The sequence below is a fragment of the Grammomys surdaster genome, unplaced genomic scaffold (assembly GCF_004785775.1).
Source record: "Grammomys surdaster isolate TR1022 unplaced genomic scaffold, NIH_TR_1.0 125372, whole genome shotgun sequence".
In the NCBI taxonomy this organism is placed as follows: domain Eukaryota; kingdom Metazoa; phylum Chordata; class Mammalia; order Rodentia; family Muridae; genus Grammomys; species Grammomys surdaster.
Window position 1 is genome coordinate 608,367 of NW_021620244.1, and position 72,089 is coordinate 680,455.

Sequence of the window (72,089 nt, forward strand, 5' to 3'; positions counted from 1 at the left end):
TTGCCACTAGGAGTCAGTATAGATGCTCAATTAAAGACCAATGGCTAAGTTAGTTTTGTTTTTGTTTTTTCTTTTGTTTTTAAGAACTTCTAATGTTGAGTTCTATATAAGTTCGGTGTTTTGGTTATGGAAATTAGGTCCAAAGATGACAGACCACAGGAACCATGCACAGCCAGTAGTGTCTAGTACTCATCATACATCCCAAAGGTGTTTGTGTAGTTATCTGTGTAGTTATCCAAGAATTTCCTTGGGATTTCAAAGAATTTCACCAATGAGGTTTTTTTTTTTTATACAGAAATTGAATCAAATACTGAAAACTTTGCCATCAACTATGAATGTAGATCACACTGGACCTGCTTTGGGAGCCACTAAGTGCAAATAAATGAAAATACCCACAATTTAGGAACAAAATAAAGTAAATCATATAAATTTGTTACAATAAAAACTTTGCTCCAGAACCTAGACAAAAGCCCAGATGTCAGGATTACTGAGCTGCAGATTCACTACACACTAGAATTAGCTGCTTCTGGGAAGCAGGGAGGAAATTGAACCTGCCAACTTTTGCCCTAGGCCTCTCAGCTCTGTCAGATTTCCCGTCTACCTAAGCTGCTAAACATCATATTGTTCACAAAGAAGAGAAACTGCAGACATCACTTTTGGTTGAATACACCTTTTCACTCTTGCTGTCATTTAAAATGATATTGCTAATAAACTGAATTTATTGGTGCTTATAAGTTCAGAATCCATTGTTAATTGAGATGGTTAATTGTAAATACCAACTTGAAAGAATCTAGAATCACATGGGAAGAGAGTTGCAATGAAGAATTTTCTATATTAGATTGTTCTTTGGGCATATGTACATGGGAATGCTTATCTTCATTGCATTAATCAAAGTGAGAAGATCCACCCACTCTTTGTAGCAACATTAACTAGGAGGAGGATTCCAAACTGTGTAAGAGGAGGGAAAATGATCAGGGTATATGCATACATATAGTATCTTGTTTCTCTCTGCTTCTTGATTGTAGGTGAAAGGTCCTGACATCTTGATTTCTTTACAATGATGGGCTGTAACCAAGAGCTGTAATTTGCTTTTATCACAGCAACAGATACAAATACACGACAACAGTGTTCTCAAGTTTGGGCTAAAGATATCTTAACCTTAAGAAATGCTTAAACCAACCTAAATTCTAGTTTTAAAAAAGTAGTAGCTCCCTTGCATATTTTTGTGAGACTAAGCCAATGTAAGATCTGTAGGAAGAGGAAGGATTGAGATATTAGTTAGTTTGTTTTTATTAGTACTACCAATTATCAGAGAGACAGAAAGAACTAGAATATCATTAGTTACCATTCTAAATGCCTAACAGCAAACCAGCAAAAACAAACAAACAAACAAACAAACAAACAAAAAACCATGCTACACAGATTTGTTGGCATGTCATTGTCTCAATACACCTAATTTCTGTAAGAACAGAAATGACATAAGCCAGAAACATAAGAACAGAGGACTTCCTCCTGCTGTAAGTCTCTCTAGTTACTCTTTCTGAATCCACAAAGGATAAGGTGGCTTGAACTTGTAACTCTTGTAGTTTTTTCTATGTGGCTCTGGTTCAACCAAGGGAAACAGTTCAATACCAGATTTACTTTTCCTTCACATTCATCTCTCATAAAGCCATTGAATCATTTGGAATATCGTTGAGGAACTAGGTGTTACAACACTCTGAGAGAATTTAAACAAGATCAGTACCCTACCAAAATTCAAAAGAGAATCCTGATAATTAAGAAGAAATCCTAATTTTTTCCCTGAAATATGTAAGAAATGAAAGTGTTCTTGAAATTGTTTGCTTCACTTCTTTCTGTGCATAATCTATGTTCATATATTGTGGAAAATCATAACGAGACGTCAGTTGTTAAGTGAATTTGATTCATGCATAACAATACACATTCCTAGATACCCAATGTACGAATTGTTTAACATGTTCTAAGTCACACAAATGAAATCATATTGGAATTCATGGCTAGAGCATCAGTATTTGAAAGCTACCAAATAACTGTACTATACAGACAGAAAATTAAATATATATGATTCAGGTTTAAAATATTTAGAAATGTATGGATTAGGTTGGCTGTTATATTTTTCTAAAATTGGACAGTTGCAAAGTTGCTACATTTCTTGAATCTCTCTACATAGGGCCAAAATTGGAGGCTACATTTAGTTAATGTAAACTATTGCATATATATTTTGTTATCTAGTTCTCCAAAATGTAAACACAATAAGAATGAAGTAGATGTACGGAGTGGTATCTGGGACATCATTCTCAGAGTGCCTGGCTAGTTGGAAGCAAATATTTCTTCTAATGATAAATATCCTATATCTAGCTGTGCACATTCTTCAGAAAAAAATATATCTTTCCATACAGATGCTAAATGTTTGATATTGACAAGCTCCAGAAATTATCATGATTTACATTTCTGCTTGTGCAAGGGACAGAGCCCTGTTCATAATACATGAGGAAATTCTTGCTTTCATTTTATGATCATCTTCTTAATTGGCTCTGGGGGAATCATACGTGTATAATTATTTTCTTTGAGGAATCATCCTATCTTTCCTCTGTGTTCACTGGTATTTTCTCTAATTTGTTTAGCCTAATGGTAGAAACTAACCTCAGGCTGCAGACTGTCCATTTGAAATGGAAGAAAATGAAAAAAAAAAAGGAGGGTGAAGTGAAACAAAACTAGAGAAAAAGAAGACAATAATGATTTAAACAGTCAAGGAGAAAGAGGAGGAGGAGGCTGAAGAGGAGGAGGAGGCTGAAGAGGAGGAGGAGGCTGAAGAGGAGGAGGAGGCTGAAGAGTAGGAGGAGCAAGAGCTCCTTCAGTATAGAAGGGGAAATCATGTGTAAGGGCTGTATATAGAGTTTCTTACCACCTTGGTGCATATTTGTTAAAGTTTCTATATTGCTGTTTCCTATGCCTAGGAGGGAAGAAAACAAGTGCTCCAAGCATAGAACACTACTGTGTAAATAACAAGCCATTTTAAAAATCACTGGCCTCTAGTGCTTTGCACAAAAATGACAAACAGATAGTCTTACTGAAGCAACAATGGACATTGATACCCACACACTCAAGTGGGCAGTGCTTCTAAAATTACTCTGAAATTGCTCTTAAGGAAGAACCCAAGATGTTGTGGTAGCCAGCCTTACTAGATACTTATGGTGTACCAAGCATTGTTCTAAATAATGTGCATTATTTAGTCACATCCAGTTTTCACAAATAGTATGGAGTATTATTTCTCCTGACTTACTAAGGAGGACACCACAATATCAGGAGCTGTCATAAGTAATGGTGCTGGTGAACAGAGAGAAAACTCCTCATTTCACTTCTCAGACTACTATACATCAATCAATTCTACTTGATGGAGCCTAGAACCATAACAGATCTGAGTTTAAGCTTTAATTCTGTCATATTAACTATGAGAACCCAGATGGCATGCCTTCCTTGACTTAGTTTACTTGTCTATAAAATGGGAAGAGAAATAATGTTGTGGCAGGACACTAATAGACGAAAGTCCTTACGAAAAATATAAATAATGTCTTTTGGCTGGGGCAGACACCTAGCTGGTCTGCTCCCATGAAGACACCATATCCATATCCTGAATCATCCTAGAGGAACCACTGCACCCAGAGAAGCTCAGGAACTACTGCATTCAGAGCAGCAGGATTTAAGGATCCCAGAGGCAACCTGAGTACTAGGAGCTCTTCCACCCAGGATCTCAGGATCACAGGATCACAGAAACAGCCGGCCTTTAACGAGTTCTGACACAACCAAGAGGAGAGACAGGCTCCAGTCAGAGACAGTGAATGCAGGTAGCACTAGAGATAACCAGATGGGAAAAGGCAAGCACAAGAATATAAGCAACAGAAACTAAGGTTATCTGTCATCATCAGAACCCAGTTCTCCCACCATAGCAAGTCCTGGACACCACAACACACAAGAAAAGCAGGATTTAAAATCACTTCTCATGATGATGATAGAGGACTTTAAGAGGGACATAAATAACTCCCTTAAAGAAGCACAGGGGAACACAGGTAAACAGGTCGAAGCCCTTAAAGAGGAAACACAAAAACCCCTTAAAGAATTCCAAGAAAACACAAACAAACAGGTGAAGTAATTAAGCAAAACCACCCAGGATATAAAAATGGAAGTAGAAATAATAAGGAAACCCAAAAGGGAAACTACCATGGAGATAGAAAACCTAGGAAAGAGATCAAGAGTCATAGACACAAGCATCACCAACAGAATACAAGAAACAGAAGAGAGAATCTCATGTGCAGAAAATATCATGGAAAACATTGACACAACTGTCAAAGAAAATGCAAAATGCAAAAAGTTCCAAACCCAACACATCCAGAAATCCAGGACACACTGAGAAGACCAAACCTAAGGATAATAGGTATAGATGAGAGTGAAGATTCCGAACTTAAAGGGCCAGTAAATACCTTAAACAAAATTACAGAAGAAAACTTCCCTAACCTAAGGAAAGAGATGTCCATAAACATACAAGAAGCCTACAGAAATCCAAATAGACTAAACCAGAAAAGAAATTCCTCCCATCACATAGTAATCAAAACATCAAATGCACAGAAAAAAGAAAAAAATACTAAAAGCAGTAAGGAGAAAAGGTCAAGGAAATAAAGGCAGATCTATCAGAATTACACCAGACTTCTCATCAGACACTATAAAAGCCAGAAGATCCTAGACTGATATCATACAGACCCTAAGAGAACACAAATGCCAGCCCAGACTACTATACTCAACAAAACTCTCAATCACTATAGATGGAGAAACCAAGATATTCCATTACAAAACCAAGTTTATATAATATGTTTCCACAAATCTAGCGCTTCAAAGGATACTAGATGGAAAACTACAACACAAGGAGGGAAACTATAACCCAGAAGAAGCAAGACAGTAATCTTCCAACAAACACAAGAGAAGATAGCTACACAAAAATAATTCCACCTCTAATAATTAAAATAATAGGAAGTAACAATCACTTCTCCTAATATTTCTTAACATCTATGGACTCAATTCCCCAATAAAAAGACATAGACTATCATACTGGATATATAAACAGGACCCAGAACTTTGCTGCATATAGTAATCTCACCTCAGTGACAAAGACAGATACTCCTTCAGAGTAAAACGATGGAAAACAATTTTCTAAGCAAATGGTCCCAAGAAACAAGCTGGAGTAGCCATTCTAATATCGAGTAAAATTGACTTTCAACCAAAAGTAATCCAAAAAGATAAAGAAGGACACTTCATATTCATCAAAGGAAAAATCAACCAAGATGAACTCTCAATTCTGGACATCAAGCTTCAAATGCAAGGGCACCCACATACATAAAAGAAACTTTACTAAAGTTCAAAGCACACATTGCACCTGTCACATTTGAGCACCCCACTCTCAGCAATGGACAGATCATGGATACAGAAACTAAACAGAGATAGAATGAAATTAACAGAAGTTATGAATAAAATGGATTTAACAGATATCTACAGAACATTTCATCCTAAAACAAAAGACTATACCTTTTTCTCAGCACCTTATGGTACCTTCTCCAAAATAGATCGTATAATTGGTCACAAAACAGTCCTCAACAGAAATAAAAAGATTGAAATAATCTCTTGCATCCTATCAGATCACCATGGACTAAGGCTGGTCTTCAATAACAAAAACAATGGAAAGCCCACATACACATGGAAACCAAACAACGCTCTACTCAATGATGACTTGGTGAAAAAAGAAATAAAGAAAGAAATTAAAGACTTCTTAGAATTTAATGAAAATAAAGGGTGTTCATACCAAAATTTATGGAACACAGTGAAAGCAGTGCTAAGAGGAAAACTCATAGCTCTAAGCGCCTAAAAAAGAAACTGGAGAGAGCATACACTAGCAACTTGGCAGCACACCTGAATGCTCTAGAACACAAAGAAGTAAATATACTCAAGAGAAGTAGACCAAAGAAAATATTCAAACTCAAGGCTGAAATCAACCAAGTAGAAACAGAACTATACAAAGAATCAACAAGACCAGGAGCTGGTTACTTGAGAAAATCAACAAGATAGATAAACCATTAGCCAGACTAACCAGAGGGCACAGAGAAAGTATCCAAATTAATAAAATCAGAACTGAAAGGGGAGCCATAACAACAGAAACTGAGGAAATTCAAAAAAACATCAGATCCTACTACAAAAGCCTATATTCAATATAACTGGAAAATCTGGATGAAATGGACAATTTTCCAGACAGATACCAGGTACCAAAGTTAAATCAGGAACAGATAAACCATCTAAACAGTCCCATAACACCTAAAGAAATAGCAGCAGTCATTAAAAGTCTCCCCACACACAAAAAAAAAAAATTGCTCAGGACCAGATGGTTTTAGTGCAGAATTCTATCAGATCTTCAAAGAAGACCTAGTACCGCTTATCTTCAAACTATACCACAAAATAGAAACAGAAGGAACACTACCTAATTCATTTAATGAAGCCACAATTACAATTACACTCATACATAAACCACACAAAGACACACAAAGAAAGAGAACTTCAGACTAATCTCCCTTATGAATATTGATACAAAAACACTCAATAAAATTCTTGCAATCCAAGAACACATCAAAACAATCATCCATCATGATCAAATAGACTTTATCCCAGGAATGCAGGGATGGTTCAATATTGGGAAACCCATAAATGTAATGCACTATAAAAACAAACTCAAAGAAAAAAATTACATGATCATCTCACTAGATGCTGAGAAAGCATTTAACAAAATTCAACATCCCTATACAGCAAGCCAGTAGCCAACATCAAACTAAATCGAGAGGAACTTGAAGCAATCCCACTAAAATGAGGGACTAGACAAGGCCACCCACTGTCTCCCTACCTATCCAATATAATACTCCAAGTTCTTGCCAGAGTAATTAGACAGCAAAAGGAGGTCAAAGGGATACAAATTGTAAAGAGAGAAGTCAAAGTATCACTATTTGCTGATAATATGATAGTATACTTAAATGACTCCAAAAATTCCACCAGAGAACTAAAACCCTGATAATGTCAACAAAGTGTGTGAATATAAAATTAATTCAAACAAATCAGTAGCCTTCTTCTACTCAAAAGATAAACAGGCTGAGAAAAAAATTAGGGAAATGACACCATTCACAATAGTCACCAATAACAAAAAAATACCTTGGTGTGAATCTAACCAAGCAAGTCCAAGATCTGTAATGACAAGAACTTCAAGTCTCTGAAGACAGAAATTGAAGATCTCAGAAGATGGAAAGATCTCCCATGCTCTTGGATTGGCAGCCTTAATATAGTAAAAATGGCCATCTTGCCAAAAGAAATCTATAGATTCAAAGCAATCCCCATTCAAATACTAACTCAATTCTTCACAGAGTTAGAAAGAGAAACTCTCAAATTTATTTGGAATGACACAAAACCCAGGATAGTGAGAACTATTCTCAACAATCAAAGAACTATGGGGGAATTACCATCCCTGACCTCAAACTGTGCTACAGAACAATAGTGTTAAAATCTGCATGGTATTGATAAAGAGACAGGCAGGAAGGTCAATGGAATAGAATTGAAGACCCAGAAATGAACCCACACGCCTATGGTCGCTTGATCTTTGACAAAGAAGCCAAAACTGTCCAGTGGGAAAAGGACAGCATTTTCAACAAATGGTGCTGGTTCAACTGGAGGTCAGCATGTAGAAGAATGCAAATCGATCCATTCTTATCTCCTTGTACAAAGCTCAAATCCAAGTGGATAATGGACCTTCACATCAAACCAGATACACTGAAACTAATAGAAGAAAAGTTGAGGAAAAACCTTGAATATTTCGGCTCAGGGGAAAAGTTTCTCAACAGAATATCAATGGCTTATGCTCTAAGATAAAGAATTGATAAATGGGACCTCATAAAATTACAAAGTTTCTGTAAGACAAAGGACATTGTTGATAGGACAAAATGGCACCGAACAGATTGGGAAAAAATCTTTACCAATCCTACATCCTATAGAGGGCTAATATCCAATATATACAAAGAACTCAAGAAATTAGACTCCAGAAAACAAAATAACCCTATTAAAAATAGGGTACAGAGCTAAACAAAGAATTCTCAACTGAGGAAACTGAAATGGCTGAGAAGCATCTAAAGAAATGTTCAACATCCTTAGTCATCAGGGAAATGCAAATCAAAACAACTCTAAGATTCCACCTCACACCAGTCAGAATGGCTAAGTTCAAAAACTCAGGTGATAGCAGATGCTGGCAAGGATGAGGAGAAAGAGGAACTCTCTTTTATTGTTGGTGGTGTTGGCAGGTGGTAAAACCACTCTTGAAATCAGTCTGGTGGTTCCTCCGAAAATTGGACATACCATTACCTGAGGACCCAGCTATGCCACTCCTGGGCACATATCCAGAAGATTCTCCAACATATAACAAGGACATATGTCCCACTATGTTCATAGTAGCCTTATTTATAATAGCCAGAAGCTGGAAAGAATCAGATGTCCTTCAACAGAGGAATGGATACAAAAAATGTAGTACATTTACACAATGGAGTATTGCTCAGCTATTAAAAACAATGAATTTGTGAAACTCTTAGGCAAATGGATGGAAATAGACAATATCATCCTGAGTGAGGTAACTCAATCACAAAAGAACACACATGGTATGCACTCACTGATAATTGGATATTAGCCCAAAAGCTCACAATACCCATGATACAACTCACAGACCACATGAAACTCCTCAGGCGTCTTACTAGCAGGCACCCATTCATTGGGGGAATCAAGAATAGAACAAAATATCATTTTTTCTTACCTTCCTCTATTAAATTCTGAAAATAATTGCTTATTATTTAAATAAATGCTATCCTTGAAAATTGCACTGAAATAGTATTAAACAAGCTGGGACAGATGGGCCTTCCATAACTTCTTATAATTGTTATTTGAAAAGTGTTTAGACTTTGATCCCAGACACAACAAGGAAGAAATAAAACCAGTACCAGAAAATCTCTATCCTGACCTGAGGGAAAAGAAGTTTTGTCATGAACACAAATCTTTTTTCTTTCTCCCCCAAATCCACACTTGAAGAATACTACTTTACTATAGTATTCTTGATGATCTTGGAAATGATTTTGAAGTTAAAATGGTCTTTTTAAAAATAATACCTTTACAGTTCATGGAGAAAACTGCTCAAAATCATCTCAACAAAGAGATCAGATATAGTATAGCAGTACCAGTAATTAGATGCATTGATTTCATATGCCTTTTAATACAAGGTGGTCGAAAACAATACAACATTGTATCCTGATGGAACTACACCATACCAACTTAATTATGAGAATCTTTTAAGTCAACCAAAATTGAGGAATGAGAACTAAGTATTACTTCTCAAAGTGTTAAGGTTATGAAAGAAAAAAGGAAATGTCTTAAAGCAGAGATATAACAACTAAAATGCAATGAGACAATCAACTGATTATCTCATAATAAAATGGTTATGTAGAACAATTGGAAACACTAGAAAAGAACTCTAGCTTAATTAACAGTATTGTACCAATGTCCTGTTTTAGCTAATTTTTATGTTAGTCCCACAATGTTTCTCTCTAAGAAAATTAAGTTAAAGGTATGTAAGAGCCCTGGTAACTAATTTTGAAGCTTTATGAAAGTCTAAAATCATAGTCTAAAATTATAAAATAGAGGTCTCACCTCTACACAAAAACTACAGGCAACTAAGGAATGCTGAGAGTGGGAGAAATAACCTTGTCTAGGGGAGAGTACAACAATTTGTTAATCGATACTAATTGGTCAATCCTGAAAAAATACAAGTATAACATTATACAGACTAAGCAAGTTATAATTAGGACTATAGCCTATATGCTTGCAACAATGATCAATGAAAACGATGCCATGAATTTGAAGAAAGTAAGGAGTGGTATATGGGATGTTTTAGAGGGAGGAAATGGAAGGAGAAATGATGTGATTATATTATAACCTCAAAAAAGAGATAATTTTTAAAGATTAAGAAAATATTTTCCCAAACACATGTTTTATACCATAGCCCAGGTGTTCTTAAAATGATTTAAATCTGTTAAAAATTCATATTACATCATGCAACTTAATTAATTCAACATTAATAATGTCTTTTAAATATCAAATGATGCCTAAATATGTGAACTGCAGGAAGGAAGATACTAAAAATGGGAAACTGATTTGTGAATTTTTTTATGCTCTATTTCTCACTAAAGAGTGATTATTGTTAACACTTCTAAATATGTTTTCTTTTTTTATTATAGCAACTGACCCAGTTACTTTGAGTAACTGACTTTACCTTATCTAATGATGTATCTACAAGTCAGTAAAGAATACTTTCCTCTCATTCAAAAAAACATCAGTATTGGTCACACAATCTATACCTGACAAATAACAATTCTAAACTTTCCCACTCAGGCACAGATGTGACATTTTTCTCTAGGTCTGTAGTATTGAAATTGGAGGGAGATTTTCTGTGGTTGGGGTAAAAGGCCTGAATGTCTAACATGTTTGTGTCATGAACTCAAATATTCTGGCCCTAAAAGTACTGAACATATGTATACTTCATACTTTAGAAGAACTTGAAAATTGAGCTATGAAAGTATAAGATTTCAGAGGTGGAGGGAGACAGGGAGAAACTGAGAGGAAAAGAATAATGGCAAGTGGTAGCCAAAGTGACAGCAAGAGGATTCACTGCTGTCATGTCTGTGGTCTCTGCTTCAGATCCTGCCTTGACTTCTGTTGATGCTAGACTACAACCAGTAAGCCAAATAAATCCTTTTCTCTTCCAAACTTCTTTTGGTAAATATTTTATCACAGCCACAGAGAAGCAATCTAGAAGAATGGGTGAAAATGCAAATGAATAACTGTTACGTAAATATAACATCAAACCAGGAGTAAAAAAAATTTTCAAACATCTTGTAAGGTTGAAACTCAGTAAGAGAAGAACAAAAGTCTTTATTTCACTCTTAAACCTTCTCCCATATACATAGATCAAAAATATAATTTGAAAGCAGCACCACAAGGAGCATAGTCTAGTCAACCATTAGTTGAGTAAGAAAAAAGAAAACAAATACTATTTAGACTCCTGTGACAAAACAGAATAAAGGCAAAATTCCTGCTTTGACAGAACAAAATTTGGCCAGCTATGCATGTGATATTTCATTCTGCATGCTGTATCATTTTAAAATTATATCATACCTGACTAATAGGGATGCAAGAACAATAAAAAGATAAGGAATATTTAATATAGAATAGAAAAGAAGTCATCAAGACATAATAATCTGTGTTTAAACAATGAAGATCTTGAGCTATCATAAAGAAGTCTGACTGAATTTGTCAGTATGGTCCTACAAAGCAAAATTAAAACCCGTGTCTCCACAAATAAAAACAAAAAAAACACAAAAAAAAAAACAATAAAAACCTTTGTAACTATTTGCACCAATTCAAACCAAAGCAGGACTTCTTTGGGAGACTACTGATTACCTAATACTAATATGTTAGGAAGATCATAAAAGAGTGTCATTTGGACAAAGGTTTGTTAACTATTATCAGTGCTTTTCAAAGTTTCATTATTTTAGAACCATCTAGAGCTGGATAAAAATACAGTAGTTTCTACAGTTCTGGTAAAGGCCTGGATTAGTCTAGTAAAGATCTAATTAGCTCCCAAGTGATACTTGCAATGCTGGCATGTAGACTACACTTTGGGAAGCAAAGAACCTGTTAGCTGACCTTCAGGGATAATAGCCAATAGTTCTCTGAGAGGAGCAGAGGAAGCAGAAAGGTAAGAATTTTACTTGAATACACTTGAGAACAAAGGCATTAGCAGCATTTTCTGGAAACAATGGATATGATAAAAGTCCACTCAGTAAATTCACATCTTTGAAGAATCTTTTCTAAAGAAAGTTCTTACTAAATGTTTACATATAAAATAAATGGAATGATCCATTTTCATTAGAAAAGGCCAGTTATTTTCAACAATTGAACTTAATACTGCTTACTAGTTCCATTTTAATAATTCTATATTAAATTCAAGAGTATAAGTATTGGTCTAATTTATTTTTAAAAAGCCCTTCAGAATTATTCATCTTCCCTCAAACATTTTTTTGTTCACAAGCTTTGCTTTGCTATTCTACCATTTATAGAGACCAGTTCTTTCCAACTAGCTGAATCATCAGTGTCCCTCTACCCTGGGGAATGCAAGGAAAGCAGCGTCTGTGACTAAACCAAGCAGAAAAAAGTTCTACCATGCCAATATTTATTTTAGCAACCTACTCCAAGCATACCCCTTTCTGTCATGTAGTAACAATCTCACCTGGCACAGTATCACTTGGTATCTCCAATATCAGTCTTTTCATATGTTAAATACTTCTAACACTTCTATTTGTGATAAAGCTGGCAATCTCCCTATTTTTCAATTTATACATTCAATATTGTTTTATACTGCTTTGTATATAAAATCAGGAGGATCCTTAATCTATAAATTTCCCCACATGGAATTATGATAGTTAATTTGACAAGGAAACATTATATCATTTTAGATCAAATAACCAAAGGCTATAATTTTTGACTGGTTTTAGAGTACTTCAGTCATTTCTGTCTTTACTTTATAAACATATTTCGTTCTAGGCAAAAGTATGAAAAATTTATACTGAAAAATGTATATATATATATATATATATATATATATATATATGCCATAATATAGACACAGTTCTGTATAGTGTCTGAATTATTCTCTTTTGTATACAAACTACTAAGCTCAAAATGTTATTAAAATACTTTATTGAAAATGACACATTAACTTCAAATATAAACTCAGATAAGTTGTCTTAATAGGATTATAGTAATTTATTGATTTTAAGTTATCTATATTTGATTTTCATATTATTAAAATATTGTATTTTATATTCTTATTATAACTGTATCCTGTAAGGAAATTATCTTCCATTAGTTCTACACACCAAGTACTCAAATTTCCTCCAGTGTGTCCCAATGTGCCACATAAATATCATTTCCTAGATTGAGAAACCCACTAATGAAATGTTGTTTCTAATATATATTCTATTCCAAAACGCCTTTTGTTTTAATTCCAGCATGTGGTAGTTATTACTCATAGAAAATATTTAAATATACATAATATTGGGAAATATGAAACTAAGTTATTTCCTTGCCATCCCTTTCTATTTATAAATAATATTGTGTTTGGCTACCCAGGCTGAACTGAAGCCATCACCCTCCCTCGACAGTCTTAATTATTTCTGAAAACTTTGGAATAGCATTATTCTAAGGCTGGAAATGTTTTTTTTCAGTATTATTCTAAGGCTGGAAATGTTTTTTTTTTTCAGTATTATTCCAAGGCTGGAAATGTTTTTTTTTTTATTTTTTGTCATTCAATTTGTAGTAAATAAATCGCATATTATGTCAGGCTGCATATTTAATTTTATAGTAGCATAAGTTTTTATAAAGTTGCTTTCTAAGGCCAAATAGAGGTCAAGATCCATAGGAACTTATTCCTTCTTTCACACTAACTTTACACTTATTACTTTTCCAAATATCCAATACGTTATTAACTGAATCACTGGGCAGTGGGAGCAGTCACAGTGGGCATGCCACAATAGAAACATGACTCTCTTCATTATCTGAATTATTCCCTAATCTATAAAAATTAGTGAGACCAAAATGTTACTAAAAACAATTTAAGGGCTAGAGAGACAACTGCAGCACAAATGAAAACCTGAGTTTAGATCCCAGTAACCAAGTCTTTGTTTGTTTGTTTGTTTGGTTGGTTGGTTGGTTTTTTGTTTTTTGTTTTTGTTTGTTTGTTTTCTTTTTAAAGAAGGCCCAAGGACAGAAACAGGGAGATCACTGGGGCTTGCTGACTGACAGCCTAGCCCAGTTCAGTGAGAGACTTTGTCTCAAAGGGAAATAAGACAAAAAGTGATAGAGCAGAACACCCAGCATTGTGTTCTGGCCTCTGAGCATACACACAGATATACACAAACACACATTCCCTCCTCCCCCACACACTTAGTACTACTGAACCCTCCGTCAAGTCTTGCCTCCTCTGCATATAATGGAGAATATCTCTTGCTTCTTTTCTCTCTTTGTTGTGCCCTTTCCCTGTAGCCTTCCTTTTCTTGCTTCATGTCATACACCTTCCCCTATCCTCTACTCCCACCTCCCTTAGTAGGTTAAAGAATCTTTTTCAGAAAAAAATACACCTCTCATTTTCTTTCCTTGCCATAGCAGTCGGATGAACAAGATGCACATAGTAACCATCATGACCGTCATCTGAGTCAGGTAAAAACACGTGCAATATAAAAATGATATAAAATAGCTTTCTCAACAACAACAACATTTGAATCATAAAAAAATAAGGAAGACTAAGAGACATGAATAAAAACTAACAGAGTGTACTTGATGTTGAGAAGCATGTATAATCGAAGATCACAAAATTAAAGATCCTTATAACGAAAATTGAGGAGAATGAATTTACTTATTTTGTGGCCCCAGAACTTTCTCATTTTGCCAGTATAAATGTTATAGTATGAAAATGACTCACAAACATCACCTTTAAATACCAATAATAATAATAATATAATAATAATAATTAATAATAATTAGTTACATATTATATTTCAAATTTTTTTCAAATTTTACAAATTACATGTAGAAAGCTAGAAAATATATAAAATATATAAATATATATATATTATTTTTTTATAAAGTGTTTTCTCAAATTTTCTAATTCACTATATTTTATTTTGCTGTTGAAAGGTGGGAAAGACCCAGGTCAAACAGAAAGCTGCTGAGAGCTGGCCAGAGCAGCATAGCAAAGACCTTTTCTGCTCAGAAGGCCAAAGGCTAAGTATACACTGTCACGGAAGCCCTAAGCTTGTCGCTGTCCAGACCTCGGTGCTGAATATTAAAGGCTTTGCTCTCAGCTGTCCAGACGGAGTCCATCAAGGCAGTGTGAAGGTAGTCTCAAAGGTGGGCATAGGGACCTTCTCTTATTCTCCCTCTAAGGACAATCTGTATTCTACAAAGATACATGCAGTATATTATGTGAAAGTACTGGAACAACTTCAAGGCAGAGCCAAAATTGAAATCTTCAGTGAGGGAAAAATAGGAAGTTCTGGGTTAATGAAACTTGCCCCTCCCTTCTCTGAGTCAATATAAAAGTCTTTGGGGGCTCTGAAACTCCTCGTTGAAATTTTAAAACATGTTTCTATTTTAAAAACTCATGTTGCTAATCAATCAATCAATCAATCAATCAATCAATTTTCTCTTACTCTTTTTTAATGCAAACACGGTAATGATGGTGGCGCTGGGCTCCAAATGGTCTGTAATCGAATTTTACAAACTGCTTTTGTGTGGTTCAGAAGCAAGGGAGGAGGAACTGCAAGTGATTTAAAACACACTATAGAAACATTGTTTCAACACTGTATAGAGGAAGTGCTTATTTTCTTAGGTGATATGAAGCAATGCATCAGGATAGCTGTCCTCCTCTGCTCCCAGCCTCTGAAAGATCAAAGCAGGAGTCCTAGGTTGTCTCTGTTTTACAGCAAATGCTGATATTCAAGAGCCATTATAAGATTCCTCATCACCAGGCACATTCATAGGAGATATAAACTAACACAGAGGAAATAGACGGAAGGCGGGGGTGGGAGGAAGGGGGTGAGGGGTAAGTGTTGTGCTTCCTGCCTTGGGATCTTGGTGGTTATATTCAAATGAGGGTATTCTCTTTGAAGAATGGAAATGTTTCTCTTACGTTATTTATGAACAGATAGCAGGACTGATTGATCCCACCAGTTTTGTTTTTTGTTTTGTTTTTCTTTTTCTTAATCCTTCCCTGCCTATTTTAGACGCTTCTCCACCCCGCCGGGAATACCATCCAGTTCTCAGTCCAGGTAGATCTGACGTCAAGGGATGGCTTTCGTCGATTTGACGTGTAAACACTCATTTCTATTCTGCCTGGGAAGACTGGGGCTCCACTCAGCCGGGAGACTAAAGCACTTCAGTGAGCGCTCGCTCGCTTGTCGCCGCCCAGCCTCTCCCAGCAAGCCTCTAGTAGAGCAACCCGGAGAGGTTCTGAGCTGCAGGGTGGATAGGTGGAGTCTAGCTGGTGTGTCTCTGATCTTGCTTCTTTTCTCTCAGTCCTTCCTACTTGTGTGAGAGCAAGGTTTTGAGCCATGGAGCAAAGAGGTTGGACTCTGCAGTGTACTGCTTTCGCCTTCTTTTGCGTTTGGTGTGCACTGAACAGTGTAAAAGCGAAGAGGCAGTTTGTCAATGAATGGGCGGCGGAGATCCCTGGAGGGCCAGAAGCTGCCTCTGCCATCGCCGAAGAACTGGGCTATGACCTCTTGGGTCAGGTAAGAGTTTCCACTTTCCAGAAACTTTCTGGGGTTTGAGGACGCTGGTAGGGCTGAAGTGCAGGCTCCCAAGTGGGAGCCGCAGATTGCGCTACCCGGCGCTCAGTGTTGCAAGCAGCTAGGAGAATCCCCCTCTAACTCCCCACCCCTCCCCGCGCGCTTTTAGAGGGGAAATGCTTGCATTATTTATTGTTTGGGCTGGGCGCCGCTAAACAAGAGGAAGCTGCCCCAGCTCAGCCGAGTCTGTTCTCTCTGTTGTCGGCTCTAGACTTAAAATCTGCTTCCTCGAGGTTTGGAAAAAAAAAAAAAACTACGTTTGTTCAGGGAACTTGTGGTGCACACAGGCTCTCGCCTTTCTTGGGAAAGGAAGTGCGCTCGGTCCCCTTGGGACACAGGCGGCTTGTGTCCAGAGCCGGCGCTTTCCTTCTTTTCAATATGGCAGCACCAGCTACCAGTTCTGAAAACAGGGGCCAGGCAGGCTTGGAGATGCCTGTGTGTAAGGGCACGCCCAGCTGCTGGGACTAGTGACTCCGAGGTCAGGTGATGGTGGTGGTAGTTTAGAGTCTGTAGGGGAAACTGGAAGGAAGGGCTTTAGGTAAGGGAAAGAGTCCAGTGGGGGAGTTCATGGTTTTTGCTGTTAACTTGTAAAGTCCAAGCTTCCTAACTTTGCATGGCCAATGTCTTAGAAGCCCAGTTGCAGAAATGACTGTGAAGAAAGGATCTCTTTCCATCTTGTTCCTCGGCCAAATGCACAAACATTTCCTGGGGTTTTCGGGCTATGAGATAATCTAATATTTGTCCAAGTGTATGCTGAATTAACAGACAGGTGGAGGTGGGAAGGGACGCGCAGAAGCCTTAAGTGGGAGCCTGCTTGGCAGAGCAGTCCCAAAGGGGGACTCACAGAGAGTGTGATTTCTAACCTGAGCCTTTCTTTCCCTTGAAATGGAGTCAAATCCCTGACCATGGTCAGAGAAATTGTCTACAGTTAAGCAGGGGGAGGAGGGAGTAAAGAGTTGTAAAACATTTTGGCGCGTTTTCTATTCTGGAGGTGATGACTGAGACTCTGAAGTCACAGATGAGTAATCAGTGTAGGCGGTGTCTATTCCATACATCAAATCCACTAGGAAATACGCCTTCTCTAGCCAGAGGCTTCATTCTTTAACTTTGTGAGCTAAATGGTCTTGAAAGGCCCAGCATGAAACTCAATAAAATTCCCAGAACCTTTCTGAACAGTTCCAGGCTGTGCCTTAGGGACTGAAGACGTGCTATGGACAGTAAATTAAAAATAAATAATCGTACCTGAATGTAATTTATGTAAGAGATGTTGTAGTTGGTGGTATAATGCAGCATTTTTTTTTTGATATAAGGAGGAAAAGGTAGAAGGGAATCTGAGGTGGGGGGGGGGGCATGAAAGAAAGCTACTGAAAACATCTACTTATACAAGAATCGAGAAAAGTCTGAGGCTTCCAGAAGAAAATGGTGAGTGAGACTGGAGAAGGCACTGCAGGCATCGAAAGTAGCTTACAGGGGAAACAGACACAAAGCTGCTTCATATTGTTTGATTATTGTGTGCAACTCTTGAGCATTTGGGGACCAAAGAGAGAGAGTAGTTTATGGAATTATCTGGGTGGGTAATATAAGCACCATGGAAATTTGTATGTCCTGGGTGGGAGAAGTGCTATTTAGTCAACAGCTTGGTATTTGTGACTGGAAAAGAAAGAAAACATAAGACTTTCCTCCCCAACATGTCACATGTCAGCATCATACACACATCTCCACCTAGACCACTAAGTATGAAAATTATTTTTCAAAATAAATTAACTTCCCTCTAGTCATTTTTTTGTTAAAATAACAAAAGTTTCAAAATTAATTTGTAAAAGACTACTGGTGCTTTCCTAGCTTTGCTTACTTTCCATTTTAGGGAGCATCTCTAAAACCACACTAAGACAAATATCTTAACATTACAGCCTCGTGACAGAGCTAGGAAGAGGGGAGAGACAAGGAGCAGAGCTGGCTGGTGGTAGAAACAGAGCTCTGCAACCCTAACCTTGTCCCATAGCTTCCACCATGTAGTCCCGGTCCCATTTAAGGCTCTCAGCAGATTCTCTGCCCAAGGCTCTGTTTTGGAAGCAAGCCTCAGAATTTCTACTGAAAACAGATTTCTTTGGTGATGAGAACTAACAACTTAAAGAACATCCATTGCTTTTGAAACACTACAATCATTTATTCTTTAATTTAAAAAAATAGGCATTAACTGATTTAGTCAATTTACATTTTGTACTATTTTATGTAAAAAGCAATATTAAACAATAGTTCTAAATGAACCTGAGGGTAACCACCAAAGAACTTTGATAACCACCAAAGAAGTACACATATCCAGAGGTGAGGCCTCTGTTTTAAATACAGTACACTCCTGAAAACATTGAACTTATAAACAGAATCACCAATAATGGCTGATAACATATATCACAATTGACTCAAACACTTTTTACCTACAATATCTTGTTTTAACTGAATGTTAAATTTATTTAACTAATAAACTGGACCGGATTTTCATGTATTCCAGAAATAATTGTTTCCTGACGCGATATGTTTGTTTAAATAGTCACTGAGAAATATTTATTCCAAGAAAATACAAGGTACTTCCTTAAAATATATGAAACAGAAGCATCACTATTCTCAAGCATGAAGCAAAAGTGAGATATATACCAAGGGTCATCTCAAATCTTCTGTGCCTTTCTCATAAGAAAAAAGTTAATTTCAGTGGATTTAATGGAAAATACTTTTATTAATAAAAGACAACTAGCTGTGTTAGTGGATTTTTTAAAAGAGTCTCTCTATATATTTTGAAGAAAGTGGATTGTTTTTTGATTTTTTTTAAATAGATTGGATCACTTGAAAATCACTATTTATTCAAACACAAAAATCATCCTCGAAGGTCCCGAAGGAGTGCTCTTCATATCACTAAGAGGTTATCTGATGATGATCGTGTAAGTGTGCATTTGTTCTTAAATTCTCAGCCTATCCAACTGTTTCTATATGACTCCCAACAGAAGCATTTGATCCTTTTGTATTGTGACCACGATTACTGATCTATAATGATCTACATGATTATTATTATTGCTTATTATTTCCTTCTGTGGAATTGTGCTCATAATATGCTTGGATTGAATTATGCTAACAAATGTTAATTTTATATATATGCTGAGTTATGTGTGCTCTATATTTACATATCTAAAGTTGAGTTCTGAGTGCAGAAAATCACAAAGAGGCCTTGATGAAATGATTGACTGTAGTCACTCAACAGCCTTCTATATGTTATGTAGCAAATATGAAATATTCCTTCTTGAAATCCTTCAACTCAGAATATGTAAAGATTATTTTAATATTTATTCAATGATGCCTACGAGATGTGTAGGCCTCATTTTTAATAACACTTCCATGTACACTTCCAGTGTACCTTTTGCACTGATAAAAAAAAATATTAGTACTTACAAGCAAGCTTCTACTCCACTTCTTTATGAGGTAAGTGCTTCAAAACATGTTATGTTTGTCAGTATCAGCTCTTTTTCATCCTGGTTTGTATACCAAGTCATAATTATTTTGTAACAGCTAAAAATATCTAGGATAAATATAGATAAATAGGGTAAAAAAATTGAATACATATTTAATATACCTATTGACTTGAGAGCCTAATTTCGAGATTAGCAGTTATGCTGTTAGAAAAGAATGAATACATTAGTAGTGTTGGAATACTGTATGACAGACAATGTTGTCCTTTTTTTCTGACTATGGCATTCCTGAAGAAATGCCTTCTAGTTGGATGAATGTCTATGTACAAGACTAATTTTGGTTAGGACACCTAGAGAATAACAGTGAGAAATATAAAGCATTGTTTCAACTTTGGGAGGGTGAAGATGATACAGAAAGGAGATGGCGACATAACCGTTGAAAATATATGGGATATAGGAAGCCTAGGAACCACTCTCTGGTTTGGCTTGCTCCTTGAATTATTTTTCTTTAATAAGAAAACAAATTTTGTAGGGTTCAAAAGTAGTACAACCTACCACATTGATACTACTTTATCAGGACCGAGAACCACAATCCTACAGTTTATGCTGGCCTTATTGCTAGCTCTTTATGTCAACCTATGGCTAGATGTAGCGGACAAAACTGGAAACCAGCAACCTTAATCAAAAATTTCTTTTGTCTAGTGAGATATTCTCTTATGCCCCTAACCAAAGTAGATGGCTTCCTGTATGTGGGCTCTAAAACGCAGACTAGCCTCCAGTATTCTAACTGGAGTAAAATCCTTGGACAAGGCAGAAAGAATCCCTTCTCTGCCTAAATAGATTCCCAATGTTAATATATGAGGAATTCAAACTGAAATCCCTTCTCATTTTCATGGAAGAACCTGCACAGAGTAGAGTGTTCCAGCTATTCTCATGCAAAGTGTTTCATGCAAATGAACAGATGGTTTAATTCTCCTCTTCAATTATTTCAGTTAATTTTGGGGGGAATCCCAAGATACAACAAAAGGATAATAATTACTTACCAATAAAAATTTATTACAAATAAGTTATATAATCTTACAAAAATTTTACCTCAGAATAATTTTACTTTAGGAGATATGTTGGAATCCTAGAAGCTTGCATTGGACAAGATGGCATTTAGTACTTTTTGCAGATCCAAAGAATTATTTACAATGAAATACATGATACTTTGTTGTGGATAGTCCTGGACTATTATGCACATAATCAGAAGGCACTGACAATTTTCTCCATTCCATTTAGTCTGCTCGTCTAGAGATTAATATGTAATTCTGGTTAATGATATTAATCACAGTGTGGTTTGCTACAATTGGATGTTTATCTGATCAAATGGTAATGCCACTTTTTTATGCCATTTTAAAAACCTGCTCTTGATTTTCACTTGCTGCACTTTGAATGGAGGAAAATATTCTCCAAAATATTTTAAATATAAATATTTTAAATATACTCCATGAAATGCACCAAAAAGTCCATCTTTACAGGCTGATGAAATTCTCAACTTTAAGAGGTCCCTTCCCACAAAGATTTATATGTGTCTCCTAGCAGCCAGCTTCCAAATACTAAGTTAGACAACAGGAAATGAATTTTAAGTAGTGTGGTATTTTAAGGCAAAACGATTGAGTCTGAAAATACAGGCACTTTAAAATAAATTATAGTGACTAATTGCTGGCTCTCCAGTCCCTCCTGATATTTATAATTGGCTTCCAATATACTTTCTAATTAAAAATTCAAGACATTCCTAGTGGATATCTTTGGTCTTCAGCTGAAAATTCGTTTTCAGTTTTTATTTTTGGATTTGACTCATAGAAATTCTCATATTAAACATATCCTACCTCACAGTGGACTGTCACCACATACATAACAGAAAAATTTTGTTTGGAGCAGGAAAGAGTCATGTTCCCCAGCAAAATAAGAAAATAGTATTATCTCATAATGATAATAACTACAAGATAGTCCTGTATTCTCTCCAGGCCTCAAGTATAATAAGATTATGCCACAGATGTGGGCCAGGTAGTTTTTGCCAGATCTGCTTGCATAATGTATGAGGCAGAATTAATGACAGGTGTGCCTGGTCAGTAATGCTAATTTATCACCTCAGGTCTTCAATCAGTTTCTCACATTAAATACTCTTAGGCAGGAGGTAGAAACACAGGGGAGCCAAAGTTTCAAATTTCACACATAGCACCATTCTTGCATAACACTTGAAATTTTTACCTTTGAGTGTGGAGAGTGAAATGAAGCAGCAAGAGTGCTGTAACAACAGTCCCTGAGGTGCCCCCCTCCCCTGGCTTGTTGACTCATCTACGAAAATGGACAAATTTGTATTGTGGCCTGTTTTCTGATGACAGCAGTCTGCAGGTCTATTCCAATTGTAAGCACAGTGGGAATAATCGGAAGGTCTCACTGCTGCATTTACTGCTTCTCCTCTTGCTAAGAGTACACTTTTACTATAATGGAGGAAACACTTGTTTCCTCAGTGGGCAATCTTTTCTTCTCCCTAGGCTGGGAGTTTGAGCTACAGTCAGACAAAAACATCACTATGATAAGTGAGTTTTGGGGAGGAGAGTCTCAGAGATAGGGGGGAGATAGTTATATCTAGGTAGAAACATGACTAATTTTCTTATAAAAATATTTGTAGGTGATATGGGCTGAACAACAGTACGGAAAAGAGAGAAGTAAACGTTCAGTTCAAAGAGACTCAGCATTGAATCTCTTCAATGATCCAATGTGGAATCAGCAGTGGTACTTGGTAAGTACTAAAAGGACCATTTAGGAACTAGGCTCTTTATACTGCTACATCATCTTCATGGTGGTTCTGTCTATCTGTGTATCTGTATTAGAGTTTCTCGAGAACAGAATTTATAGAAAAAACTATCTATATATCATCTACATCTGTCTATATTTATCATATATAAAGGAGATTTATTAGAATGGCTTATGAGCTGTGTTCCAGCTATTCCAACAATGGCCTTCTACCAATAGAAAGTCCAAGAACCCAGTAGTTGTTCATTTCTTGAGTCTGGAAGTCTCAGCTGGTCTTCTGTATATACTGAAATCATTAATGCCAGGAAAGGACTAGACTTGCTAATGAAAGCAAAAGGCAAAGAAAGAGCTAGCTTTTTTCTTCCATGTCCTCCTTATAGATACCTGCCAAAGGTATGGCCCAGCTTAAAAGTGTATCTTTCTACCTCAAAAGATCTGGATTAGAAGTAGATCTTCTCACTTCAAATATTTAATTAAGAAGAAAATCTGTCACAGGTGTGCCCAACCACTTACATTTTAATTAATTCCAAATGTACTTTAGTTGACAACCAAGAACAGTCATCACAATGTCTAATATACAATTTGGCAGAAGGATATACTATCTAAAAAGCAGCGCTGATGGAAGTTTCTTTGACCTGAATCTTTTGTTTTGCTGAATGGCTGTCTAAAACAAATCCAACTGTTAATGCTCCTTGTCTGTGTGTCTTCTTAAGTATAGCTGGTGTAAGTGCAGAGGAATCATGTCCTAGCCAGAAAGAATTTTCAGACACATCACTCATATTAAGACCACTATGGTTGTAGAATGTACTCTAGAGAATTCTCTAGATCACTCATAGACAATAGTCAAAACAATGTGCAGTTCAAACCAACAGTTCTTGGACATAATTCAAATAAGAATCTTTAAATGAGGCAAAAGGAAGAAATGCTAGGAAACTTTACTTAAAAATACTTAGATTTGCAAATCATTGTTCCTTTAAGGTGTTTAGGACGCCTTGACTGATGTATGAACGTGCCTTCAACAAGTTCTCTGATGTTGTAATGTCAAGCCTCTATAGTAGACGCATAGACTACTATAGAAGGATTTGTTGCTGGAAATAGAGTAAAAGATAATTTTCACAGCCACAAACTAAGGTTTTTGTTTCTATATTAGATATGGAAGGCCATCAGTTCCTCGTGCCATTCTTTTAAATTAAGGAATACTTGCTGATCCCAGCAGAAGACATGTGTCCACTAACATATTTTGTATATTGACTAAAAAAATCTTAAGTTGCATTCTAAGTATTTATACTAAAGTATAACTAACTCATTTTGTTTTACAACTATCTTATATTACTAAGATAGATAGAACTACTAATTTTAACCATATCAGTGATGAAGAACCAAAGACATTGCCAAGTTTAATAATTTATTTAAATCTTGTGGCCAGTACTAGGAGGATCATAATTCATGACTTCAGGGGCCATATTCTTAACAACTATACACTATAATTACTGTTAAAACTTACATGGGAGCCTTCTTCTCTACCATAGGCCTATCAAATTGTTATGTATTTCCAAGTCTCCTGATGCAGCCTCACAATTGCCTAATGAATCTTCCTCACTACTACATATTATGGGCTTTTTATTATGGTTATATAAATACTGCTTGCTGACTCCATCACCATGAAACTGGTACTGATTTACTACTTGTCTCATATGCTTAGGAATGTGTTCATATCTGTGTTATACTGTTGTCCAGCTCTCCTGTATAGTCCCACAGACTATATCAGGAAAATCACCTGAAAAGGAGAAGAATTACATAAATTCCATTTATGTAGAAAAAGTTTATTAAATTTCAATTTCTAGTAAGACTATAGTCTTCTAGCCATCCCATGTGCTTATTTCTCTCTTAGGAAAATATTTTTTCAAGAAACATAAGTGGTGAGTCCTCAGTGTGCCAATGAAGACTTCAGGGAGAAAAAAGCATTACCATCAGATAAAGCTTTAGTACAAGGAAAGCTTGTGCTTGTTACTACAACTAGAAAAAAAGAAAATATGTAGTTAAGATAAAAGAATAATTCATGTCTCATGATTTTTCCTTAGGACAACTAAAAGACTAGCATAAAATGGGTTATTTGGCTTGTGCCCTCAACTTTGTGCTTCCACTTTACCCAATTCCTTCCTTGTTATTCAAGGAAGAAGAAAAATAGCCTTAAGCAAGAAAGATCATAATTTTTCCCAATGTCTTTTGTTTTTCTTCAATAGCAAGATACCAGAATGACTGCAGTTCTTCCCAAGCTGGACCTTCATGTAATACCTGTTTGGCAAAAGGGTATTACTGGCAAAGGAGTTGTTATTACTGTACTGGACGATGGCTTGGAGTGGAATCACACAGACATTTATACCAATTATGTGAGTCTGAGCTGTCCTGTATCCATATCTGCAGACATGCAGGGCTTTTCTTTTCTTGAAGAGAGATGAGCTGCCCTAGAGTCAGTCTCTGGGTCTACTATCAGTCTGTCTAAACTTGTTTTATATTAGAAGGCATAAGAAGAATCCAGTAAACTCAAATATTACACATGACAATGAAACTGTTAAAAATCCCTTCAGACCAAAAGTTGTACTATATTTAGAGCTGAAATCAGTCAGACCAAGCTTAATGTCTGCAACCATTTTATTGGTTACTTTCTCAAATTCTTTATGGCTCAGTATCCCTTCAGCCTAAAGTTACATAAATGTAATTCTCACTACACAAAATCAAGATGAGCAGCACAACAAAAATGCCAAGCCAAGAATGGAAGAGTTTACTAGAAGTGGGAAGATGAATAATTGTCAATGTAGTTCCTAATAGAACAAGGACTCCATAATGGATCTTTTGTCTTTATAGCAGGATGTTGAATGTTCCATCTATCAAATTATCCTTTCTATTTCTCTTGTTCTTTTTACCTATTCAAAGTTCCTAAGCTATAATTTAAAGCTAAACAGCAAAAAAAAGAGGACAATGGGGAAGAGATTGAAACAATAACCCAGAGTAGAAATGAAGAATTATTAAAATATAGAAGAATAGTAACAGTGGTGACAGAGTATCTACATTAGAGGTGCTTAAATGCAGCACTAAGACTGAAAAAGAAGATAGGCAAGAAAAGCTTTCTTGAATTTCAAGTAAGTTTTCAGTAATTAAATTTCATGGCTTCTTACTTTCTTAAGAAGGCTAAAGAAAAGCATTACAGAAGTTAACACACCCCACAGCCACCTCTTTGCATCTTTGGTATGAAAGGATGTATATCACACATCAATAATTAGCCCTGTGGCCTTAAAAGTCATTCAATGTCTCTGAGCCAATTTGTTTCTGAAAAATGAGACAGCTGAACTATGGAATGCTGACTTTTTCAGCTTTATGAGCATCTTTGAAATATGAGTCTGATACAGTCATTGAGTGTTGGGTGCCTTGCTCATCATTGCTGCTGGTTTGTGAATATAATCAATGCTCAGTTAGGCTAAACAATCTCAATTCCATTCTTTGGAGCTATCTTTCAGGAAGGGCCAGACTCTAATAGTGCTGCCATTTATGACACTATGCTGTTATTCTTTTGTTGTTTCTTTAGGATCCAGAGGCTAGCTATGATTTTAATGATAATGATCATGATCCATTTCCCCGATATGATCCCACAAATGAAAACAAGTGAGTAAAGTGCATTCTGGAGAAATAAAGTTATGTACAATGCTTTCATCTTGTTTTGGAGACTTATGCTATATATAAATTTGGTCTAATTTCTAATCTTGGTAAATGTAAACCACTCTCTATAACATATTTCATTGCTTCTAAAGCAGGAACAAAAACCTGTTTTCATATTCCTTTTAATTTATAGAAACATATTTACTTAAATTTCTTATTTTATAAGATTGTCCTTCTTATATTATAAACTTAGCTCCTCAAGTGTAACTGAGTATTTGTAGCTTTAGGAAGAATATTAGGTATGTAATAGATATAAATTTTATTCTTCTCTTTCCACTTTTTCATGAAAAAGGAACAAAAAGAAATATCCACAACTCAATCCAACGCCCAACAAGTCTCCACTGTGGTAGCAAATATGCTTTGTAATCTAGGTCATGGCTAGACACCAGACAAGAAGATAACAGCTGAGGCTTCTTCTCTGCATCTATCTCAATCTCTAAGGTGTTGAAGCAGTCATGAACCTTCATGGGGAAAAAAGAAGAGAGCTCTTGATTCTTAAGCTAACAGCTTGCACCTTAGAGTCTCACAGTATAAGCGAAGATAAGAACTAGCCAGTCATTCTAAAGCTAGAGGCCAAAGAATGCCAGAAACCAAAGACTTTCAATCTCCTTTCCTAACCCTAGAGAAGCTTTACTCTAGAGACTTAGTCTGAAAGTGGCCATGCCCATTTGAGCACTGCCTTTTATCTCAGACTGATATTTTTTACAAGCTTCAAGAAGACATTCACACTTTACACTTTCTCCACATAGAAGAGACTTTCATCAAAGGAGATGAAATAGGAGTCAAACAAAATTGGAGCTTGTTGCTGTGAGGATAGGAACAATGTTGAAAGAAAGTACACATGAAACATGAAGTGGTTCCCTTTCCTCTGGGGCCCATATGTCTTGGGTAGTAAGGCTAATTTAAAGTTATTTTTTTGACCTGCCTAAGGAACTGCCCTGTCTGCCTTCTTGTGACATGTATGGTACACTTCTTTCATGTAAAGGAGCCTCAACTCACATGATGTCCCTCTCTACCTCAATCTTACTTCCAATGAGAACTCTTGTTTGCCCCATCCTTATCTCAGAAACCTAGACTTTCTCCCCAACTCCACTCCACTCACTCCAACTAGCTCTACACATTCTCATTAATTATATTCGGATACCTGGTCCCTTCTCTAGGCAAGCTACAAACAAGGACCACCTCTCAGGGGCACTTGACTCAGACTAGCAGTCACACTTACCCTTGACTTGACTATGACCCACAAGTCTACCATTCCAACATCTTTTCAGGTAAAGACCTAAGACATGCAGTGCCTACCTCAGCACCTATTACCTGAGGGTATGGCCTGAGACATTGTTCAGTCCCCTGAAGGTTGACTGTGAGGATCCTATAAATCTACAAAAGGTCTTTTTCTGGCCTGCTGATCCAGGACTACCCTTCTAGAAAGCTAACACAGAGCACAAAGAAAGAGCACAAGTGGGTCATATAGACTTGGCTTTCACTTTCAGGTGTCTGTTTCTTCCTTGAAGAAAAGGGAAGGCAGTGTAAGGTTTACATACGATTCTTTAGTAACATTTATCTGGCTTTGAGTAATGTCATTAACCACAAAGACACTTTGAAAACAGCATTCCAGTAACAATAAAATCGAAATGCTACTGGAGCCTCCTTGGGAGAAGTGCAGACATCTTGGAAATGACAGCAGGACTCACAGATAAGCTTTCATATATATTTCTCAATCAAGACAGATAGAAACAAAAGAAATACCAGTTCATTTGGAGCACTTCCATATGGGGTGACCCAGTTGGCAGTTGTATCTTTGCCAGTTACTGGAATAGACTAAGGGTAACCTTAGGGAAATCTCAATGCCTCTCCTTTTTTTCTATTTGCCACCTAAAACTGGCAAGAAGCTGCTTGCTGTCTATATTTCTGAAAGTTCTCGTGAAAGTGAGTAGTAGGTCCTTGAGAATAGGTATTACTTTATTAAAATGGTATGAAACAACATTCATTGTACCCCTAATTAAGACTAAGAGTAATTGGCTTGTAACCAAATGGTGAGTCTGGGGAGACTTAGTGAGAGAAGGCAGTGCACATCCACCTTATGTAGACTGTAGAGTTTGGCTATAGGATAACTATAGTTATCCTGAGTAACAACTTGTATAATGACACCCTGCCATTTCTCTGGTTTTGAGGACTCAGACCTTATATGAACCATATTTGCATTACTGTAACAAATAAAATGAACTCAACTTAGAAAGAGAAAATGTTTCCCTTAGATCACAGTCTCAAAGAATTCCACTGTCAGTTTTCTCTGCTGTTTGGATTTATGGTGGATGATGGTTCCACTGTGGTGGAACAAACTGCTCACCTATCAGTAGCAGGAAGCAGAGAGGAAAAGATCAATATCTCACAATCAACTTTTTAGTATATATCCTTAGTTACAGAAAATCTACCTTTTAAATGTTTAATCTCTTCCAATAGGAACTTTGGGAAACATTCCATATCCAAAATGATCTTCTTTGTTGTTCAAAGAGGTAGTTATGTTACCCTCATAGTGAGTTACAAAGACCCATGTAATAGTGTTGTTTATGTTCATTCTGAAAACCCTGGGTTTCCAGAGCCTTGGCCATCATGGGCCAATATATATATATATATAGTGTGTGTGTGTTTGTGTGTGTGTTTATGTATGTGTGTGTTTAGATCTTAGCATGTTTTGAAAAGGAATATTTTATAAAACTGTATTATTATGGAGAATGGATATTACACAAATATGTATATATTTGTGGACATTAATACAAAGAAATGTATCAATGTAAATAAGTGTTTACTGACATGAGTTTGATGATAAGGTCAATGATAGTGGTGTTGACAATGATGGCCTGGCCGTCAAGGTTTCTCACATAGCAACTGCGATGGACTGCATTTCATTAAGAAATCAGCATGACAAGAAGGGTATTAATTGATAGGAACAGAAGGAGAAACACATTTGGATTTTCATAGCCAATTCAGAATCTGTATCCGAAAATGAAACAATGAGAATATTTCTCAGAACACTCTTGACTAACAACCAGAAAGATAATATCCCAATTGTTTATTAAAAGCTACAATAAAAAGAAATACCTTCTAGCACATTGTCAGTCATAACATCCCTTAAGTTTAGAAAATGAATAGCCCCATTCTGTTCAGCAATTGGAGACTTCTTAGATCCCAATTCTATCAATATTATCTCTCTAAATTATTCTTATCCCTGCTCTTCATCATCACTACATAAGGAACCACATAGAGGCACAAAAGGGCATCCCTCTGCCCATCAAAAGAGGAATCACCAAATAATAAATCTTAAAATTGCAGCAACACTTACTATTAAGTTAGCATGAATCTGTATTCAGTATTTCAATAATTACAGATTATTTTTCTTGTCAAATAATTAGTGTGACAAGAATGTCTTAAGCAAAATAATATTCATTACCTTTTAAATTTTTAAATCAGTTTTTAAAATGTCAGTTACTACCACTATTTTAAGTTAGTAGAAGTTGTTTGTTTGTTTGAGCAACCAACCACATTTTGATTACATTCAAGGCCAGTTCTATGAGATGGAACCCATATGTGACACTGCTAAAGTGGCCATGAGCCCAAAACTGTATAGATTATGAACCTAGGAGAAAATTCAATACTATTGTTCTGCTAAAGGAGCATAACAATAAAATGATTCCTAATGATATATTGCTGTACCCGTAATAAGTTCCTCAGTGCTCTTCAGAGAAGCTTCTTCCAGTACATGGGTGCCAATACTGCTTTCATATATATTGTAGGCAGATTGCTGTTGTGGGTCACAGAACTTGTAGCTCAAAGATACTGATGATTACTTTTCTTTTTAGATAATATGCAGAGTACTTAACAGCACCATGAATACTAGTCAGAATATGGGTGAATTTTTGTAGTTGGCACCAGTTTCATTCTGTGTCTGATGATATAAATAAGAGGTGTTTTCAGCAATTATAGGACCTTGCCATCATGTTGTGGAATGTAACCAACACAAATGACTAAGAAACACTGAGAAAATGTTCAATATCCTTAGTCACCATGAAAATGGCAATTAAAAGTACTTTGAGATTTTATCTTACCCCAGTCAGAATGACCCAAGATAAATTAATCAAATGACAACATATGTTGACGAAAATATAGGAGATAGGGAACACTAATTCATTGCTGGTGAAGGAGCAAACTGTTACAGCCACTGTGGAAATTAGTGTGGATGTTTCCCCAAAAGCTGAAAATAGATCTATCTCAAGGTCAGTCTGTATCACTCTTGGGCATATACCCAAGACCTCTACATCTTCCTACTACTGCAACAGAGTTAGTTACTTGTCTGTCCATGTTTACTGTTGCTTTATTAACAATAACCAGAAATTAGAAACAGCCTAGATGCTCATCAACTGGTGAATGGATAATGACAATGTGTTACATTTACAAAATGGAATATTATTCAACTATTACGAAAAATTAAAATTTGAAAACGTCAGATAAATGGATGGAGCTAGAAACAATCATCTTGAGATAATCTAGAACCCAAGAGAAAAAATACTGCATGTTTTCTGTTAACTGTGGATGCTAGCCTTTAAGCTTTCAATATATGTACTTCAATCTAAGTAACCACAAAAGTTAGGGACCTAATTGGAGACCAGTAGGGAGGGACAGCTATTCCAGGGAAGGAGGAATAGAGTACCATGCTATAAAAAGATAAAGGGGAAACTAGAATAGGATTAAGTAAGACGAAGGTGAGGGAGATGAGTAAAGTAGGGAATATGTGGAGGGACATTAAACACTAAAGTCCTTATGAAAAACCATATGGACACCTATTATTGTACATACTTCTTAAGTATATACTCTGTGAAAGAAATTTAAGTATAATAAATTAATATAATAGGGGAGAGAATACCTCAACTAGACATCTTATACTACCAAGTAAAACCTCCCGTGACAAGCATAGGTTGAATCTTGTTGAGTTTGAACTGACATTATCTAACTGACACAATAATATAAGTTCTGAGTTTGACGTTTGGCCAAATTGTCTCAACATAGGCTATTATGAAGTATCTTTTAAATGTTCTGATTTGTACACATTCTCTAGAACATTTCAGGACAGCTTCATTGCATTTGAGATAATCCTAACTCTAAGGTAAAATGTAAAATGGGGATTTTAAAATCAGCAGCAGATGTTATAAGACCTTGTAAGTTGTGTCATACGTTCCCACACTACCATCTATTGTTAATGCTGCTTGCCTGCTTAACTTCATTCTCCATGGGGTCATGAGTGGCAACAAGATACACCTGACTTTCTTGTTCCCTCCTGTTTAACGATTATAAAAAAGGACTGTATTTTCTTCCCCCAAATCAGCATCAGTACTTGAAAGCTGACTGAGGAGAGGTGTGGTACTTCAGAGAAAAGAGTAAGCAGAACTGTCTTTATTGGCTCAGTAACTTCAGGAATTTTATTCTGCACAGGGAAGAATTACTCTATAGCTAGTGCAGTACTTTCTATAGGTATCTGGCTAGTGTTGCTATTAAAAGGAACTCTTCTTTTTTTCTTCATTTCAGCTTATCTGTCAGTGGCTCCTGTAAGTCACTAGCAGCTGTTGTACTACAGCCAGGTGTTTCTACAATAGATTCCCCTCAGCATTATCATCAGTTATGAGCCTTCCTGAGTCAGTCTGGTGGAAAATAAAAACAATTATTTCCTCCAGAATTTTAGAACTGATGCTTCAGTGCTAGAAATTAGTGTGTTCAAGGGTGGATAAATCCCACCAAATACTCTGAAATTATCAATTCCTTTCTTTGGCTGATTGGAAAGCAGCCTTTAGGAGAATGTCTCATTTCTCAGTCAGTAGTATCCCCAGAAAATCACATATTCTTCTTAGTAACAGGAAGTCATTGACTATTATAGTGTGATGCATAGTAAGGAGAACAAGGAACTAACAAGGGGACCCTAGTCTACTTAGTAGGGCTAATTGAGGACCACTAAATCCAAGGCCACTCTGACAACAGAAAGTAAGGAACAATTTCATGGCCAATATGAAAGGATCAAAAGACATTTTAGTGACACTGTCCTTAGGTGTTACCATATCCCCAATAATGTCAGAAATTACATTGGCTCAGTGGTTGTAGTGGCTGGGCTCTTAATATATGTTCTAAGTGCTTTGCATAAACAACTCACATGGTCTTCCAACAATCCTTTAAGGATAAGTTACCGATCCAAGACCACACCATTGGTTACTGGCAGAAGCTAGAATTTGAACTCACATGTTTTGACCCCACTATCCATAGCCTTCAGCTTTACATATTTCATTTAACTTCAATAGGAAGAACACAAGGAAGAAAGTTGATAAAGAGTTAATACCATGACTTTATGTAAAAACACAGTATTTCTGTTTTATAAGTTTTTACTCCTTTAATCTTTAGACACGGTACAAGATGTGCAGGAGAAATTGCCATGCAAGCAAATAATCACAAGTGTGGGGTTGGAGTTGCATACAATTCCAAAGTTGGAGGTAAGGCAGTCTTTTACTGTAATTTGGCACTTGAATTGGAGGCTTGTGTTTCCTGCTATAAAATGGGGGGAGGGGACTGTCTCCAACCAAGGAGAAGATGAGTTTCTTACAAAATTTGCTGCACAACTTGAGTGTGACTTGCAAGTAAATCAGTGGGCCTAGATTCCTTGAAGATGGATGGCTGAATATAGCCTAGACATCCTTGCAGGAAGAATAATGGAATAGTGAATGGCACTTGAATGAAATCTAATATTCTCTGTGCTCTGCTTTAGAAGGGATAGCTCTTAAGCTCTTTCTAAGAAGGAATAGACAAATTTAGGCAGATTGTCCATGCTTTTCATTTTATGTATATTCTTTAAGCAAAGAATAATTTTTAAAAATAATTTTTAAAACATGTTCTTGTTATATGAAGTAGGCAATGCTACCTTAAATGCCAAAAGAGGAGAATCATTAGCTGCTTTGTTCAGTATAGGGTAGAGGACATTTTAATAAAAAAAGCCATTTATGTAAATTAGAAGTGACAAAGAGGGGATTAATTAGAATAAGCAGAGGTTACTAGGCTCAAAGTAGCAAAGAAAAAGAGAGGACAGTAGAAAGTAAAGAGAGGAATCCATAGCCATAGAGAATTCCTGGGCAGGAGCTCTGGCTTCACATGTGTAAAAGGAGCTGCTTCCAAATAGAATTGAGGCAAGTGGGGGTGGGAGGACGAACACCACTTCTCTCTATGACCACCCTCCTACCCAGGCGGCATTTAACAGACGTCACAGGGAAGGCAAGAGAGCCTACTGGCAGAATTCATGTTCCAGTGAAGACCAGGGAGAGCAGATCTGTTAGGATGTAGAAAGAAAACCAAAAACTGTCTCCTGCATTCCACTCCCTACCTTGGGCTTTCACAACTGTGTAGTAGCTGTTGAGCTTAATTTGATTTTAAAACAAGGAAAACATTTGTATAGCATGTCATTACAATAAAATCACATTAATCTCTACATGGTTACGGTTTAAATTCGGCTATGGGTTTCTTTTTAAAAACCAAATAAGTACACATTGTGACATAGATATATGTGCATTTTTCACCAATGGAGGACACTCAGATTTTCAAACATCACTTCTGATTTTTTCTTTGCTTGTTTGATACTTCAAAATGCTGTTCTAATTTAAAGAAATGAATGCAGGTACAGATGTAATCAACTAAACAGAAAAAAAAAAAGAATTCACTTTTTAAGTACCTGTAAACCAAACACCTATGGATTTTAAAATAATGATCTGATCTTCATGGTTTGGAGAAGAATTGAAATCAGGTTCTTAAGGTAACCAATAACAGGCTGTGGCAACATCAAACTAGAATATAAAACTTCTGATCCTAAACCAATTATGCTAACATGCTATTATGCTAATAATATGCTACTATGCTAATATGTCATTATGCTAAACCTATTTTGCTCCAGTCTTTGGTAGTCCAGTACCCATTTGAAGAGCAATTTAGTGTATTAGATATCCACTATACACCAATTAAATATTATATATATTTGTTTTGTACAGTACATTATAGTACATGTCTCTGCAGTAGGCAATGTAGTTTTGGGTACCTTATTTGTGGAGTTCAAATCCTGGCTTCCTGCTTTCAAGCTCTGTGGTCTTAAACAAGCTCTCAGATATCAGTCTGTCCACCTATAAAATATGAGAATTATAGCACCAATCTGAAATAGTAGTTATAAAAAGATGAGTTTTTGTGTGTAATATGTATGGAATAGTGACTACATATAATTAAAGTGTGCTGTTATCATCACCTCCATTTTATACTTAATGAAAATGAGGCTTGGAGGGGTGAAATAGTTTCTTCAGTGTCAATACAGTTATAAAAAATGAGAGCTGAAATGTTTTTCTTCCAAACACACTTCAAAGGATTTTGTTATTGTTGTTTTTGTTGTTTTCAAAAAGGGTCTGTAACCCAGGCTGTCTTTGAACTCACTGTGCAGCCATCATTCGATCTTGGATTCTAGATCCCCGCTTTCCTCATCATTCAGCTGCTGGGATTGTAGATACTACCTCATTTAGCAAAGCAATTCTCAAAAAACTACTTGACTTTCTTTGATCATGTAAATTATGTATTCATTCCCCTCTGCTTCCTGGTAAATAATAGTGTGAGAACATAAAGCTAGACAGTCCACTGAATTATTAACCCAACACCTAGAATAACCAGGTATTTGTCTGTGTTGTTCAAATTGCTCTTTCTTTCTGGGTTCTTAGACTCATGAGTCTGATGATGGGTGACAGGGTGTTGGAAGGCACAGAGAGCTCTCTCCTGATGAAAAACAATCTTATTCAGCAGGAAAGTCTGTCACAATGATTTCATCCTTGAGATTATTTAGAAGAAAAAAAAAAGCATGTTTCTTGAAAATATTTCTCAGCAAGTATGTAAAATAGCCTCTGGGTTACATTTAATCCAAGCTTAGAAGCAACAGTTCCTTCTCTTTATTGGTTTCCTATTGTAGATGGATCTTTCCTGATCAGGGATTCAGTTTCTAATCAGGGTTCTTCTATAACATGTTGGCCCACAGCCATCATGGCAGAGTCAGGAGCAAGTGTATATTGATAGGGGGGCTTTTGGGTTTTATTTTTCCTTCTAAGAGTTCTCTGTTATCTGTCACTTTGTTTGGATGCTAGAAAGGAGACACTTTTAATGTTACAGAACTACTGTAACATTATAATGTTATAATACAGCTACTAACATTATAATGTTACAGTCTATAATTACAATATTACAGAAGTTCTGGCATTTCCTCTGGTGGTATGATGCCACTTACTTTGGATCTCAATATTACTGGCAACAGCTTTTAAGCATCAACAACAGTAACAAATCACAGCTGCTTTACAGTATGTAATATTAGCTCTAAAGTTCAGGCAAGAAAATTTACAGAGAAAGGATTCTACCCTTAGGTGCCATTAGGAACAACCTCACAACAAGTGTTGAACATCTAGTGACTACTTTGTGTATTTTTGTTGTTCTTCTGTTTAGTTTTGTTTTGCTTTGTTTTGTTTTGTTTTGTTTTGTTTTGTTGTTTCAGAAAGTCCCTTAAGACTGTGATTGCTAAGAGAATTTTATTTTTCTCTGTGGACACACTGACATTCCTGTTACATTCTTGTTGTTTTGCTTCTTTCTTTTACTTAGGCATAAGAATGCTGGATGGCATTGTAACTGATGCCATTGAGGCTAGTTCAATTGGATTCAACCCTGGCCATGTGGATATTTACAGTGCAAGCTGGGGCCCTAATGATGATGGGAAAACTGTGGAGGGGCCTGGCAGACTAGCCCAGAAGGCGTTTGAATATGGTGTCAAACAGGTGAGATGCTTAACACAGACTCACATGAAACACTGAAGAGGGGAGAACACTTAGGTTATAGGGAAAGATATGATAAACTTTGTAGAAAAGACTTTCACAACTTTAAATGAACTTAAACAACTAAATCGTTCTTCAGAGAGATGGATGTTCAAAATTAAGAACATTTCCATATGTGGATCCAACACGGTGAAAAGATTCATTACTTTTAGAATATTTATATTTAATATATTTCTTGAGGCTAGGGAGACAAAATGTCCTGGTTGCTTATCATGAAAATTTGAGTTTGAGCCTCAGCATCTTAGTATAAAACCAGGAATGATGGTGCTTACATTTCCAGAGCTGAGGCAGTGGAAACAGGCAAAGATCCCTAAAGTTCTCTGGCTTGCCAGTCTCTAATGAGAGACTTTGTCTCAAATAAACAAGATGAATTTTTTTTAAAGACTAAGTGGATAGTGCCTCAGGAATGACAGTCAATGCTGACCTCAAGACTCCACACATATACATACACACCAGCACACATACACATGTACACACACATGCACACATGGAAACATGCAGATGCACCAGCATACACACACACACACACACAGCTTTTGGACATAGTTCTCATTTTTCTTCAGTTTTTTAGTAGGTAATCTATCACCTAGCATTCTTCCAATTGCTGTTCATTCTTGAATGTAGCAACACCCTGCAGTCTACATTACTCGAGTACCTGGATCTTTTTACCCCTCATATGTTGCTCTTTCCGCTGAGCTAACTACATTGCTGGACAGGTTCTAAGACCTTGAACTATGCAGGATAAGACAAAAGTAAGAAGCTTTGGAGAGCACCAATTGAAATATCACAGAAAGAGTGGCCTTGACAAGTTCCATTCAAACCAAGAGTCTTTTTTTAATGCAGCTGCAAGCCAGATCTGAATAATGCCTGATTTTGTCATTCTATCAGTCAGCCAGACATTTCAAGCAGAAACAGAGGACATTCAAAGATTCAAGTCTAGTGACATAATGAAGAGTGAAAAAATAATTCATATGCTAAAGGCTGGATTATGAATCTAGGAATAAAGAAGAGAGGAAAAGCCTAGCTCAACCCTACTGCAGTGAGGGCCCTGAAAACAGGAAGCAGGAAGGAATACATTCTGCTTATGGTCTGTGATATACAATCTGACAACCCCTGAAACCTTGAAATTAAAGACAGATTCCAAAGAATTGTCTCTGAGAATATTGTGCATATATTTTCTGACAGTTTTGGAGGGCCTGCCAGTAACTGCAATTGATAATGATAGTTATACATTCTCTTTTCTTTCAGGGGAGACAAGGGAAAGGCTCCATCTTTGTCTGGGCTTCAGGGAATGGGGGTCGTCAGGGAGATAATTGTGACTGTGATGGCTACACAGACAGCATTTATACCATCTCTATCAGCAGTGCCTCCCAGCAAGGCCTGTCACCCTGGTATGCAGAGAAGTGTTCCTCCACGCTGGCCACCTCCTACAGCAGTGGTGATTACGAAGACCAGCGAATAGTAGGTTACTTTTTTTCTGTGTCTCTCTGAGGTAGAGAAGAACAGAGCAAGGCATACTTTCAGAATGATCCTGTTCCCTGACCTTTGAAAGAATTGATTTATTTCAACTTGATATATCCAGTTGGGGAGGCTCTTGCTTACTATCTTGAAAAACTGGCATATATTGGAAAGTTTCTCTAAGGGATAACAGCACTTCTGCCAAGATGACCTTCCCTGTCATTTTTTAACTCAGCTCTGAGAAGCCACGAAACCTGTCATTACATTCAGCAAACACTCCAAATGTCTTTTCTGCTTGTCTGATACCTCCTTGGAAACAGCCTGGAAGACGATTTCAGGGTCATAGGGCTTCATTGCCCTGTGTTTACTGATCCTCTAATAACAGGGATGTAATCTGACTCAACCATTAGCAACTGGTAAAAGTATAGACTCTATACCAGTAATATCTCCTAAGAACAGATAACCTACATGAAAAGATAAGTCTCAATTTTGCCTGGAGTGAACTACTCAGCCTCTGGAGAAAGCAGCTCAAGGAGTTATAGCGTTAGATCTCCAGCCCACACCTGCCTGTGCCTTAACTTCCATGAGTCATGAACAATTATTGGATTTCCCTTCAAGGGCATAATGAAGAACTGTTTGGAGGCTTTGAGAATAGAGAAGAGTACTTTTGAATTTTAAAACCTCAAATTTAACTAGGTTTATTTTATGTAGATCTTAATCTCAATAAAATAGAAGACTATGACTGAGTTAATAATTACCAGCCTTTGGGGGCTGCCAGTAACCCCATAGATTATGGTAGGATGTTATACATTTTGTTCTTTGTGGGAAAGAAAGGGCTTCATCATTGTCTGGTCTTCTGAGAATGGCGGTTCTGGAATATATGCATAATTCTAACTAACAACCCTAAAAACTAGGCAGCACCAATGTGTGGCTTGCACAGTATCAGCTCCTTCTGTACCTACATTAGGTATCAGAGCTCTGTAGTATCCACTGGAAGGTGCCAGCCTTCCTCTCATGTCGTATGTTCAATTACTTGAATAACACACAGACTGTGACACTCTAGTCAAGGATTCTTTCTAGTAGGCAAACTTTATAGCTTTAGAAAGGGACATAGCAGACACTTGTACATTGGTGTCAGAGCCCCTGGCTGTTTCTATTCCTGTGGCATCCAGAGCTGACTTCAGAAAATGGCCTGTTAATCATTTTAATATTATTACTGCATAGACTTCCCCCTCATCTGGAACCTCTTGCATTAAATTGGGGAGGAGATTTTTCACCTTTGTAGAAATTCATCCTTAGGTAAAGCAGTCCTGGCAGAGACAGCTGATGGAGTCTATTTGAGACAGTTGCAATAACATGCTTTTCTTACGTAAACGTTTTCCTCAGCATAGTCATCGCTAGGGATTTATTTATGTCGACAGGTATAAAGGGCAGCTTGGCTTGCACAGCGCCCTGAGAAACAAAGCCACCATACCTTGAGAAATCCAAGGACACTAAGTGGGAAACCAAAGGTGGTGATAATAGAACAAATTATTTTTTTACACCTCCCTCCTACACACTGAAACCTCTAGCTAAAACTGAAGTACTGAAGCCTGGATAGGTGTCTGGTTAGGAATCTTTGGCCCTGCTGTTTATTCAGCCAGCAAATTGACTAGAAGTCTTGGTGGTATTTCTGCGTATTTGTTATCTGTACATGGTATATCTCCATAGCCTCTTTATTATCCTAAAGCTAGTCTACACAGTTCCTTGCATGCAATAACACTATTCAGAAATGTTTTCACAAGGCATGCTCTCACTTATGTCTAGAATGAATCAGGAAATATAAATCCCACTCTGCTAATGTGAAGACCATCTAATGTGACTGTGGGTCACATCTAATACACAGTAGTTTTATAATCTGAACAGAGAACTAAATGTGGGTTAATTTTTTAACCTGACCAATCTTATCTAAGGACAAAAGACACAAACTTGTAGCTTTCCAATTAAGTTAATTCAAAATCTATTCTAAGTAAGTTTTGTTCAAATGTCACTAATCAAGATGTCATTATATTTTTCTATTACAGAGGCAGACAGATGTCAATCTGAAGGCCAAAGGGAATGCAGTTTGAGTTAGAATTTCTAAATATGCTCAACCATGCACAATGAACCTGATGATTAATGGGCTGGTATGATTCACAGTGACTTAGAAACAGATCCTTTTTTTATAGATACATTTTGTTTGGGAATCTCAGAAGAGAAAATATTCATAGTGGGAGTACTTCATCCCCAGAAAAGGCAACTTGATTCCAGAATTATAGACAAGTTGCACATAGAGGAGAGCAGACTAAAATATCAGCAGATGGCAAATATCTGCTTGTTGGTACTTGAGAAAAAGCAGCAGAAAATTGAATCTTGTGCTTCCTGGTCGTAGCAGATGCAGACTTCAGTCTGGCTACCCCTACCATGCTTTTCATGTCTCTACTTTTCTCTCCTTCCAGACAAGTGCCGACCTGCACAATGACTGCACAGAGACCCACACAGGTACCTCAGCTTCTGCACCCCTGGCTGCTGGCATCTTCGCTCTGGCCTTGGAAGCAAAGTAAGGCCCCAAAATCTCGTCAGATTGAGACAGCTTCTGATGTTGTTGGCTGAACATGTAATTATAGGAGAATTTTGAACAACTTCAAAAATAACAACAAAAATAACAAAATCCAGATAAATTCTGCCACTCTGAAATTATTATTATTGATGCCTCAATGTAGATTTAAGAAACATACATCTCATTGCACATTATTTTTTATTGGATATTTTCTTTATTTACATTTCAAATGTTATCCCCTTTCCCTGTTTCCCACACACACACTATTTTCTAATATATTTTATAATACTGTTTAATATATTAGTTTATAATATATTAGAAATATTGTCTCACATCTCAGTCAATATTCCTTGGCTTTCTAAATTCATATTCTTCCCTAGTCGTCTTCCTGGGCACCAAACCAGCCCCATCAGCCAGAATTCTCTCTAAATCATTTCCTTGGAGTGATACTGAGAACAAATGTGCTTTCTTCAGAAAATAAAACTTCATTCTGGAACTAATATAACTAGATAAGACATGATAATCGAAAATAGGACTTTTATCTTTTCATACAATTTTAAATTACAAATACAAATTTTGAAAAAGTCATCCAATCATGTCATTTATAAATATTGACATCTCTTATGTGTTCCTCAGGATGAACACCCAGATTTTGAGGGTTCTGAGCCAAAGAGATAGTGTGTTTTAATGATTCTGATGCATATGGATAAATTGTTTTCTTGAAGGCCACATCATATTATGTTCTCCTCAGGAGGATATGTGTGAAAGCTCCAGTTTCTAAAATAAGTATTGACACTGTTTACCTTTATATGTTTGCTGTGTGTAGGAAATGGCATCTCATTAATACTGTGGCTCATTACAGATGAGGCTCAGAATTTATGTCCTTTGGCAAGTTGCCCTCTGATACAGCTTCCTTATGGCCCTGTTTTTGTTTTATAATCTTGGCTTCAAAGATCCTTATCAGTTTGACATTTACATTCAGTTTTACTCACAGGTAACTTTAGTGTAATGAAGCTAATAAGTATACAGCAGTGTTTGCCACTCTATTTCTCTATAGCCTCTTTCTTTAACGTGCTCCCAAACCAGAATTAGATTAAAATTTGTGGAGTTATTTGTTTTGCTTTGTGTTTTGTTGTTTTGTTTTTTGCTTGTTTATTTTTTCTGTAGCTCCTTTACTATGCTTATGTTCTAAGTATCTCTGGCCTTTATTGTAGTATATGATGGTAAAAAGTGGATTTAGCAACATTTTTACATCATAACTATTGTTCAACATTCTAACACTTAACACAGAAGGAAAAAAAAAGCCCATGTACTCCACACCTGCTTCCACAGCTCACTTTTCTTTAGTCCTGTCTTTTGATGTTTGGTGACAAAAGGCTAACACAGCTAGAAGACAGCATAAGGCATTCCACATATACGGTAGACTGGACTCACTGAAACAGAACAGAAAACAGAAAACAAACAGAAAACAGAAAACAGAGCAGAACAGAACATGTTGTCCTTTGTGACACATGGAAAAGTTCTGAGAGGCTGGACCTTTGTCTCACAAAGCTCTAAGATTCCCAGGGTACTCTGAAGAGATGGAAGTAGAATTTCTGAGTATCAGTAATGATACCCAGCATAGCCCCTGTCCAAGCTCTCACCTAGTGTCTACCTATTGAGAAGAACTAGAAAGATGTTTGAGTAAGTTGGTCTTTTTCCTCCCTCTTTATACCTGTCAGAAGCGTATAAGCATAGGCCAAGCCCATTTTAGTTTGGTGACCAGATACATCAAAGGTATTCACTAAGATGAGTACTTGTAATGTTAATGTTATCTAAGAACTGAAATTTTAATTTTTATTTATATGTATTCATGTGTACCTTTTTTATGTTCACTACATGCCTGCAATGGCTCCGAGGGCCAAAAGAGGGCATCAAATCCCCTGGAACTGGAGTTTTAGGCAATTATGAGCTTCCTGATCAGGGTGCTGGCAATCAAATGCACATATTCTTCCTGAGCAACAAGCGTCTAAACCAATAGAGCCATCTCTCCAACCGCAGAACTGACATAAAGTCTGAACCTTTGTACCTTCATGGGAGGGATATTTTCTAAGAATGACATAGCCTAATTAATCTTATTTGTCTTCATGGGCTTTATCTAAAGAAAGAGCACTATTGCTATGGAATACATGCCTAATTTCCAAGTAGTCTGTGAATTTTTTTGCTCCTAAATGCATACTTGCTTAAGGGAGTACTTACGAAATATTTCTAGGGACTGGCTTGTGGGTTCTAGAAGACCCTCATGATTTAAAACATTGATAGTTTGTTGTTGCATGCAGTTTTATGCTACTTGCCTTAGCTCTGGGAAGTGGCCATGCTAACAGAGCCCTTCCAGTTTTCCTTGAATCCATGGATAAAGGCAGACACACAGTTGTTTGTTTTCATCTTGCCTTCTTGGCACAATTGCTTGGTGCTACTATCTTCCACTTGGAAAACATGTCCTTATCATTACTCTTAGCTTCAATCTTCCCTCCTGCCCTAACTTTAGTCAAATAGTTGAACCTAGTCTTGCTAAGCATCTCTGACCACCTGCCTATAGGAGCAGCCATAGCTCACTGCTCCTCCTGAGACCTCACATAGTGGTCTGGTTCTCCTCTCTCCAAGACATTGTGAACTCTACTCTCTTCTTCCTTGAGTCCTCCCTTTCTTCCAGAGACTAAGAAGTTCCACCTGTACCTTTTGTCCAGCAATTGGCCCATGGCTTTCTTTACTAGACATATCAAGAACCAATTGGGGAATAGGACCTCAACATCAGAACTACCCTTATAGTTTGTGAACCTTCGGGTGTAAAGAATTTAATCTCCACAAATTTGATTCTAATTTTCAGTACAATGAACTTGATCTGCCTAAGATTTATATCCACCCCGAAAAAGTATATATGTATTATTGAGATGTTTGTTCTCAATTGGGTGGCTTCTGCACCCTATTCAAAATGGTCTATACCAAGATTATATATATCAGGACATTTGAACGCTAGAATTTCTAAATAGGAGCCCAAGCCACACTGCAGACTGAATCATTCACTCCTCTCCACCTAAGGAACAATTACAGAGACTGAAAGACTTTTGACTAAACTTGTCAAGAATGACATTCAATGCTTATCAGGCTTTACTGTGGGCTAGACAGTGTGCTAAATGTTCACATATAACATTAGTTCTAATCCTTATGACAGATTTATTATACTGAAGTAGTAGTTACATTGCATTTTATAAATAAACAAACTAGGGGTAGAGGGGTCAAAAAGTATGACCAGTATCTCACAAAAAAAAAAAAAAAATTCAGGTCTCTATGCCCTGAAATGGTGCTACTCTGTGCAGCCTTCACAGCTGATAGGGAGAAAGGTGTTGACAAAAGCCAATCAATCATCCTACCAAACAAAGAAGGCCAGATACTGGGGCTGATATAAAGAACATATAAGGCTGAACTTACATATTCTTTACTTTGCTTCTAAGAGAGGGAGGTAGGAAACTGAATGAACAAAGAGAAGGAGAATGAGTAGTTTCTGGCTGAAACATCTACAAAGTAACACTTTCCTTCCTTAGCCAGTTACTCTTGAATACAGTAAAGCTCCAGGGTAGGTGATTTTCCATGTACATTCCCAAACCCCATTGCTAAAGATTCAGATTCTGAAGTATCTGCCCTAAAAGCCAGGTTTTAAGCAGGCAGCCAATGCTAGGAGTACTTTAATAAATTACCCTTAAAAACCATTTCCTAAGACTTCATCCAGCTGTGATTATGAGACTGTCCAATGGGGTACCAAATAAGCAAAACCTGGAGAAAGAAATTGTCTGCATAAATACCAGTGGCACCATAATTAGTGCACATTAAGTATACTTAAGGAAGCTTGCAGATGATCACCTCTCTCTTCAGAGGCAAGATCAGAAGATCTTGGGGTAGTTTGTAATAAGGAAAAAATTTTCAAGTGAACCATTGGATACAATCACACCTTTGCAAATATTCAACAAATAGATGAACCTTAAGCTATCTAATAAATAATAATAAAGTCCAAATAAACTATCAGTGTTGTACAAAGTCCTCTGAGGAACAACCCCTTACCGAATTCTTACAAAAATTCTGTTTTGGAAAGTTCAAGTCAGAAACTGTTCAACATCTAAATTCAAATAGATATAGTTAGAGACTAAACCACTTAGACTTCAAGATTTTTCACTATATAATTTTGTACCCAGACTTTTTTATCTGCATCTTTTCTAGTTAAAGAATGTTTATCTTCAATGTTAAGTTCTGTAGCTATTATTTTCAACAACATATTTCTGGTTAGAAACACAATGAAGTCTTGATATTTTAAATTAGTACAGATGCTGCTGTGTACTGTAAAGGAAGACTCTCCAGAATTAGTTCTATTGTTAGCAGCTCCTTTTCATTTATAACATGTAAGTACTCAGCTGAGGAATAATTGTTAAGAAATAAGACTTAATTTTTTAATTGCTTAACATGAATTTCCTTAAATATTTCTTAAACATTATATATAAATTTGAAAACAGAAAAAGCACTACAATTATATGTAAAACAAATGCTCTATCATAGGAATGTAAACAATGTATCCTTTGAATGTGATCACCAAACCATCCTTCCTTATATCCCTTACTCTCTGTTTTCTTCTCCCTTTACACATACCTGCAAACACTGATCAAACCAAACAAGAAATTTGTCCACTGACCATAGGCCACCTTGATAGGTGGCTTTTACTTTAAGATACTTTATTTTAAAGACCAGGATGAAGCAGGTACTTTAATAATATGCTTTAAGAACAGAAGAAGTTTGTATCTTGAGAATATAACCATTTCTGCCCAACTGGCTAATGATCCCTGAATATGTGATGGTCACAAAAACAAACAAGACAATAAGTACAAAGAGGTATTTCTAATGTTAAACTGACAAAAGATCTGAGTAGTAAAGTATTCTGGAAATTGTCACGTTCAACCTTCTCTCATATGACAGATGAGACAACTCAGGCCCCAGAGAAAGAAAGTAGTCATACGGAGGTCAAACCATTTATTGGAGCATAATACTATATAATGTGTTTTCTATTGCTCCCTCTTTGATGCCATGATTCAAAATGTCTTGTAATTGGCTTAACTGCTCTTATGCTTATAATCTTCCTACCAATTCCTATTATTTTTGGTACAATAGAAACTGGATAGATAGAGTTTTAAAAACATAAATAATCTTGCCCTATTTCTATTGGCAGAGTTGGATATTAGTCAGAGATCATTATTTATAAATGTAGTGAGTGATTATGATGCATGTAGCCTGAGATCCACTGGGAGTCACTAGACTAGACTCCTTTTCAAGCCTTTGTCAGTCATGCTGATGTTTAACAGTATACCTGGCAAGAACTCAGGCCAGCATAGTGAGAGTAAGTGAAATTTTCAGGTGTTGTTGGAGTAATGCATTACATAAACATGTCAAAATGAAAACATTTAGCCTTTAATGGTTTTAATGTTTGTTTGTTCTTTTAATTCCTGCAGTCATGGACCAGCATGGGAATGGGCTTGTATCATTTCTGGGAGAGCCCAAACAATAGGTCCTAGCAGTTTTATGAACCTTGGAGTTACATGTGTACTGGGAGCTTGAAAATGAATAAAATTAGGAAAGTGCTTTCAGGCTTTCTACCTGCTTATTCCACAGGAAATCTTGACAGAAGTACCTGAAGAAGACTTCTGAACAAGGTCTCCAACAGAGAAACTTGGGAGTAAAGGCACTCATTTTCAGGGGCTAAGAATGTACATATGGAAAGTGTAGGAGGGGACGGGGGCTGAAGACTTGACTGCAGCTCCCTTCACAGGCAATAGCACAATGGCTCTGTACCAGAGCTGGTTCAAACATAGGACTCTCTAGAAGTATCATCAATGGAAGTTTTTGTGGAAATGCCTAAAGAGTGACATACAGGTCTTTAACAAGTGCCCAGGGAATGGATTAACCAATACATTATTGGCTCTAGGAAGAAGGTACCAAATTGAGCTAGATTTCCATGATTCTGCAGCCAAATGGCAAGGAAGAAGTTTTGAAAAATATGCATTGTTTATTAAATAATGCTTGATTTGACTAGAGGAAAATAATGCAGTCTATAAAAAAGTAATAAAAAGCTTAAGGTGTTTTTGTTTGTTATTAATTTAATGATTTGTTTATACAAATTAGTAGATAACAAATTTACTTAATCTGCTATTAATCTAATGACTAATAACAGTAAACTTCAAAATTACATCAGAATATTTAACTTAGGCACCTTTGATCATTCATCAGCATTATTTCCATGTACTCTTCCTAAATATAACTTGTTCAGTCTGTATAATGTCATTGGACATATGTTTTAAGGCTGATGATTTACTATTACATAATTAATTGGTGTACTCTTCCCTGGGGAGCACTATTTCTCCCACTCTCAATATTCATTAGTTGCCTGCATTCTTCATATAGGACTAAAGCCTAATGAACTTTCTTTAGACCACTTTGACATGTCTATTGACCTTTTCCAGATCATGTTTAGGTAGTCATGTTGGTGAGACTTTATGGGTGTAGCTTAGACAATATTATATTCATTTAGAAAGCATTTGTGTGTGTGCACATGTATGTGCCACAGACGATACACATGTAGATGTTAAAGAATACCTTGTAAGAGTCAGTTCTCTCCTTCTACCAAACAGATGCTGTGGATAGCAGTTAGATCATCAGGTTTGATGTAAGGTGACCTTACTTGCTGGATACTTATCTATACTTTTGTATAATCTTGTGCTAGGCATACTTTTGTATGTTTGCTAAGCATCAGGGAATGAGATAAGTTTTCACTCCTTGTAGCTAAATTCTATCTTGAGAATCAGACAAGTAACACACACACACACGCACACACACACATGTTGTTTGTTATTTAATAAGGTGAAGAAAAGAGAATCATCAAAGCAAGATGTGAGTTCATAAGCATGTTGGTGAAAACTGGTCCAGACCATTTTCTGGATCAAAAATCCAGAACAATTTTCAAGGCCCAAACAGTACAGTTCAAACTCACTTTGTGACATTCAGCATCTTCAGACTTCTGGTTCAGTTCTCTGCAATGTCTCTTTCTGCCCTAGCATATACATTATAAACTAGCCCCAGCTGGTCTTCCACACCATGCTTCTGTTGCTCTGGTTGCTATGTGCTCCCTTTTAGAAGTTCTACTAACCCTTCAAAATTCACCTCATATACATCTTTCCAGTAAAGACTTTCAGACTTTCTTAAGTTATAAATGCAACATTCAGCATACATAGTTATATAGAACTGCACTGTCAGTTTCTTAAGAACCAGAAACACCTCCTTGAATATTCTAATAATATTTAACATAGTGTTCTTCAAGAGCAATCCCATGAAACCAAGAATTTCTTGAGAGTTTTGGTCTATTATCATTCCTCAATATCTGCCAATGATCAGGTCCAGAACCAGGATGCTCAGGTCTCTTATATGAAATGGTATAGTAATTTACAAATTTCTTAAAATGCCTAATGCAATGTAAATTCCATTGCACTGCACTGTTTAAGGAATGATAACAAGAAAAAGTATATACATACCAGTACAAATGCAAATTTTTCTTTTCAAGTATTTTTGATCTATGTTTGGTTAAATCCTAAGTATGTGGAACCTATGGCTATAAAGTTCGGACTACATTTTTTTTAAAAAGGTAAGATGTGTTGAGTAGGTTGCAAACTCTGTCTTTTACATCTGATACTTCCTATGATAAAAACAAGCTTCAATGAAGCTTCATAATGTTAAAATGTGGTAAAGTGTTCTACGAACAGAAGTAGAGACACAAAGGAAGTGTTATGTTTAAAAAACTGGCTTTAGATAAATATAAATAATTAGAGTCGGGGACAAAATTTCACACTTCAACAATTCTGAGGCTGGATTTTACTGATAGTAAAAGTTTAACTTATGTGCTATAGGTGAGAAATTTTAATAATATATTGTGAGTTCTAAATAAAAGAATATTACGTAATAGAGTATATATTTTAAAAAATGCACATAATAATCCCTAAAAAGGAGATGCTTATTTTTAGCACTTGATTTTTCAAGAATATTTCATTTTGTTTCTAAAAGATACGTTCGGTCACTTTCCCTCTAGCCCAGATCTTACCTGGCGAGATATGCAGCATCTAGTTGTCTGGACCTCTGAGTATGATCCATTGGCCAATAACCCAGGTTGGAAAAAGAATGGGGCAGGCTTGATGGTGAACAGCCGATTTGGATTTGGCTTGTTAAATGCCAAAGCTCTGGTGGATTTGGCTGATCCTAGGTCCTGGAGGAATGTGCCTGAGAAGAAAGAATGTGTTGTAAAAGACAGTAACTTTGAGCCTAGGTAAGTATCTCCCAGAATTTTAAACCACGTTATGCCCAAAACACTACTAGATTAAGGTGTTGTCACCCAAGTTTTTCTCAATACTTGTTCTTCTGAAATAGATGGGGACAGAGTTTGACAGGATCAATTTAGGATGAATTTTCTCCTAAGTAGGGCTCTTTATGAATTACCTCTGGCTCATCATAGATGGTCTTGGAAGTAGAATCTGCTATGACTATTATATAGTTTTTATCAAGGCAACCATAATGATGATAAAAACCCACTACCACAAAACCCCAGAGCCTGGAAAGCCTAGGAATATGCCTCAGAAAGACCTTATACACAAAATTAATTTTTTCATGAGAATCTTATTGATATTTCTGTCATTGACCACTTTTGTTTAATTGAAGACAAAGCTGTCTGAATTTGATTTTATAGACAATAGCATCATACTTATATATTTGTGGTTTTTATCAATTTCTCATACATTATATTCATCTATAGATAATTATGAATTAAACTCTACTGATAATCTTTTCGAATTATCTGGCCAAGATATCCATATTCAACTGGCACAAACAAACCAATGGATGGCAGGAGAGATAACTTTTCTTTAATTCTGCTTCTTTAATGTATGTAGAGCCCTGAAAGCTAATGGAGAAGTGATTGTTGAAATCCCAACAAGAGCTTGTGAAGGACAAGAAAATGCTATCAAGTCCCTGGAACATGTACAATTTGAAGCAACAATCGAATATTCTCGTAGAGGAGACCTTCATGTCACACTCACTTCTGCTGCTGGTAAACTTCAGCAACCACTCAATGATCATAGAACCTAGTATCCTCAAAGGCATTATCATATATTAAAGCAAAATATTTTTGTTGATGGTAGATTTCTTCTTCCTGTTCATTCCCACTAGTTTCTGGATAGACAAAGGGATCTTTGCTTAAATGATGTTAATTAATAAGATTTTCTAAAATCACCTATTTTCAACCTTGTTCATTTCCCAAGATAAAAGACTTCTCTTAGGTGACAGAAAAAAAATTGAGTAATTCTCAAAACTTATAGATATGTCTGGAACACTGACGAAATCAATAGAAAAGTTAGCAATTGTGATTCATAAAGTTGAGAATAGTGATTAAATCTTCACAGCCATATGAATATGTGATAATATAAATTTTGCCATTTTGCTGAGAGAGTTCTAGTTAAGATGAGTTAAGGACTTTTGAGCCATAAACTACAACCCAACCAGAAATTGCCCTAACATATGTAAGTATGTTAATGGGTTGGTAAGATAAAAACAGATAAAGGCACCTGCTGCTAAGCTTAATGGCATGAGTTCCTTCTCAAGGACCAAGTGATAGAAGCAAATAACTGACACCCACAAGTTATCCTCTGAACTCCACATATGTGCCATGGGACACACATGTGCATGCACATTAGTGTGTGAGTACATGCAAATGAATAAATAAAAATATAGTAAAAAAAAACTTACTACAAAATCATGTAGTGTTTCAGTGGAGTAATTTCAGTTTCTATACATAATAGATAAGAAAAGATGAGCTGTCTAACTCTATTATCTCTTTCTAGCAAATGAAATCTTGAAGTTTTAGAGTAGGCTCTATTGATTACAGACTTATACTTTCTAGATGCCCTGGAGATTTTATGAAATACTACTGAAATTTCTACCCCCTTCCATTGATAGACTTAATCTCAACTTTCATTCACAGATATTAGATGCTAGAGTGAATCCAATGACCAGACTGTCATGTTAAGATATCACTAATTTATATTTGTTGTATGAAAATAGGAACCAGCACCATACTATTGGCTGAAAGGGAAAAGGATACATCCCCCAATGGTTTTAAGAATTGGGACTTCATGTCTGTTCATACATGGGGAGAGAATCCTGTAGGCACCTGGACACTGAAAATTACAGACATGGTAAGCATGAATAAAAAGACAAAAACAAAACAAAGATCACTTTTCAAACACTTGCAAGTACTTTAAATTGCGTCATTTCCCTAATTTCTTTCTCAACCTGCTTATCCTTTAAGTACAGGAAGGCTACTAATTTATTTGAGTTAATTTTATATCCAGCCACTTTGCTGAAGTTGTTTATCAGACTTAGGAGTTCTCTGATGGTAGTTTTGGGGTCATTTAAGTATACTATCATATCATCTGCAAAGAGTGATATTTGGACTTCTTGCTTTCCAATTTGTATCCCTTTGACCTCCTTGTGTTGTGTAATTGCCCTCGCTAGGACTTCCAGTACTATACTGAATAGGTAGGGAGAGAGTGGGCAGCCTTGTCTCGTTTCTGATTTTAGTGGGAGTGCTTCAAGTGTCTCTCTATTTAGTTTGATGTTGGCTATTGGTTTGCTGTAAATTGCTTTTACTATGTTTAGGTATGGGCCTTGAATTTCTGATCTTTCCAATACTTTTAGCATGAGGGGTGCTGAATTTGGTCAAATCCTTTCATAGCATCTAATGAGATGATCATGTGGTTTTTTTCTTTGAGTTTGTTTATATGGTGGATTATGTTGATGGATTTACACATACTGAACCATCCCTACATCCTATATGGCCTGTCATCCTTGGAATTATACATATTACAGACAGGAAGATGTGAGGCTAGCTTTGCTATCATACTTTGCTAGAGTCACAAGAAAGCATCCTCTGCTCTTTTTTTTATAATTTATTTTTGTTTTAAATCGTAATTTTTACTCATTAACACAAGGGTTATAAACACAAAAAGGCAGGACGTGGGGAAGGGGATGACACTGGAGTGTGGGTGTTCAGGGGGAATATAGATATCTTTCAGAACAAGGGATTGGCTGGGTGAAGGTTCAGGGGACAGGTCACTATGACTCTACCTATGATTCACTTGTCCTTATCTAAGTTGGTATTACCTGCCAATGCTACTTATTTACAAGGTCTATGACTACTCAGGCTGGTAAATTTCCACAAATGCTGCCTGTTTACAATAGCTTATAGACATCTGTTTCAATGTTTTTCCACAGAGACCCAAGACTTGGTGTTAGTATACATGTATGACAAGCCTATTGCTGATTTTAGGCCTATGGCTGATTTTAGTTCTTCAGTGTGTAAGCAGGGCTGCCCCTGACATCTCCTCCCTTCTCTAAGTATAGAAGGGCTGTGGTGATTCTAATCTTTCGAAGGCGGGGATAGAGGCCTGACCTCCAGTAATTGAAGGGGACCTTGTAACGGCTCTGGCACCCCTGTCGTTGTCCAGTGAGGCATGAGGGCCATACCCATCCCTATGTCTTTTTCCTGGAGAGGGGATACTTTTGACATCAACCCCTCCCTATGCAGTCAGGCTTGTCCCTCAGGGAACCCAGAGAGATATTTTTAACTTTTATTTATATTCCCTTGCTGTGTTTAGCCTCGCAGCCTAAGCAAGAATTCAGATCGCCAGTCAGAGGGGGTTCTGGGTGGCCTCTCTCTGCATGGTCTAGGGGCAGAAGTCTCCTCTTTTAGGTTGGGTGGAGAAGGGCTTTGGGAACACCCTGGATAGAGTAACAACCTCATCTTGAGTCTCGTGGTCCTCCATAGATACATATGATAATGTATCTGAATAGGTTTTGTCACCAAATTGTTTATCTGTTGTTTCACAGAGTTAGTTAGCCTATATGAGGCCCAGGGACCAGAAGAAACAAGCACAAATTGATTTACTTTATTACAATACAAAAGTCTGTGTACAGCTCTTTACTGTGTGCAGCCCTTAAAGAAGAATGTTGCCTTTTCCTAGACAAGACAGGGATGGTTAAAGAGAGCATGAAAAAGGTCAGAGAAGGCCCTAAGAAAAGTCAGAGATAGAAAGATAAAGATGAGTGCAGGTACAAGAATTTGTTTTCAGCCTCTCCATGGTTGTCAACCCTACTTCCTCCCATCTTGGGACCATTAATTGGGTTATTTGTACTTATTCCTCTGCTTTTTTCATTGAGTAGTATAATAGCTTCTTGTTTCAGGTTAGGCAAGACATCTTCTTTAAAACCTTTTTTTCTAATTTTAATCTCTCTTTCTCTCTCACACACACATACACAAAACAAACAACAATAACAACAGCAACAACAAAACCACACTACATTTTTTAAAAATTTCTAGAGCTCAATGATACTCAAAAATATTAGAATTGTAAAGTATCCTAGACTTTGGAAAATAGAGACACTCATCTGGTAAAGGCAGTATAAACACTCTAAGACTGGAAAGGTTTGAAATTCTTCTGATTCCTAGCATTTTAGACACTGGATCTGTTCTAATATTTTCTGGTATGCTTTAAAGGACAATGCCACAAGGATGAAGTGGCAGAACTGTGTCTGACATGAAGCCAAGTAGTTCAACTCTTTGTGCACCATCCCCATGCTTCTCTGATGTTGGGATGTAAATGGGTAGTGTTCCATCTCTGAGTTCTGAGAGAAAAGTGTAAGGATCATCAGTGCAGGATCTGACTGCCTAGATAATTTTGTTGTTGTTGTTGTTTTTCTAGACATAGTTTCTTTGTATAGCCTTGCCTGTCCTGGAACTCACTTTGTAGACCAGACTAGACTCAAACTCAAGAGATCTGTCTGCCTCTGCCTCCAGATTGCTGGAATTAAAGGCATGCACCACTACTACCTAGCTGCCTAGATAATTTCTTAAAAATAAATCAGTTTAAATTTCCAAAGATACCAATTAATACAAATTACATATTTTCTACCTTTTCTCAGAGAATAAGTTTCCCTACAGATCATTGAAATAGGACTGGCAAGATGACTTAATGGGCAAGGACAATTGCTTTCAAGCTGATTCTGACTTGACTTTGATCCTTAGACACCATATGGTCAATGGAGAGAACCAACTCACTCAAGTTCTGTCTGATCTTCAGACTTATGTGTTTCACAATGTATACGCTAACATATACACTTGAATCTAATTTTTAATTATAACTTATAAAATGAAGACTGAAGCAATTCTTGTTATAAGAAAAAAGCAGTATTATTACTTAATTAGTGGTATTCTTGAACTTTCCTTAGTTCTTAAAAAAATCAATATTGCATGTGGGTGGGTGTTGTACCCATATGTATGTATGTATATATATACCAAATTTGTGCTGGTACCCAAGGAGTTCAGAAAAAGACATTGGATCCTCTGGAAGTGAAGTTACAGAGGGTTTTGACTGCTGGGAATTGAACCTGGGTCCTCTGAAAGAGCAGCCATCAATCTTAACCACTGAGCCACCTTTCCAGCAGCCCCTCTTTAATTTTTTAGCTCAATTTCAGCTGCAAGAGTCTAAATAATTCTACTTGCCAAGACAAAGCCACTTCATATCAAATCTACACATTTGACTCCATCTTTTAGACCTTTGACTTATAGATGTTTAAGGAACAATCACCTATTCAAGAACAGAATCAATGTGACAAAATAAATTTACACAGAGATCTCAGCTTCTATAGTTTTAAAAAAAACTATATACTTGGTTGTAAGGCAATAAATCAGTTTTTTAAACTGTTTGGCTTATATAGTATTGAGTTTTATCAAAAGAGTAGATCTATCCAGCCTTTTCTTTTAAAATAAGTCTTTGAAAATAGAATACACAATATCTTAAAATTAAATTATGACTATGAGATTCTGTTGGCAATTTGAATAAATTTTTTATAGTTGAAACACAAACCAAAATAAATACATTTACGCTTGTTTTAACCAGTCTGGAAGAATGCAAAATGAAGGAAGGATTGTGAACTGGAAGTTGATTTTGCATGGGACATCTTCTCATCCAGAGCACATGAAACAGCCTCGTGTGTACACATCCTACAATACTGTCCAGAATGACAGGAGAGGAGTGGAAAAGATGGTAAATGTTGTGGAGGTCTGTATACCATGTTCTCTTTTAGACACTAGTGGGCAATAAGTGAGGAGAGATGCATATTATTTTTAGTAAGGGAAGAATTCACATATGCATAGAGAGAAAGGGCTTAGAAGAGAAAAACTGTTGGTTTCCAATTGGATGAGCCATTGCTTTTTTTTTTGTACTTAAATCTTGAGTTTATTAATAAAAGTTGATAAATTCCCTAACTTGAATAATATCTTTGTATGAAAGTATATTGCAAATCAAGCTGTCTTTTATACCTATTATAATATATTGTGTGTGATTATAATGCAGTGCATATTAAGAATGTTCAATCTTATCTCATTTTGATTGTAATCATTGTAACTTAGATAGTAGGGCCATATAAAGTAAGAAAATCAATGTTAGACAGTCACATCATGTAAGCTTATTACTAATTACTAATTTCTGCTTAGTAATTGGTACTTAGCTGACATGCTTTCTCATTATTAAGCAGAGCTATGAAATCATAATTTCTCTTGGAAAATTTCAGAGGGTAGCCAGTTGTGATCCTGGGTCCAGGAACTACTGACACTGTCCTTCTCAGAAGCCATAAAGAAATGGCATCTGTTTCCCCAAACACATGCATGTTACACAGTGCCTCTGTTGTAGGAAGGATTTTAGGATCTCTGGAATGATCTGTCCTAAAAGGGAGATCTCTGAACTAGGAGGTTTCAAGACATGACATTTACATGAGGAATTTATAAACTAGGTTTGAGAAAGCTTCAGCTAGGTCCTGTTCGTATTATATTAGCCAAAATCCAGGTACAGTTTCTCTACATCAACTGAGGAAAATCCACATCGTGAGTGTTTCTCCAAGCTTTTCTAAGTATTAGCAGGATTTTCACTTGTTAAAGTATTGAAATATGATCATCTCTTCATATGGTGGGCTCTAAATCCTTGTAGTCCACCAAGTTGAGTATGGATCAAAAGTATTTGAAACAACTGCCTCTGCACTGAACATGTACAGACTTACTTCCCTAAATCTAGGATGTATTTTCTGTAATTAATATATAAATATATCATTTCCCTTAAAAGTGCAGTATTTATATTGTGTTAAGCATTAACAGATGTCTTAGAGATGATACTGTATACCGGAGGATGTGTATAGGCCATTTACCTTTCAAGGGCTTGAGCATCCATAGATTTTTGTATCACAGAAAGTCCTAGAGAGCAACAGTATTTCCATAATACTTGACAAATAGCTATTTCTCAGATTTCCTAGTTCCTGCCCCATGACCTCTCTCCCCCAGGAGCTTCTCAGAATTCAGTAGATTCTAACAAGAGCAAGGGCAAGAGTTCTGTAGTCAGCTGCTTTTGTACATAACTACCAACTGGTACCTTACAAGCGAATGGTTAAATATTTAATATCATTTCTCCAAATGGATTCCACTATGGTAGACTTGAAAGTGAAGGAATACAGCACACTGAGTACATTCTTGCATAATCTCTATCTTCAAAAGCACCAGAAATTGAAGTGTTCTGATTTCTACTTTATAGCTGGAATTCTGGGAGACCAAAAAAGATGCCAAAGCTGAACCAGGAAGTAGAAAAATAAATGTTGAAATATAAAACCATATAACTCCAAGCCTTGTTTTTTCTCTACTCTCTAAATTGCTTCTCAAAGGACCTGTAGTAGGATTGAGTTAGGGCTGCAGCTAGCTTTTCTAGCTGTAAATAATGAGCTTTTTGCCTTTGTTGCATTTTGTATTTCAGGAGCACCCCACACAAAAGAGCCCAAATGGCAATCTCCTGGTACCCAATAGCTCCAGCAACAGCAGTGTGGAGGGCAGAAGGGATGAGCAGATGCAAGGAACTCCTTCGAAGGCCATGCTACTGCTCTTACAAAGTGCTTTCAGCAAGAACGTACTTTCAAAGCAATCACCAAAGAAGTCTCCAAGTGCAAAGCTCAGAATCCCTTATGAGAGTTTCTATGAAGCCCTGGAAAAGCTCAACAAACCCTCCCAGCTTGAAGACTCTGAAGACAGTCTGTACAGTGACTATGTTGATGTTTTCTATAACACAAAACCTTATAAGCATAGAGATGACAGGCTGCTGCAAGCTCTTGTGGACATTCTCAATAAGGAGAATTAAAATAAGTCTGTGGCCTCAGTTGGAAATCTTCATGCACCCTCCTTTTCCTTAGATTTTCCTGGGTCCAGGAATTGTTGTGTCCCTGGTTCCTATGCTTATAATGTCCTTCACTGTAATTTTACTTTTTCTCCTCAAACTGTTCTTTTGGAGTGAGTTCTAAAATGAAAGCCAACTTCATCATTAGTCTCACAGTTTAAGAATATATCTTCCCTGTCTATCCTGTCTATATAAGTGAAGCAACTTCTTTCTAAAGTCACTGTTGGGATACAGCCCTTTGCCACAGTAGAACAGCTCCTAAAGCCTCCCAATTTCATATCTCACAAGAATAGGACAAGAGTGGGAGATCCATTTTATTTGGAAAAGTAATTGACAAAGGTAGCTTGGGGACTACAGTTTATTCTGTTCCCCTATTTTTTGCAATGAGGTTCTTTGAATTTTGATAACAAAGTATTTATAAAGCATCTAATGAAAAAGTTCACAACTAGGTTCATACCCTAAGTCTTTCTACAACATATATTGCTCATGCTGAGGCTGATAATCTGACTATTTTGCAGAATCTAGAATAAACTGGATTACTTAAATTCAAAAACAGATCTTAAAATTTAATTAGCTAGAATAGTCATACAATGTACCTCTTGACTGGAGTAGAGGTCTCTGTGGGTTGAAAGGTAGCTGTGACCCATGTTGTATAAGACTTGGCCTTCTATTTCCCCTTTGTGCCTTGTATGTTTTCTTTTTGAGCTACAAACTTAAAACTCAAAGAAATAATTCATGCCATTTTCTCAGAACAAAATTATTCTTGAGTTTTGGCAAATTTGTTGTCATAGTTTTATTTAATAACATAGTTTTTGCTTAATAACAAGGAGTCACTCAAAAATATAGAGAACCAACAGTAATATAGAGTAATAACAGGGAAAATGTTGGTAAAGCAGAAAAGCAACAAGGAACATTTTGCAAGCTGCGTTCCTAGGACAGGTTCTTCTGTCTTTCTATGTGAGTGGTCATTTATAGACACCACAGGATCTTCTCTAGTCTGAGAGGACAGTATTTAAATTCTTACCAAAATGTTTCCATGTTTCAAATTAGGAAACAGGTGGACAACACTGAGGTCTTATTTGTACTTTCTATAAGTTATGCAGAATATTTCAGAAGTGTGAAGGACTGATGAAAGTATGAGATCACACATAAAACCTGATTCTCAGACCCATCTTCCATCACAGCAATAGCTAGCCAGAGATAACCCCTTCCAAGTTAAGATTCAAAGTCCAGCCTTCACTGGCTCACGTTATTTTTTCTGCAATAACCACTTTATTTGTTACTACGCATCATCCAATAGCCATTTATTCCTTTTTAATTATCATCTGTTAGTTGAAGGAAGTAAGGTTTCATTTTGACATTCTCATACACATGTGCTTGTACAATGTCTAGCCTGCATTAGCATCTCTTCTGTCTCTCCTTGCTTGTCCTCTTGCTCTTTACAAGTATTCCCACTTCCAAGTCCATGCATTTTATCTAGTCCAGATTCCATATATAAGAGAAAATGTGATGTTTGTCTTTCTATGCATATAACTTTGCCCACTCCTATACTAAGTGAATCTATATATGGTGTAAATGCATTAGGGAAAGTATTTCCTGCAATTATTTCCAAGAAGTCTCTGACATTAATAATTGAGTTTGCTATGAGCTAGTTAAATTGTTGCATTTATAAGTAAAAAGAGTACTTCAAATCCTAAAAATACCTCTGAAGTCTCCTTTAATATGAACACTTGATCTTATCTCACCTGGATGTTTATTTGTACTATTCATTAACTAGAGACCACTTCTCTTAATATGCCAACATACACTCTAGTTAACTCTGTGTCTGTGTTCTTCCACTGAGTTTCTGTTTGCAAATTTTCTACAAAGACTACACCCACTCCTAACATTGAACTAGCTCAAAAAGACAGTTTATTTGCCTTTGCTTTGAGTGGGATTAGTAGCACAAAATTTCACTTCCTGTTTCATCATTTGTATATAACAAAGCCCTCTTTAGAGCCTTGCCCTTGATACCTCTGTCTTTTAAAGTTTTGCATTGTGTTTACTATAAAGATTAAATGAAATGTTTACTATTATAGCACATTACAACTGAAAAAGACTTAAGAGTTATAACATTAAATTTCAGCTACTTAGAAAAGCCCTAAAGAATGATATCACTAATTGACAATTAATATGTGATTTAAAAAAAATAAAAGAGTTGGAGGTCAACCCCACCCTTTCTTGGTCCTTATGCTAAATTATGAAATTTTCTTCAGCCCTTTCTAATAATATATTTCCTCTCTAAGAACCCCAACCAACTCATGGGCTACAGCCAAAGGTTCACTTGGATAAGCTTTAATATTTAGACAATACCATGCTTGAATGTTTCCAACCTGAAGTATATATTGTCTAGACATAAAAAATATTTTTGTCAGTCTTTCTTAGTGCCTATGTGGATTTTTCTGAAAATGTTTAAAAAAAGGATAATTATATAATGTTACCCTTGGAATTTTAAGATATATTTTCTTTACAGGTATTTATAATGTACCAATGCTTTTATCAAACAGAATTTTTAAAAGCATAATAAATTATATTAAAGAACCAAAAGCTTTCATGAGAATAATAATGTTTCATCCAATAAAATAGCTTTGACAGGCATGTCCCCTTGTGAATGGAAAAGTGTATATATATATATATATATATATATATATATATATATATAAATTTGTGATACTAAAAGTTATGTTTATCTAATAGTCTAATACAATGTACAACTGAGTCTAACATGGTCTTAGAATTCTTCATGGAATTCCTATATTACACACTTGATGTATTAACCAGAATATGTAAATAAAGCAGAAGAATAAATGGTTCCTCACTAAGTCAAAAACGAAAACTTCATGTTTCCAACCAATGCAAGTTCTCTCTTTTTCCCAAAATGTTTCCCAATGGACTTTCAAAAAAACAGAATGTTTATGTTAAAATGTTGAGTAACTCATTTTCAGGAAACCAGGCTCTCCTAGAGGCAAATTAAGTACCTACTTCTGCAGGCATGTTTTATCTTCAGACCCAACCCAGGCTTTCATGATCATGACAACACAAGAAAACTATCTGACTGAGCCTTAACCAAGGTGCGGAAGAGGAGAAAAGGCAGGTAAATGGAAAGGATTCCCTATCTCAGAGAAATTATTTATGACAGTTTGGTTTATAGCCAATGTACAGCAGGAAGATGTGACTCCTTCTACTATGTCCCTTTATCAAACCTCCAGTTTCATCCTCAGGACACTTTGCTACCACACAAGCTACCACGCCTAGAGTTTCTACTAGCTTAGAAACTGATCCTTATGTCCCTGAGAGTGGGATTTCCTGGATAACCATGTTTTTTTCTCCTAAGAAGTCATTCATCTGAACTAAAATAATATTTCAAGTATTCTAGAGGGGTTTTCTAATTGGGCTTTGTCCTTCCAGTTTAGACATACTCCAAGTCTTCCCATTAGTGTTGGCCAGAGGCCTGGACATTTTCTGTCTGTGATACCAACATGATGTTTTAACATATATAAATATAGAAAAAATTATTGGTAACATGAAGTAAATTAACTTTCAGGCCCATCAGATGGTCATCACCCTCTCTTGATTTATGACAGGATTAATTCAACTGCAAACAATAAGATGGAACAGGCTGTAACTCTCATGCCAGATATTACATGACCACACTGGTTCACTTGTTTATCTTACATAGCTACAGTTCTGTACCCTTTCATTTCCTGTTTCCATCTCCGTAGGTTCAAATCCCCTTCTTCTCTGTAACGACTTTTCCATTCTTTGTAAACATCTGCTTATATGAGGTCATTGCAGGACTTTCTGTTTCAGTTGTTTTACTTGCTGTAATATTCTCCAGTTGGAACTATGTTGTTTCAACTATCAAGTTACCTTGTCCCTCTCTCTAGAGTATCTTTTTACATACTTCATTCTGGCCTGAAAATCATAATTCTGCTACCTCAGCCTCCTAAGTGCTGTTCTTGCAGGCATGAATGTCTTTAATATTTCATTTTTGCCTTTGTATATTTCATTTTATATATATACATAATTTCATTGGTATACCACAATATTATATATTACATATAACTTACATGCTATGATTTTTTAATCTACTTATGTTAGTGATCTTTGTTTCTTTTTGAACATCCACTTCATAAATATTGGATTAACCTTATGAAGACTGTAGAAGTTAAGAGAAATGTGGCTTTGCGCTATCTGGAATGTACCTGATGTGTCTTAGATTAATATGAAAGCACATCCCTGGAGTACACATCTGTTTTTGAAGCACCACATATCATTCTAGTAGTTTCAGATATTTATAGTTTGAGAGAAATTACTTAAGAAAACAGGTCAGATTTCCTCTGGTACTATTATTGGAAGTCAGAAGGCTGCAGCCTTGTCAAACTGAATCTATACCCCCAAGATATGGAAAAAGCCTATCCTTCCATGCTGATGTCATGGCTAAACATAGACTTCAACATTACTTTAAAATTTTTATTAAAATAAAATCTAAGCTAATATGTTTTGAAATGGAACCTCAGGCAATGACATGTATATCTGGTTTACTTATAATGTAATATCACATAACAAAAGTGAATCATGCATAACTCAAAGTAACACAGAAGTGTAATTAATAGGCATGTAGGCACATAAAACTTACAGGAGGCTAAAACAAATATCTCAGCTGATGCTGGCACTGGCCAAATTCAGAACAGACACATTGAACCAACAACTCTGCCTTGGCATTTCCATTACCTTCTGTCAGAACTTTGCTATAATCTTAGGGTAGACGGCTAAATGTGATTGACAGCGACTAAGTTCTCAACATTTACAAGAAAGGCAGCCATTACCATAGAGAAAATTCTGGTGTGAAAAATAACAAGTAATTTGTGTTCACCTTGAGATTTTGCTTCAAAATTAGGGAACATTTTCCATATCTTGTTATATAAAGTCATTTTGTAAGCATTTTTCTTAACAATGCATAGGCAAGGAGGTGACTATGGACACGTTATGTGCATCATTTTTATTGGATATTTTATTTACATTTCAGATGTTCTCCCCTTTCCCCATTTCCCCCTCCACCCAGAAATCCTCCTATCACATCCCCTCCTCCTGCTTCTATGAGGCTGTGCCCCCACTCCCCCACCCACTCCCACTTCCTCACCCTCAAATTCTTCCACATTGGGACATCCAGCCTTCATGGTAACAAGGACCTCCTCTCTCACCTATGCCCAACAAGGACATCTTCCCCTACCTATACAACTGGAGCCCTGTGTCCCTCCCTATGTGCTCACAGACTGGTGGTTTAAACCTTGGGAGCTCTGGTTGGTTGATATTGTTGCCCTCCCCATGAGGCAACAAACCCCTTGAGCTCCCACACTCTTTTCTTTAACTTCTCCATTAGGAACCTCATTGGTTCGTTGGTTAGCTGTGAGCATCTGCCTCTGCATATGTCAGACCTTGGCAGACCTCTAAGGAGACACTTCCTAGCATCCACATAAGCATTTTCCTTTGGTGAGTGCACATGGGATGGATACCCAGGTGGAGCAGTCTCCAGACAGCCCCTTCTTCAGTTTCTGTCTCATTCTCTGTCTTCATATTTGCTCCCATGAGTATTTTGTTACTCCTTCTAAGAAGTATCAAAGCACCCAGACTTTAGTCTTCCATCTTCATGAGCTTCATATAGTCTGTAAGTTATATCTTGAGAATTGTGAGCTTTTGAGCTAATATCCATTTACCAGTGAGTGAATACCATGTGTGGTCTTTTGTGATTGGGTTACCTCACTCAGGATGATATTTTGTCGTTTCATCCATTTGCTTAAGAATTTCACAAACTCATTGTTTTTAATACCTGAGTAATATTCCATTGTATAAATGTACCACATTTTCTGTATCCATTCCTCTGTTGAATGACATCTGGGTTCTTTCCAACTTCTGGCTATCATAAAGAAGGCTGCTATGAACATAGTGGAGCATGTGTCTTTGTTATATGTTAAGCATCTTCTGGGTATATACCTAGGAGTGATATAGCTGGGTCCTCAGGTGAATATTTTGAAGAACTACCAGACTGATTTCCAGAGTGATATAGCTGGGTCCTCAGGTGAATATTTTGAAGAACTACCAGACTGATTTCCAGAGTGGTTGTATCAGCTTGCAATCCCACAAAAAAATGGAGAATTCCTCTTTCTCCACATCCTCAACTGCATCTGCCATCACCTGAGTGTTTGACCTTAGCCATTCTGACTGGTGTGAGGTGGAATCTCAGGGTTGTTTTGATTTGCATTTCCCAGATGACTAAAGATGTTGAACATTTCCTTAGGTGCTTCTTGGCCTTTCAAGTTTCCTCAGTTGAGAATTCTTTGTTTAGCTCTGTACCTCATTTTTTAATAAGCTTATTTGGTTTCTGGAGTCTAATTTCTTAAATTCTTTGTATATATTGGATATTAGCCCTCTATCATATGTAAGATTGGTGAAGATCTTTTCCCAATCTCTTGGTTCCCATTTTGTCCTATTGACAGATCCCATTTGTCAACTCTTGATCTTAGAACATTGGTGTTCTGTTCAGGAACTTTCCCCCTGTGCCCAAGTATTCGAGGTTCTTCATTACCTTGTCTTCTATTCATTTCAGTGTATCTGGTTTTATGTGAAGGTCCTTTATCAACTTGTACAAGGAGATAAAAATGGATGGATTTGCATTCTTCTACATGCTGACCTCCAGTTGAACCAGGACCATTTGTTGACAATGCTGTCCTTTTTCCACTGGACAGTTTTAGCTCCTTTGTGAAAGATCAAGTGCCCATAGGTGTGTGGGTTCATTTCTGGGTCTTCAATTCTATTCCATTGATCTTCCTGCCTTTCTCTGAACCAATATCATGAAATTTTTATTACTATTACTCTGTAGTACAGCTTTAGGTAAGTAATGATGATTCCTCCAGAAGTTCTTTTGTTGTTGAGAATAGCTCTCACTATCCTGGGTTTTTCATACTACAAATGAATTTTCAAATTGTTATTTCTATATCTATGGAGAGTTGACTTGGAATTTGAATGGAGATTGCATTGAATCTGTAGACTGCTTATGGCAAGATGGCAATTTTTACTATATTAATCACAACAATCCATGAGCATGGAAGGTCTTTCCATCTTCTGAGATCTTTGATTTCTTTCTTCAGAAACCTGATGTTCTTGCCTCTGGAACTTTCACTTGCTTGGTTAGAGTCACATCAAGGTGTTTTATATTATTGGTGACTATTGTGAAGGGTGTCATTTCCCTAATTTCTTTCTCATCCTGTTTATCCTTTGAGTAGAGGAAGGCTACTGATTTGAGTTACTTTTATATCCAGCCACTGTGCTGAAGTTGATTATAAGGTTTTTTAGTTCTCTGGTGGAATTTTTGGGGTCATTTACTATATATCATCTGCAAATAATGATTCTTGCTTTCCAATTTATTTTCCTTTGAACTCCTTTTGTTGTGTAATTGCTCTGGCTAGGACTTTGAGTACTCTATTAAACAGAAAGGGAGAGACTGGGCAGCCTTATCTAGTCCCTGAGTTTAGTGAGATTGCTTCAAGTTTCTCTCCATTTAGCTTGATGTTGGCTATTGGTTTGATGTATATTGCTTTTATTATGTTTAATTATGGGCCTTGAATTCCTGATCTTTACAGATTTTTTTACCATGAAGTAGTGATAAACTTTGTCAAATGCTTTCTCAGCATCTAGTGAGATGATTATGTGTTTTTTTTCCCCTTTGATTTTGTTTATATAGTAGATTACATTGATGGATTTCCGGATATTGAACCATCTCTGCATTCCTGGGATAAAGCCTACTTGATCACAACTGATGATTGTTTTGGTGTGTTCTTGGATTTGGTTTGCAAGAATTTTATTGAGTATTTTTTTTTGCATTGATATTCATAAGGTAGGTTGATCTGAAGTTCTCTTTCTTTGTTGGGTCTTTGTGTGATTTAGGTATGAGTGTAATTGTGGCTTCATAGAATGAATTGGGTAGTGTTCCTTCTGTTTCTATTTTGTGGGATAGTTTGAAGAGAATTGGTATTAGGTCTTCCTTGAAGGTCTGATAGAATTCTGCACTAAAATCATCTGGTCCTGGGCTTTTTTTGGTGGGGAGACTTTTAAAGACTGCTCCTATTTCTTTAGGTGTTATTAGACTGTTTAGATGGTTTATCTGCTAATGATTTAACTGTGGCACCTCGTATCTGTCTAGAAAATTGTTCATTTCGTCCAGATTTTCCAGTTTTGTTCTTCCTAAACACCCTCTCCGCCTCATGGAGCCAGTGAAATTATGATTCTATAGTGGTTATCAACAGCTCAAGCTGTTACTCAGTGAGAAGCCCAGCCTTTGACCCCAGAACCCTGCATCTGAGACTGTGCCCTGGATTCCCATAAGTCTCTCTGAGTATAGGCTTCTGTAGTGGGATCTGATGATTTTTTTAATTTCCTCAGTTTCTGTTGGCTCCCTTTTCAGTTTTGATTTTATTAATTTGGATACTGTCTCTGTGCCCTCTGGTTAGTCTGGCTAATGATTTCTCTATCTTGTTGATTTTCTCAAAGAATCAGCTCATGGTTTTGTTGATTCTTTGTATAGTTCTTTTTGTTTCTACTTGTCTGATTTCAACCCTGAGTTTGATTATTTCCTGCCTTCTACTCCTCTTGGGTGTATTTGCTTCTTTCTGTTCTAGAGCTTTCAAGTGTGCTATCGAGTTGCTAGTGTATGCTCTCTCCAGTTTCTTTTTGTAGGCAGTTAGAGCTATGAGATTTCCTCTTAGCACTGCTTTCATTGTGTCCCATAAGTTTTGGTATGAAGAGCCTTCATTTTCAATAAATTCTAAAAAGTCTTTAATTTCTTCCTTTATTTTTTCCTTGACCAAATCATTATTGAGTAGAGCGTTGTTCAGTTTCCATGTGTGTGTGTACTTTCCATTGTTTTTGTTATTATTGAAGACCAGCCTTAGTCCATGGTGATCTGATAGGATGCAAGGGATTATTTCAATCTTTTTGTATCTGTTGAGGCCTGTTTTGTGACCAATTATGTGGTCTATTTTGGAGAAGGTACCATGAGGTGCTGAGAAAAAGGTATATTCTTTTGTTTTAGATTGAAATGTTCTATAGATACTAGTTAAATCCATTTGGTTCATAACTTCTGTTAATTTTAATGTGTCTCTGTTTAGTTTCTATTTCCATGATCTGTCTGTTGCTGAGAGTGGGGTGTTAAAGTTCCCCATTATTATTGTGTGAGGTACGATGTGTGCTTTGAGATTTAATAAAGTTTCTTTTATGAATGTGGGTGCTCTTGCATTTGGAGCAGAAGTGTTCAGAATAGAGAGTTCATCTTGGTAGAGTTTTCCTTTGATGAGTATGAAGTGTCCTTACTTATCTTTTTTGATAGCTTTAAGTTGAAAGTCGATTTTATTTTATATTACAATGGCTATTCCAGCTTGTTTCTTGGGACCATTTGCTTGGAAAATTGTTTTCCATCCTTTTACTCTGAAGAAGTATCTGTCTTTGTCATTGAGATGAGTTTCCTGTATGCAGCAAAATTCTGGGTCCTTTTTATGTATCCAGTCTGATAGTCTACGTCTTTTTATTGGAGAAATGAGTCCATTGATGTTAAGAGATATTAAGAAAAAATGATTGTTGCTTCCTGTTATTTTTATTATTAGAGGTGGGATTATGTTTGTGTAGCTATCTTTGTTTGGGTTTGTTGGAAGATTACTTTCTTGCTTCTCTTAGGTTATAGTTTCCCTCCTTTTGTTGTTACTCGTCTAGTATCTTTTGTTGGGATGGATTTGTGGAAAAATATTGTGCAAATTTGGTTTTGTCATGGAATATCTTGGTTTCTCCATCTATAGTGATTGGGAGTTTTGTTGGGTATAGTAGTTTCGACTGGCATTTGCATTCCCTTAGACTCATATTTGCTTTCTCTTAGGATCTTTATGATATCAGTCCAGGATCTTCTGGTTTTTATAGTGTCTGGTGAGAAGTCTGATGTAATTCTGAAAGGTCTGCCTTTATATATTACTTGACATTTTTCCCTTACTCTTTTTAATATTTTTTCTTTTTTCTGTGCATTTGATGTTTTGATTATTATGTGACAGGAGGTATTTCTTTTCTGGTCTAGTCTATTTGGAGTTCTGTAGGCTTCTTGGGCATGGGCATCTTTTTCCTTAGGTGAGGGAAGTTTTCCTCTATAATTTTGTTGAATATAATTATCTTCAGTAACTGGATTTTGGAGTTAGGAGCTTTTTGCATTTTACATTTTCTTTGACAGTTGTGTCAATGTTTTCCATGGTGTCTTCTGCACATGAGATTCTCTCTTCTACCTCTTGTAGTGATTCTTGAGTCTATGACTTCTGATCTCTTTCAGGTTTTCTATCTCCAGGGTAATTTCCCTTTGGGATTTCTTTATTGTTTCTACTTCCATTTTTAGATCCTGGATGGTTTTATTTAATTCCTTCACCTATTTGAGTTTTCTTGCAATTCTTTAAGGGATTTTTGTGTTTCTTGTTTAAAGGCATCTACCTGTTTACCTGTATTCTCCTGTATTTCCTTCTTAAAGTCCTCTATCATCATCATGAGAAGTGATTTTAAATCCTGCTTTTCTTGTGTGTTTGGGAGTTCAGGACTTGCTATGATGGGAGAATTGGGTTCTGATGACGACAGGTAACCTTAGTTTCTATTGCTTATATTCTTGTGCTTGCCTTTAGCCATCTGGCTATCTCTAGTGCTACCTGCATTCACTGTCTCTCCTCTTATCTAGCTTGTGTCAGAACTCCTTAAAGTCTAGCTGTCTCTGTGATCCTGTGATCCTGTGATCCTGAGATCCTGGGTGGAAGAGCTCTAGGACTCAAGCTGTCTCTGGGATCCTGAAATCCTATGATCCTGGGCATGTTAGAGCTCTTGAGAATCCTGCTTCATCAACTGCTCTGAGTGCATTGGTTCCTCCGCTGCTTTGAGCACAGTGTTTCCTCCTCTCCTCTGAGTACAGTTGTTCTTCTAGGATGGGTCAGGATATTTTGTCTTCAAGGGAGCAGACCAGCTAGGAGTCTGCCCCATCTATGTGCTCATTTTTTCATGCCGTTTTCCAGACAGAGACTCCATTCATGGTTTCTCTACCATGTGTATAATTCCAAGACAATTTTTCTGGAATATCACAAAACATTTAGTTTACCCTCACATACCCAGTGGGGTATCTCTATTGATCAAGTACCTGAAGACAAACCATGTCTTAATAGTAGTTTTGGTTTGTATTTTATTAATTGAATTATTTGATATTTATTTCCCAGCCCCATCATTGTCCCCTACTCTTTCTAAATTCTTGATATTCATAAATTTTTGTTTTGCTTCATGATTCACTGAATTTATTTGTTTGAAATTATCCATTGGAACTTGGTGAAGGTAATGACTTCACCTCTGCACAGTTTTTTAGTAGCCAGTAATTCATCAGGGATGGTGTCTTAGTTAGGATTTTATTGCTGTGAACAAACACCATGAGGCAATTCTTGTAAGAACAACATTTAATTGGAGCTGGCTTACAGGTTCAGAGGTTCAGTCCATTATCCTCAAGGAAGAAATATGGCAGCAACCAGGCAGGCATGGTGCAGGCAGAGCTGAGAGTTCTTTACCTTCATCTGAAGACTGCTAGCAGAATACTGATTTCCAGAGAGCTAGGATGAGGTTCTTAAAGCCCACACCTACAGTGCCATGCCTACTCCCAAAAGGCCACACCTACTTGAATAGGGCCACATCTTCTAATAATGTCACTCCCTGAGTTGAGTATTTATTTATAGGTATAAATTTAGATACTTAGAAAGACAGTTTGACATTATGCCAATTTAACTAAATTAAAGTAGTAAGTTCACATAGGTACACTTCATGTTTTGAGTTATTTATTTAAAATATTTAAAATATTTTTATTAATTACTGTACCTCTAGTCCTCAAACTATGTATCCTAATTATTTTTATTTAATAATTAATCAATTTCAATTTGTATTGTTCATATACTTCTTAGTGTAGTGACATCCCCTGGAGTGGAGTTGACCTAGTAGCCATACTCTCATAGAAAATTGACTCCTTCTCCCCCGAAGCTCCTTCAGTGGTGATAAGGGCTCCTCCCCTCCTCCTCCTCCTCCTCCTCCTTCTTCTTTTCTCTCTCTTCCTTCTCCTCCTCTCCCTCCCTCCTCCTCCTCCTCTCCCTCCCTCCTCCTCCTCTTTGACTTCCTCCTTTCCCTACTCCTTTCCCCTTCTCTTTCTCCTCTTTCTCCTCCTCCATTCCCCTCCTCCCTTTCTCTCCCACTCCCCCTTCCTCTTCCTCCTTTTCTTCCCTCTTCTTCTCCCCTTCCCCTCCTCTTCCCCTTTTCCCTCCCCTTCCTCCTCCTCTTTCCTATTTCCCTCCCCTTCCTCCTCCTCCTCCTCCCCCTTTCTCCTTCTTCCCTCCTCCCCTTCTCTGTTCTCCTCCTCTTTCTCCTGCTCTACTTCCCCCCTCCTTTTTTTCCTTCCCTCTCCTCTTTCTCCTCCTCCCTTCTCTCCTCCTCCTCTTATTCTTATTTTTTATTCTTATTCTTATTCCATGCTATAATGCTGAGTTTTTTATTTAAAATATTTTTATTAATTATTCTACCTCTAGTTCCCAAACTCTGTATCATCGTTATTTTTTATTATTGATTTTTATGCAGGTCTTGAGCAGGCCACCACAGTTGCTCTGCATTTATGAATGCAACAGGCCTCCCATGTCTAGGAGACACTCTTTGACACCAGTCTTGCCTAACCTTTGCTTCCTACAAACATTTTATTTCTTCTTCTGTTATAGTTCCTAGCCCTTGAAGAAAGGAGTTGTGTTGTAGTTGCTCCATTATGGCCACTTCATAGCACTTATTCTCTGCATCTCAGCCAGTTGTGAGTTTCTGTATTAACCACCATCTATTGCACCAAGACACTTCTCTGATGAGATCTAAGGCAGAAAAATATTAATTTAAAGAGGGTTTTATATTATTATGTCTATTTAGCAAAACAATAGGAATAGACTTACTCATAAAGCTATAAGTTTATAGGTGCAATGGTCCTGTCAAGTCTAAAAGGCACTAGTTCCCAAGAACATCTGGCTCTTACAATCTTTCTGCCCCCTTTTCCATACTGGCTCTGAATCTCAAGGAAAGGAGTATGGTGCTTCATTTGTGCCTTCCAACCTTGGGTTCTTAACCACATTTGCATTACCAATTATTTTTCCCATGAACCAGGCCTTAATCCTTCTTAAAGTGTTTGGTTATACTTATAGTACTTGTTCCACTCAAGGGAAACATTACGCTCAAGGGGATATTTTGTAATTTTAAGTGATGATTTAATTTTATAAAGCTATACAAATAATGTATGAATGCATCATTATCATATAAAATTTAAAATATGGAAGTATGCTCAATAAAAACTGACAATTCTTTGACAGATATCAGCCCCCTCCCAATCTAGTTTAAGGCATTTCCAAGCTAGCTAGCAGTTTAAATAAAATTTCTCTACAGTAATACAATAAAATTACAATATATAAAATTCTGTGTACAAATGAAATAAGGTTTGTAAACATGGTCCTTACTCTTCAGATGGTTATTACCCATTAACTCATATGCCCATCAACTGATAAATGGATAGTGAAAATATTTATAGATATTAATCATCTGGAATGAAAACTGAAGTCATAAAATTTTCATGTGGGTAGAGATGGAACTGGAAAAAAATTATACTGAGTGAAATCACTCAGGCCCCTAAAGCCAAATGTCATGTGTTCTTTCTCATACGACAATGCTAGCTTCAATTTTTTTTTGTTTTGTGTACTTAACATGAAAGTACTTAATGTGGAAGATGGGAATAAAGAAATACACATTGGCAGAGAAATGTGACAGAAGGTAGTAAAATATAAGTGAAATGAAACTAAAGATTGGAAACATAGGCAAAGGGGGTCTAACAGTAGTAATGGCGATGAGTAACTGGGGGCCAGATGAAGGCCTAAAAGAATGGAGAATAGGGTTGAAGAATAACTCAGCATTTAAAAGTTTTTGCGGTTGTATATGAGGACCAAAATTTGACCCAGCACCTGCATCAGACAGCTAACAAATCTCTAAGGAATCTGATGCCCCTTATGGACACACAGGGCACCTACACACACGTGTGTGGATACACACAGACTCAAAAAACATAAACAAATCTTTAGAAAAGTGAAGTGTACATTAAGAAGATATTTGGGGACTATGCTCTTGTAAGCCAAGTTTAAAAATTGCAATAAAATTGATAGTAGAAGAGATGTGATATGAAAAACATAGGAGAGTACTAGGGCTAAAAAAAAAAAAAATGCAGAGATGGGGACAAAGGATGGGGAAGCAAAGGATAAGGTGAGTTAACCATTAACCAAAACTAATGATGTCTGAAGAAACTTTATGAAACCCCACCAGTTTGTAAGCTAATTAAAAGTATAGAGTTTTAAAAAGGAGTTTGAATAGAAGTCCTCTACATGGTTGAACCATGCTCCTCCTAGAAGACATGGGTTATCAAAAGAACATCTAGGTGCATGACATGGATCACTCCCTTTGAGATCTTTTTCAGAGAAGCCCCAAAAGCAGCCAAAACAATATAAACTATTGCAGTCACCCACTGTAACTACAGAAGAAGACCCTATTTCTGAAGACACTATATATTTTGACTGCAGATCACAGAGAAATTAATGTTAAGCTGACCAGGAAAGTCCCCTCATTTCTAGTTTTCACAGTGCTAGGAGGTAGTGTGTGGGCTACTAAGGAAGAAAAGATATTGATGGTCTTATCAAGTACTTGATTCAGCATGCTACAATAATGACCTGCCAGCAACAATGCAGCAAAACTGTTTATAGGGTAGCCAACTATTCTCTTGATTGGCTTTAAGGCCTGTTCCACAGATAAACTTATTTATTATACTAAAAATATGATCAAAACCCATAGCTAGGGAGGCTATAAACCCTAAGGTAGTAATTATTTATTTTGTTTTTTATAAATGATCATATTGTCAAACTGCTTTCAAAATGTTTTTGTTTACATGCATAGATTAGTGCTGCTACTAACCTCAGTTAGAGAAGTGGTTAATCGTAGTGTATATTGACAAATGTTGAGACATGATTAAAGTGCTGAAAAGATTTTTCTGTGAGTGCTCAGCCATTGATAGAACATCTATGTCAACTCCTTCCTCTGAAGGC

General features: G+C 36.6%; 1 protein-coding gene across 1 annotated transcript; it reads left to right on the plus strand.

The window, feature by feature from the left end:
- The first annotated feature begins 16,069 nt into the window (after window positions 1-16,069).
- On the plus strand, window positions 16,070-59,433 carry Pcsk1 (proprotein convertase subtilisin/kexin type 1). Its single transcript, XM_028785986.1, has 14 exons — window positions 16,070-16,478; window positions 19,364-19,468; window positions 22,668-22,778; window positions 25,036-25,182; window positions 26,376-26,452; window positions 32,945-33,033; window positions 36,203-36,375; window positions 37,681-37,893; window positions 40,368-40,468; window positions 48,621-48,854; window positions 49,474-49,631; window positions 50,642-50,775; window positions 54,538-54,699; window positions 56,434-59,433. The coding sequence occupies exons 1-14, from the start codon at window positions 16,299-16,301 to the stop codon at window positions 56,809-56,811; spliced, it is 2,262 nt and encodes a 753-aa protein (XP_028641819.1). The 5' UTR covers window positions 16,070-16,298; the 3' UTR covers window positions 56,812-59,433.
- Window positions 59,434-72,089: the final 12,656 nt, after the last annotated feature.

What these genes read in the sequence shown, in the direction of transcription:
- Pcsk1 (XM_028785986.1), top strand. Translation starts at nt 16,299, where the DNA reads ATGGAGCAAAGAGGTTGGACTCTGCAGTGTACTGCTTTCGCCTTCTTT. An exon ending in GATCCCACAAATGAAAACAA is followed by an intron (nt 26,453 to 32,944) that starts GTGAGTAAAGTG and finishes TTTAATCTTTAG; the next exon opens with ACACGGTACAAGATGTGCAG. An exon ending in ATACAATTCCAAAGTTGGAG is followed by an intron (nt 33,034 to 36,202) that starts GTAAGGCAGTCT and finishes TCTTTTACTTAG; the next exon opens with GCATAAGAATGCTGGATGGC.